Here is a 71,538-nt window from a genome sequence, read left to right on the forward strand (position 1 = left end):
TCCTCGGGAGCCAGCCTAGTGAGGCCCACCCCAGGGAGGTCTTGGTGGCGTCCGCCTCACGAGGCTTGGCCCCTCGCGAGGGTCTTGAGCTGTTGCTGCTGAAGCTGGGCCGTACCGGGCCGTTGACGGAGCCACGCCACGGGCCGCAGGCAGGCAAGTCTTGGTACTCCCGTTCCCAGGACGCCGACAGCAAGAGAAGACGAAGACTGGGGAAGGAGGGGAGAAGTGGACTGGGCTGAACGGCCACGCACATCGGCATTAAAAAAGAGGGCCTGGACTACATTGTCTCGTTGACGTGCGATCCTAGGTGCACCCATGGTAGGACGCTAGAGCCTGAGGTGAGCAAATTTGGGCAGAAATGCGTATAGGCAGACACTATTTACGGTTGGGTTGGCGTGTTGGGCCATAATTTTTTACCACACGGATCCAAACAGACACGAGTGAACAAACTTTGTCGGCGCTTTGGAGTCGGTCTCATGGTCCTGACAGCAATCCCCGTGTTCCCGTCTGCGTGGCCGAGGAAAGCCGTCGTGAGGTCGCACGACACCTTTGCTAGGTCCTCGATCCGCACCGTCGCCGGCGTGGGGATCAAGGTGAGACAGGAGCAGCTTGTAACAGATCGTTAGAGCATCTACAGCCAGGTGCCTCAAACCCACCTCATACGCCCGGGAGGGCCGCCCAGTCACTGTCCGGTCGTAAAATTTTAATCCAGACGGGCGCCTGAAACGGGCCTAAAACGCCCAGGCTGACCGACACCCCTCATATCTAGCCCAAATATGGGGCGGATATGGGGGCGCCCGAGCACACCTGCCACGTCGGACCTGACCCGCGCTGGTCCACCCGACCACACATAAATTCCTCCGCATCCGCTCACCTGGCCAAACCCTAGCCACTTCAATCCACTCCCCTCCTCCACCCAAGCCCGCCTCCGGCGCAGTCCGGCAGTCTCCAGCATGGCACGCAGTGGATCCGAGTCCTTCACCTTCAGATCCGTCGACCACGAGCTCATCCCACGCGGCCCCGAAGAGGAGATGGTCGTCCGGCTTGCGCTCCGCCGCGCTCGGAAGGAGGCCCATGCACGGCAGAGCTCGGACTCCTTCCGCCGGGAATCTATTGCGTCCGCACAAATGGCGCATGGATCCAGCGCTAGGGCGGCCGTCGCTGCCCCACTGGAGCAAGTGCGGTCCGTCTGGCGTCCGAGCGCGGTGGCGGACGTGTTGGGGAACGTAGTAATTTCAAAAAATTCCAACGCACACGCATGATCATGGTGATGCATAGCAACGAGAGGGGAGAGTGTGTCTACGTACCCTCGTAGACCGAAAGCAGAAGCGTTATGACAACGCGGTTGATGTAGTCGTACGTCTTCATGATCTGACCGATCCAAGTACCGAACGCACGGCACCTCTGAGTTCAGCACACGTTCAGCTCGTGACGTCCCACGAACTCACGATCAGCAGAGCTTCACGGGAGAGTTCTGTCAGCACGACAGCGTGATGACGGTGATGATGTTGCTACCGACGCAGGGCTTCGCCTAAGAATCGCTACGATATGACCGAGGTGGATTATGGTGGAGGGGGGCACCGCACACGGCTAAAAGATCAATAGATCAACTTGTGTGTCTATGGGGTGCCCCCTGGCCCCGTATATAAAGGAGTGGAGGAGGGGGGAGGGCCGGCCTAGCTATGGCGCGCCCTGGAGGAGTCCTACTCCCACCGGGAGTAGGATTCCCCCCTTCCAAGTAGTAGGAGTAGGGGAGAAGGAAAGGGAAGAGAGAAGAGAAGGAAGGAGGGCGCGCGGACCCTCCCCCTAGTCAAATTCGGACTAGGCCTTGGGGGCGCGCAGCCTCCCATCTCTCTTTCCTCTAAATCCCAATAAGGCCCATATACTCCCCGGCGAATTCCCGTAACTCTCCGGTACTCCGAAAAATATCCGAATCACTCGGAACCTTTCCGATGTCCGAATATAGTCGTTCAATATATCGATCTTTACGTCTCGGCCATTTCGAGACTCCTCTTCATGTCCCCGATCTCATCCAGGACTCCGAACTACCTTCGGTACATCAAAACACATAAACTCATAATACAAATCATCACCGAACGTTAAGCGTGCGGACCCTACGGGTTCGAGAACTATGTAGACATGACCGAGACTCATCTCCCGTCAATAACCAATAGCGGAACCTGGATGCTCATATTGGCTCCTACATATTCTACGAAGATCTTTAACGGTCAAACCGCATAACAACATACGTTGTTCCCTTTGTCATCGGTATGTTACTTGCCCGAGATTCGATCGCTGGTATCTTAATACCTAGCTCAATCTCGTTACCGGCAAGTCTCTTTACTCGTTCCGTAATGCATCATCCCGCAACTAACTCATTAGTCACATTGCTTGCAAGGCTTATTGTGATGTGCATTACCGAGAGGGCCCAGAGATACCTCTCCGACAATCAGAGTGACAAATCCTAATCTCGATCTATGCCAACTCAACAAACACCATCCGAGACACCTGTAGAGCACCTTTATAATCGCCCAGTTATGTTATGACATTTGGTAGCGCACAAAGTGTTCCTCCGGTATTCCGGAGTTGCATAATCTCAGTCATAGGAACATGTATAAGTCATGAAGAAAGCAATAGCAGTAAACTAAAACGATCAAGTGCTAAGCTAACGGAATGGGTCAAGTCAATCACATCATTCTCCTAATGATGTGATCCCGTTTATCAAATGACAACTCATGTCTATGGTTAGGAAACTTAACCATCTTTGATCAACGAGCTAGTCAAGTAGAGGCATACTAGTGACACTCTGTTTGTCTATGTATTCACACATGTACTATGTTTCCGGTTAATACAATTCTAGCATGAATAATAAACATTTATCATGAAATAAGGAAATAAATAATAACTTTATTATTGCCTCTAGGGCATATTTCCTTCAGTCTCCCACTTGCACTAGAGTCAATAATCAAGATCACATTGCCATGTGATTTAACATCAATAGTTCACATCACCATGTGATTAACACCCATAGTTCACATCGTCATGTGACCAACACCCAAAGGGTTCACTAGAGTCAATAATCTAGTTCACATTGCTATGTGATTAACACCCAAAGAGTACTAAGGTGTGATCATGTTTTGCTTATGAGATAAGTTTAGTTAACAGGTCTGCCATATTCAGATCCGTATGTATTTTGCAAATTTCTATGTCAACAATGCTCTGCACGGAGCTACTCTAGCTAATTGCTCCCACTTTCAATATGTATCTAGATCGAGACTTAGAGTCATCCAGATCGGTGTCAAAGCTTGCATCGATGTAACTCTTTACGACGAACCTTTTGTCACCTCCATAATCGAGAACCATATCCTTATTCCGCCAAGGATAAGTTTGACCGCTGTCCAGTGATCTACTCCTAGATCACTATTGTACTCCCTTTCCAAACTCAATGTAGGGTATACAATAGATCTGGTACACTGCATGGCATACTTTATAGAACCTATGGCTGAGGCATAGGGAATGATTTTCATTCTCTTTCTATCTTCTGATGTGGTCAGGCTTTGAGTCTTACTCAATTTCACACCTTGTAACACAGGCAAAAACTCTTTCTTTGACTGTTCCATTTTGAACTACTTCAAAATCTTGTCAAGGTATGTACTCATTGAAAAACTTATCAAGCGTCTTGATCTATCTCTATAGATCTTGATGCTCAATATGTAAGCAGCTTCACCAAGGTATTTCTTCGAAAAACTCCTTCCAAACACTCCTTTATGCTTTGCAGAATAATTCTACATTATTTCCGATGAACAATATGTCATTCACATATACTTATCAGAAATGTTGTAGTGCTCCCACTCGCTTTCTTGTAAATACAGGCTTCACCGCAAGTCTGTATAAAACTATATGCTTTGATCAACTTATCAAAGCGTATATTCCAACTCCGAGATGCTTGCACCAGTCCATAGATGGATTGCTGGAGCTTGCATATTTTGTTAGCATCTTTAGGATTGACAAAACCTTCTGGTTGCATCATATACAACTCTTCTTTAATAGATCCATTACTTAAGCATAGATACGAGTGAGAAACTCTCATCGTAGTCAACACCTTGAACTTGTCAAAAACCTTTTGCGACAATTCTAGCTTTGTAGATAGTAACACTACTATCAGCATCCGTCTTTCTCTTGAAGATCCATTTAATCTCAATGGCTCGCCGATCATCGGGCAAGTCAATCAAAGTCCATACTTTGTTCTCATACATGGATCCCATCTCAGATTTCATGGCCTCAAGCCATTTTGCGGAATCTGGGCTCATCATCGCTTCCTCATAGTTCGTAAGTTTGTCATGGTCAAGTAACATGACCTCCAGAACAGGATTACCGAACCACTCTAGTGCGGACCTTACTCTGGCTGACCTACGAGGTTCGGTAGTAACTTGATCTGAAGTTACATGATCATCATCATTAGCTTCCTCACTAATTGGTGTAGGAGTCACAGAAACTGATTTCTGTGATGAACTACTTTCCAATAAGGGAGCAGTTACAGTTACCTCATCAAGTTCTACTTTCCTCCCACTCACTTCTTTCGAGAGAAACTCCTTCTCCAGAAAGGATCCATTCTTAGCAACAAAGATCTTGCCTTCGGAACTGTGATAGAAGGTGTACCCAACAGTCTCCTCAAGGTATCCTATGAAGACACAATTCTCCAATTTGGGTTTGAGCTTATCAGGATGAAATTTTTTCATATAAGCATCACAACCCCAAACTTTAAGAAATGACAACTTTGGTTTCTTGCCAAACCACATTTCATATGGTGTCGTTTCAACGGATATAGATAGTGCCCTATTTAACGTGAATGCAGTTGTCTCTAATGCATAACCCCAAAACGATAGTGGTAAATCGGTAAGAGACATCATAGATTGCACCATATCTAATAAAGTACGGTTACGATGTTCGGACACACCATTATGCTGTGGTGTTCCAGGTGGCGTGAGTTGCGAAACTATTCCGCATTGTTTCAAATGAAGACCAAACTCGTAACTCAAATATTCTCCTCCACGATCAGATCATAGAAACTTTATTTTCTTGTTACGATGATTTTCCACTTCACTCTGAAATTATATGAACTTTTCAAATGTTTCAGACTTATGTTTCATCAAGTAGATATACCCATATCTGCTCAAATCATCTGTGAAGGTCAGAAAATAACGATACCCGCTGCGAGCCTCAATATTCATTGGACCACATACATCAGTATGTATGATTTCCAACAAATCTGTTCCTCGCTCCATTGTTCCGGAGAATGGCGTTTTAGTCATCTTGCCCAAGAGGCATGGTTCGCAAGCATCAAGTGATTCATAATCAAGTGATTCCAAAAGCCCATCAGCATGGAGTTTCTTCATGCGCTTTACACCAATATGACCTAAACGGCAGTGCCACAAATAAGTTGCACTATCATTATTAACTTTGCATCTTTTGGCTTCAATATTATGAATATGTGTATCACTACGATCAAGATCCAACGAACCATTTTCATTGGGTGTGTAACCATATAAGGTTTTATTCATGTAAACAGAACAACAATTATTCTCTAACTTAAATGAATAACCGTATTGCAATAAACATGATCAAATCATATTCATGCTCAACGCAAACACCAATTAACACTTATTTAGGTTCCACACTAATCCTGAAAGTATAGGGAGTGTGCGATGATGATCATATAAATCTTGGAACTACTTCCAACTCACATCGTCACTTCACCTTAACTAGTCTCTGTTCATTCTGCAACTCCCATTTCAAGTTACTAATCTTAGCAATTGAACTAGTATCAAATATACCGAGGGGTTGCTATAAACACTAGTAAAGTACACATCAATAACATGTATATCCAATATACCTTTGTTCACTTTGCCATCCTTCTTATCCGTCAAGTATCTAGGGTAGTTCTGCTTCCAGTGACCAGTCCTTTTGCAATATAAGCACTTAGTCTCAGGCTTAGGTCCAAACTTGGCTTCATCACTTGAGCAGCAACTTGCTTGCCATTCTTCTTGAAGTTCCCCTTCTTTCCTTTCCCCTTTTCCTTGAAACTAGTGGTCTTGTTAACCATCAATACTTGATGCTCTTTCTTGATTTCTACCTTCGCCGATTTCAGCGTCGCGAAGAGCTCGGGAATTACTTTCGTCATCCCTTGCATATTATAGTTCATCACGAAGTTCTATTAACTTGGTGATAGTGACTAGAGAACTTTGTCAATTACTATCTTATCTAAAAGATTAACTCCCACTTGATTCAAGTAATTGTAGTACTCAGACAATCTGAGCACATGCTCACTGGTTGAGCTATTCTCCTCCATCTTATAGGCAAAGTACTGTCAGAGGTCTCATACCTCTCGGCATGGGCATGAGTATGAAATACCAATTTCAACTCTTGGAACATCTTATATGCTCCGTGGCGTTCAAAACAATTTTTGAAGTCCCGGTTCTAAGCCGTAAAGCATGGTGCACTTAAATTGTCAAGTAGTCATCATATCGAGCTTGCCAAATGTTCATAACGTCTGCATCTGCTCCTGCAATCGGTCTGTCACCTAGCGGTGCATCAAGGACATAATTCTTCTGTGCAGCAATGAGGATAATCCTCAGATCACGGATCCAATCCGCATCATTGCTACTAACATCTTTCAAATTAGTTTTCTCTAGGAACATATCAAAAATAAAACAGGGGAGCTAAACGCGAGTTGTTGATCTATAAGATAGATATGCTAATACTACCAGGACTAAGTTCATGATAAATTAAAGTTCAATTAATCATATTACTTAAGAACTCCCACTTAGATAGACATCCCTCTAAGCTTCTAAGTGATCACGTGATCCATATCAACTAAACCATAACCGATCATCACGTGAGATGGAGTAGTTTTCAATGGTGAACATCACTATGTTGATCATATCTACTATATGATTCACGCTCGACCTTTCGGTCTCAGTGTTCCGAGGCCATATCTGCATATGCTAGGCTCGTCAAGTTTAACCCGAGTATTCTGCGTGTGTAAAACTGTCTTACACCCGTTGTAGATGAACGTTGAGCTTATCACACCCGATCATCACGTGGTGTCTCGGCACAACGAACTTTGGCAACTGTGCATACTCAGGGAGAACACTTATATCTTGAAATTTAGTGAGAGATCATCTTATAATGCTACCGTCAATCAAAGCAGAATAAGATGCATAAAGGATAAACATCACATGCAATCAATATAAGTGATATGATATGGCCATCATCATCTTGTGCCTTTGATCTCCATCTCCAAAGCACCGTCATGATCACCATCGTCACCTGCGCGACACCTTGATCTCCATCGTAGCATCATTGTCGTCTTGCCAACTATTGCTTCTACAACTATCGCTACCGCTTAGTGATAAGGAAAGCAATTACAGGGCGATTGCATTTCATACAATAAAGCGACAACCATATGGCTCCTGCCAATTGCCGATAACTCCGTTACAAAACATGATCATCTCATACAATAAAATATAGCATCATGTCTTGACCATATCACATCACAACATGCCCTGCAAAAACAAGTTAGACGTCCTCTACTTTGTTGTTGCAAGTTTTACGTGGCTGATACGGGCTGAGCAAGAACCGTTCTTACCTACGCATCAAAAACCACAACGATAGTTCGTCAAGTTAGTGTTGTTTTAACCTTCTCAAGGACCGGGCATAGTCACACTCGGTTCAACTAAAGTTGGAGAAACTGACACCCGCCAGCCACCTGTGTGCAAAGCACGTCGGTAGAACCAGTCTCGCGTAAGCGTACGCGTAATGTCAGTCCGGGCCGCTTCATCCAACAACACCGCCGAACCAAAGTATGACATGCTGGTAAGCAGTATGACTTGTATCGCCCACAACTCACTTGTGTTCTACTCGTGCATATAACATCTACGCATAAACCTGGCTCGGATGCCACTGTTGGGGAACGTAGTACTTTCAAAAAAATTCCTACGCACACGCAGGATCATGGTGATGCATAGCAACGAGAGGGGAGAGTGTGTCTACGTACCCTCGTAGACCGAAAGCAGAAGCGTTATGACAACGCGGTTGATGTAGTCGTACGTCTTCATGATCTGACCGATCCAAGTACCGAACGCACGGCACCTCTGAGTTCAGCACACGTTCAGCTCGTGACGTCCCACGAACTCACGATCAGCAGAGCTTCACGGGAGAGTTCTGTCAGCACGACAGCGTGATGACGGTGATGATGTTGCTACCGACGCAGGGCTTCGCCTAAGAATCGCTACGATATGACCGAGGTGGATTATGGTGGAGGGGGGCACCGCACACGGCTAAAAGATCAATAGATCAACTTGTGTGTCTATGGGGTGCCCCCTGGCCCCGTATATAAAGGAGTGGAGGAGGGGGGAGGGCCGGCCTAGCTATGGCGCGCCCTGGAGGAGTCCTACTCCCACCGGGAGTAGGATTCCCCCCTTCCAAGTAGTAGGAGTAGGGGAGAAGGAAAGGGAAGAGAGAAGAGAAGGAAGGAGGGCGCGCGGACCCTCCCCCTAGTCAAATTCGGACTAGGCCTTGGGGGCGCGCAGCCTCCCATCTCTCTTTCCTCTAAATCCCAATAAGGCCCATATACTCCCCGGCGAATTCCCGTAACTCTCCGGTACTCCGAAAAATATCCGAATCACTCGGAACCTTTCCGATGTCCGAATATAGTCGTTCAATATATCGATCTTTACGTCTCGGCCATTTCGAGACTCCTCTTCATGTCCCCGATCTCATCCAGGACTCCGAACTACCTTCGGTACATCAAAACACATAAACTCATAATACAAATCGTCACCGAACGTTAAGCGTGCGGACCCTACGGGTTCGAGAACTATGTAGACATGACCGAGACTCATCTCCGGTCAATAACCAATAGCGGAACCTGGATGCTCATATTGGCTCCTACATATTCTACGAAGATCTTTATCGGTCAAACCGCATAACAACATACGTTGTTCCCTTTGTCATCGGTATGTTACTTGCCCGAGATTCGATCGCTGGTATCTTAATACCTAGCTCAATCTCGTTACCGGCAAGTCTCTTTACTCGTTCCGTAATGCATCATCACGCAACTAACTCATTAGTCACATTGCTTGCAAGGCTTATTGTGATGTGCATTACCGAGAGGGCCCAGAGATACCTCTCCGACAATCGGAGTGACAAATCCTAATCTCGATCTATGCCAACTCAACAAACACCATCGGAGACACCTGTAGAGCACCTTTATAATTACCCAGTTATGTTATGACATTTGGTAGCACACAAAGTGTTCCTCCGGTATTCGGGAGTTGCATAATCTCATAGTCATAGGAACATGTATAAGTCATGAAGAAAGCAATAGCAGTAAACTAAAACGATCAAGTGCCAAGCTAACGGAATGGGTCAAGTCAATCACAACATTCTCCTAATGATGTGATCCCGTTTATCAAATGACAACTCATGTCTATGGTTAGGAAACTTAACCATCTTTGATCAATGAGCTAGTCAAGTAGAGGCATACTAGTGACACTTTGTTTGTCTATGTATTCACACATGTATTATGTTTCCGGTTAATACAATTCTAGCATGAATAATAAACATTTATCATGAAATAAGGAAATAAATAATAACTTCATTATTGCCTCTAGGGCATATTTCCTTCAGGACGTGCAACCCCTCTGTTGGCGCGCCGAGGCCATGGACGCACCAGGGGCGTTCTCCAACGCAAACATGGCGCACCGTGCCCGCCGTGCGCGGCAGCGGGAGCGTGATGCGGCGGCAGCGCTCGCCGCAGTACGTGGACGTTGGCAAGGCGGAGTCGCATTCTCCGGCGCCCCGTACGGTGCACTAGTCCGGGCGCCACAACCGCGTCATGGTGGATGTCGCCGGCTCGTCTCAGGACGGATCCATCATCGATCTGACGTTCACCAGCACCCAACGGGTTCCGGGCTTCGACGAGGAAGAGTAGGGCATGGGACATGGCGACGCCTTGAGTCCCGTGAGCTGGCTCGTGTCTCATGCCCTACTCTACCTTGTCGGCGACCGGACCAACACTCTGAGGGGCGCAGCCGGCCGCCGGACATGGCCACGGTGGAGTCAGACGAGCGAAGCTGAACCGGACAAAGCTTCGCTCAAAGATCGCTGCGTTGCATGTAATAATATGGATTTGAGGTTTCTAATTTGTGGTGTTCGGATGTGGAATGCATTTTTTGAGGCGTGGCCGATCACTGTCCACGAACATGTCTGGACGCGTCCACGTTTGAGGGGTCAGGTTTGCCAAATCCAATTGTAAATGCTCTTACCATCCAAATGAAAGATAGGCGGGTCCGATCGTTGGTCGCAAGTAGGCTACCAACCTCTGACAACGTAGCTAAACGCAACGGACCGGCTAATGGATCGTGCACGGTTTGCGGTCTTGTAGAAGACGCTAACCATGTGTTTTTCAGATGCCACCTAGCCAAGTTTGCGTGGAGTGCGGTTAGGGATGCATTCCACACGGACTGGAACCCCGCATCGGGAGCTGACTTGCTCACTTTGATCAAAACACAAAAATGGTCCAGCGCTAGAATATCTTGGCGGTGCGTAGGGGCGCTTCTGTGGGCTCTATGGACGACTCGTAACAAAATTACGATTGAAAAGAAATTCCCTAACCATCCCGCCGATGTAATCTTCAAATGCCACCTATTTTTACAAACGTGGATACCGTTGGGGAAGGAGCGTAATGCTGAGCGCATGTTGGAGGCCATGATGCGTATCAAGACGACCCAGACTATGGCAAGACAAGATCTGACGCACGGATGAGACGCTTTTGGGAAAGCCTTTTGTTGGCGAGGCCTCGTGTGGCTGTTTGGTACCATGGATGTAATATTTTAGCCTGCATGCTTCTGAACCTTGTGTGTGTGTGTGATGATGGCCGTGCGGAACTGCTTATCTTCTTTTCGTTTCCTTATCTTAGAACATTGTATGAATGCTGCCTTGTGGCTTTATTAATTTAAAGCCGGATGCTTCTAGCGTCTTCATTCCAAAAAAAAGTAGGAGTACGAGTTAAGCCATTCATCCTTCGAAAGAGGGTTGCATACATGTACAGACATAATACAAGTCTCCCACGGGGAAGCATGTTCTGTTGTTACAACAATGGACGTAACATACGGTTTCTCTATCTCGAATTATAAGACGTTTTTTGGATCCTGGAACGTTTCTGTCACGTTGCGATATTTCTTACTTTTCTAAAGTTTTGCTTGCTCCAAATTTTACTTGCTGCTTGCTCCATGTTTCTGAATTTGTAAAGGCACTCAATCAAAAAGTTTCTGAATTTTCAAAAGAGTACTTCTGGAGTATTTGTTCCTGTTGTTATGCAAGTGTCTGCTGAATTTTTAGAAGTTCTTGAATTTCTAAAATTATGCAAGTGTCTGCTGGAGTACTGCTTGTTCAGGTTGTTCTACTGCTTGTACTCCTAGTTCATGCTGGAGTGTTGCTTGTTCCTGTTGTTCTACTGCTGTAGTGCTGGAGTAGATTGTTTATTGAAAATTGTTTGTACTCTGCTGCGGTGTGTGGTGGGGTAGACGGGCGCTGGGCGGGCTCGCGAGCTGGTGGTGCGTGCTGGCCGAGTTCCAGCCGGGCACCCCCTGTTCCGCCCCCTGCACAACGGCGGGCGGCGCAGGGTGGCTCTCCGGTGAGCGCTCTTGGCTGCGGGTGAGGGATGGCTACGCGCAACGGTCAATGAGCGGGATGTCGTTGGTGGACTCGCATCGAGCTGCGTCGGCCGCCATGATGAGGCGACACGGGGGTGTGTCCGGTGGGGAGTTCTCAGGAGGGATGAGCGGCCCCAATGTCGGGCCACTCGTCACCGGTACGGGTGTGCACCGGTCCGGATGCGTCCGCTCCTAATCCCCCTTTCTTGGCCGTGTGCCCTCTGGCGAGGTTCTGGCGATGTTCAAGGCAGGGCGGCAGCTGGCTGCTCCGTCGATGGGGGCTGCTAGTTAGGCCAAATCCAAGGCCTTTGGGTGTTCTCGGAGTTGCTTTGATGCAGGGCGTGTTGGGTAACATAGCATGCAATTTCAAAATTTTCCTACGCTCACGCAACATCTATCTAGGAGATGCATAGCAGCGAGAGGGGGAGAGTGTGTCCACGTACCCTCATAGACCGAAAGCGGAAGCGTTAGGTTAACGTGGTTGATGTAGTCGAACGTCTTCACGATCCAACCGATCTAGTACCGAACGTACAACACCTCCGAGTTCAGCACATGTTCAGCTCGATGATGTCCCTCAAACTCTTGATCCTGCAGAGGGTCAAGGGAGAGTTCCGTCAGCACGACGGCGTGGTGATAGTGTTGGTGATGTGATCCGCGCAGGGCTTCGCCTAAGCACTACGACGCTATGACCGGAGGAGTAAACTGTGGAGGGGGCACCGCGCACGGCTAAGAGAACAATTGATGTGCCTTTGGGGTGCCGCCCGCCCCCGTATATAAAGGAGGGGAGGAGGAGGTGGCCGGCCCTAGGGTGGCACGCCATGGGGGGAGTCCTACTAGGACTCCACTCCGTGAGCCTCAACACTCATCGGACTGCATACATCGGTAGTTGCATAATCTCATAGTCCGAGGAATATGTATAAGTCATGAAGAAAGCAATAGCAATAAAGCTTAACGATCATTATGCTAAGCTAACGGATGGGTCTTGTCCATCACATCATTCTCTAATGATGTGATCTCGTTCATCAAATGACAACACATGTCCATGGTCAGGAAACTTAACCATCTTTGATTAACGAGCTAGTCAAGTGGAGGCATACTAGGGACACTCTGTTTTCTCTATGTATTCACACATGTACAAAGTTTCCGGTTAATACAACTCTAGCATGAATAATAAACATTTATCATGATATAAGGAAATATAAAATAACAACTTTATTATTGCCTCTAGGGCATATTTCCTTCAGGGCGGTGGCCCTGGCGGCGGGAGATGCGGTGTTCGTGGGCGGTGCGCGCGTCTTGGGTGCGGTCGGGCAACCATGGTTACGTGGGTGGCATGGTTGGTGATGTTTGGCGTAGCATGGTGGTTGAAGGAGGGATGGTTAACACCGGCATAACTTGCCTGGTCTTCTCTGGCCGACAGTGGCGGCGGCCGCGGGCGCCGTTTCCTTCATGAAGGCTCCGTCGTGGTGTTCTCTTACCTCCACGTTACTCCGGGTGAAAACTTAATCTTCGGGATCCGGCGGTGGTGACTATTCGGTGTCGTGCCTTCATGAAGGCACCGCCTTGGAGTCCATGCTTCGTAATTGTCCCGCTTCACTTCTTCTCGGTGGCTAGGCCTCGAGAGGTCCTTGTCAGCCCCAAATGGTTCCTTTTGGCTCATCTGTAGTGTTCTTGGTGGTCGATTGGGTAGTGTTGCGGTGCATCGACACCCTTGTATCTTGCCTTGGGTGTGTGTTGTGTGTTGGTGACGTGTTGTATCCGGATTTGTATCTCTAGTCGTTGCTTTATATATAAATCGGGGCGAAAACCTTTTTCGATAAGTTGTACTATATCAGTAGGAGTACTCCAGTAGCTGTAGCAATAGAACAAGTAGCAAGTTTTTACAGTAGAGCTTCTCCATTTAAATTCAGTTACATGTATCGTAGCGCTCCAGCAGATAACATGAATTCAGATACAGTAACAAGTTAACATGAATTTAATTAAACATGAATTCGTTGACGAGTTTTTTTTACAGTAGTCCAGCAATATTCCAGCGGACTATTCTTGTGCATCCTGAATTTAACTTGAATTCAGTAACAAGTTTAACAGTACAGGACATGGATTTAACTGAATTACTCTAGTAACAAGTTTAACAAGTGTCATGTTGTATTCAACAAGTAATCTGCTGGTTGCTGGTTGCTTGCTTCGTGTATCATGTGCTGCTGAAGATGAGTAGTTGTAGGAAGATGATGCATAGTAGTTTTATGTTGTAGTCGTAGTTGTAGGATGTTGTTGTAGTGAAGTTGCAGGAGTAGATAATGGAGTACTGCCAATTTACTATTAGTAAAGATGTTGAGCACACAATTGTTGTTTACTCCGGTGATAGGAGTAGTAGTGGTGGCCATCTAGTTGGACTTCTAGTGCTAGGACTTGCTCCATATTTTAGGATTTCTTTTCTTTTAGGATTATTTTCTTCTAGGATTAAAAATTGTTGTAGTATGTGTGGTGCCGTGGAGTACTCCATAGACACAGAGCACTGTGTTGTGGAGTACTCCAACTAGTTGAGTAGAATATTTCCAGTAGTTAGAATACTTGCAGTACTCCATGTTAGGCACAGAGCACTGTGCTTTGGAATACTCTTTTCTTTGGCCTCTCCTTGCCTTTCCTCTCCTCCCCTCTCCTCTCCTACTCCTAAGTTTCTCCTCTGCAACAAACAACAGAAAATTCATGAAATTTCTCATCTACTCTCCTCTCCTAAGAAACTTAAGATAATTTCATAAAATTCAGAAGCTTGGAGTAATTTCAGCAAAGCCATTACAAAATTCAGAAACTTCCATAAAATTCAGAGAACTTTCATGAAATACGGAAAATAGTCATACTCCTTTACAAACATATGGAGTAAAAAATGATCATACAAATGGAGTAAAAACATGGAGTAAAAAAATCCACTCCACACAAGCCTTTGCAAACATATGGAGTAAAAATGATCATACCATTGCTCAATGGATATCTTGTTAATTCTTGCAAACATATGGGGTAATCACAAAATTCTTACAAATACTCCAACATACTCCACACAAACATATGAATTACAAAATTCTTACAAACATATGGAGAAATTCCATACAAGCCTTTCATCACAAACCTCTCTCCACAAGCATATCCACACAAGCCTTTCATCACAAACCTCTCCACACAAGCCTTTCATCACAAGCCTTTCTACACAAGCCTTTCCTCACAAGCCTCTCCACACAATGCTGAATGGACATCTTGTCCTAAAATCTCATTTTCATAGACTTAACGAGAAAAATGAATCCTAGGAGGTAGCATTCCATCCCTTTCAAATCTTTGCTTGTTCACATGTGGAATTTTAAAAGAATTCCCTCCTCCATGGTTCCCTCCTCCATACTTTATAGAATTTAAATGCACTTAACTGAATTTAAATCTAATTAACTGCTTTTCTGAATTTGAATGCAATTAGGTGCATTTATATGTAGTTAAACTAAATTTTAAAGGTAATGACTCTAGTAAACTAAATTAAGTAAAGTTAACTAAATTTAAATTCAATTAACTAAATTTTAAATCCACTGTAATCCAGTTAACTTTAAAAGATGAATTCACTAAATTTACCTCCTTCTCCTCCAGGTTGATCATCTTCTCCTTTAGGTTGATCATCTTCTTTGTCATAGGTTGATCCTCATCTTCTCCAGGTGGAGAGAAATTTAGGTCAAAGTTCATCTTCTATTGCTGCTGGGAGAACAAGAAGAGATCTGTTGGTAGGCAACTTGATTTACTTGCTCTACTGCTGCTCTATTGCAACTCCTGCTTGCTTTACTTCTGCTCTGCCCCAACTTGATTTACTGCTCTGCTACTCTTGATCATGTATGGAGTATCACCAATTCTTTCTACTTATGATTCACCAACATGGAGTATGGAGTATCACAATTGCAGTTTGAATGCAGTGTGAACAAGGCGAGGACATTGTCGGCGTTCTAGAAACGAGGGTACCCAGACTTGCCTGCTTGGCCCACGGCGTGGCTCGATCGATGGCTTGGTACGGCCCAGCTTCAGCAACAACAACTCAAGACCCTCGCGAGGCGGACGACATCAAGACCTTCAGCAGGAGCGGCCTCCACGGGCTGGCTCCTGACGAGCGGAGATTCCTATGCAAGCCTCACCTCGCGAGGTCCAGGTGACGTGAGCCATGACGACCAAGGCCAGGCGGGCGCCAGCGGGCGCAGTGTACCAGTTTCCTCTTTGGTGCTAAGGAGGCAAGCACAGGCGCGGAGTCCCGAGGAATCAGTCAAAGGTTTCCATTCCCGTGCAATAAGACCAAGACCGCCAGGACTACAGGACGGAGGTCATCGCCGAGCCCACCACGGCGTCACGACCAGAGGCTTTTGCAGGCGACGACTACTTTTGTCAGGATAACATGTACTAGTTGTCTCCCTTCGGATTTGGCCGTTGTGGGATCCCTTCCCGCCTTCATTTGGGAAAAGGACCAATGCCACTATAAATAGGACCTAGCCACCACCATAGGGGGACGGATCATTCGGACGATCCTCACACCCACCAGCTCACTTGAGCCCAAGAACATTCCTTCTCCTGAGGTTGTTCTCATACTGTACTAGTTCATCCTCAGCCCCTCGAGGCCAATCCACCACAGAGCAGAAGTAGGGTTTTACACCGCAAGATGGCCCGAACCTGGGTAAACTGCGGTGTCCCCTTTTCATTCAGTTCGTCGAGCTAGGCTGTGAGATTAGCGAGTAGGAAGATTGGAAAGGTCAAGTTCTTCACACGCACCCTAGAGTTCAAACCTTTGAAGAGTTTGCGGAAACCGAAATCCGATAGACATGAGGTGAGCAGGGTGAACTATGCGGACCTGGGGCGAGCAGGGCGCAGTGAGGAAGAGCCTGGGCTTGGTGGTGGCCTCCACCTGGGCGAGGGGCTGGCACGCTGGTGCTGGTGCGGGGACACTCTGGTCCTGGTGCGGCGACGCGCTGGTGCACGGCGAGGAAGAAGCAGAATTGAAACAAATTTGAAAATCAAACTGGCGAGGGTAGAAATTGTTAGAGTAGTCATTATGGTATACGACTTCTAGTCCAAGTCAGTTTTGTACCCCTACCCCAAGTCGGTTTGTACCCTCTTATATACTCTTGTATGCCGCACCAAATCATCAATAAGCAACAATTTTATTCAGCTTTCATGGTATCAGATACCGGTCCCAGGGTTTAGGGTATGGCTCCGCCAACGCCACCGCCGCCGCCGCCGCCCGGCTACTTCGAGCGCCGGGCCGCACTCATCGCCAAGGCTGCCAACGCCGCGGCCGCTTCTCTCTCGGCCCTCACCATAGCTCCACAAAACTACCCTGCACCCATCCTCGCCGCACCAATATCTCTTGCTGACACAATCTCCGACGTCAGCCCCTACATCCCCATAGTTCTTAATCTCGCCGCCCACAACTACTACCATTGGAGACATCTCTTCGATCTCCACCTCGGCCGCTGCAACCTGCGCTCGCATGTCGCCGCCAACTGTCTTCCCCGCCCCGACGATCCGCAATGGTTGAAAGACGATCTCGCGATCGTCCAGTGGTTCTACACCCGCATCACCACCAAGATCTTCAACATGCTCGATCACGATGGCGCCACCGCTGCCAACATCTGGCACTCCCTCCGTCAGCTCTTCCAAAGCAACACCGACGCTCGGAAAAACGCTCTCCACACCGAGCTTCGCAATATGGTGCAAGGAGACGCCCCGGTGAACCTGTTCTGCCAGCGCGTTAAGACCATTGGTGATGAGCTCCACGAACTCGGCGATACAGTTAGCGACTCACAGCTAATCAATATCGTCGTCGTCGGCCTCAGCGAAGACTTTGATAAGCAAGCCTCGTTCATACCGATGATACGGCCCCCTCCTACCTTCGCTGAAGTTCGTTCCTTGCTACAACTCGCGGCGGAAACACAAGCTCGCAAGGACTCTCGCCCCAAGGTCTTTCATGCTGCGGCTCGTCCTCCTCTGTCGTCTACACCAGCACCGCCTTCCAGGCCGGCTCCTGCCGCCGGGCCGTCCGCATCGTCATCTGTTCAACCGCCCCCAGGCTGGCGTCCTAGTCCGAACTACCGCGGCAAAAACCCTATCTACAGGCCGCCGTCGACTCATTCGGTTCCGCCTACGACATCACCAGCACCGAGTCCTGCACCACCCACCAGTGCTCCATCTGCGGTTGCATGGCGGCCTCCTCATGATCCTTGGACGGGGCTTGTTCAAGCATGGCCCATGCCCTGGTCCGCTCCGTCCACCCTCGGTGCTCCGCCGGCATACTCAGGTGCCTGGCAACCCGGCCTTCGGCCACCTACTGGTGCTCCCGGGGTTCTCAACCCCCGACAGCCGGCCAATGCCTATCACGCCGCCCCGACGTATGCTCCTTATGGTCATTACACCACCGACGGCGGCGCCTACTACACACCTCAGCCGGCCCTGCTCCCGACGCCACCCCCACCACAGCCGGCCAATGCCTACTACACTCCCCAGCCGGCCCTACTGCCTTCACCATCGTATCCGCCGGCACTGCTTCCGACGCCACCCTCACCTGCGACGCCGAGCTGGGATCAAGCTGCCTTTCTCCAGGCCATGAATAACTTTGCTGCACAAGGAAACTCAGGTACGGATTGGATCTTTGATTCAGGGGCCTCTAGTCATATGTCTGCATCTAGTAATTGGTTATCTTCTTGCACTAAATCTCCTTTCCCTTCCATTATCCTTGGAGATGGATCATCTATTCCTATATATTGTGTTGGTCAGGCTCAACTTCCCTCTTCCACCAAACCTCTTTTACTTCGCGATGTTCTAGTTGCACCCGCCCTCATTAAAAATCTTATCTCTGTTCGCCAATTTACTTGCGACAATCTAGTTTCGGCTGAATTTGACCCTTTTGGTTTATCTGTGAAAGATTACCTGACCAAGGCCGAGATCGCTCGCTTCAATAGCTCCGGTGATCTTTATTCTCTTAATGGAGTTCCTGCCGCCACCCCTCCAACATCCATGCTGGCCTCCGTCGATCTCTGGCATCGTCGCTTGGGCCATCCCAACCCCGCCTTCTTAGCTTCTATGCTTAGTGAATTTACCATACCATGTAATAGGGACTCTCATAATTCTGTGTTTTGCGAGTCTTGTCAATTAGGCAAACATGTGCGTCTTCCCTTTAGTTCCTCTAGTTCTTGTAGCACTTATCCCTTTGAACTACTACATTGTGATTTATGGACCTCTCCCATTGCAAGTGTTTCGGGTTTTAAATACTACCTTGTTATCCTCGATGATTTCACCCACTTTGTCTGGACTTTTCCTCTACGCAACAAATCCGAGGTCCATTCTCTTTTCCTTAATTTTCAACGCTATGTGTCTGTTCACTTCTTCCTCCCAATTCGCTTTATCCAATGTGACAATGGTCGCGAGTTTGATAACATTAAAAATCGTACTTTCTTCTTACAACATGGCATCCTGCTTAGGTTCTCATGTCCCTACACATCCCCTCAAAATGGTAAAGCAGAACGCTCTCTTTGCACCCTCAATGATATAGTTCGCACTCTCCTCATTCAATCATCTATGCCTCCCAAGTTTTGGGCTGAAGCCCTACACATGGCCACCTTCCTTCTAAATATTCGACCTTCTAAAACTAAACCCAACACTACTCCCTATTATTCCCTCTTTCTTTCCCACCCCGACTACTCCGCGGTTCGTGTTTTCGGCTGTCTCTGTTTTCCCAATGCCTACGCCACTTCTGCAAATAAATTGTCACCACGCTCTAACCCATGTGCTTTTCTCGGCTTCTCTGACGAGCACAAAGGCTATCGCTGTCTCGACCTTCACACCGGACACGTTCATGTCTCTCGTCATGTCACGTTTGCTGAGCACATTTTTCCTTTCTCACAATGCACTACTACACCATCCAACACCCCTAGCTCCGCAAACACCCCCTCTCCCCGTCCTTTCCAACTATATACTCCCCTACCTGCCGAACACAACTTATCACCACCACCATTAACACCCACCATAGCCAATCCCAATCATACACTCACCCCACCCGAGACGTCCCCAACACCCCCGGCCCCTACTCCCACTCCACCACCCAGCCCTGCTCCCACTCCACCACCCAGCCCTACTCCTTCGTCCGACTCTTCCGCTGCGCCGGACTCACCAGTACCCACCTTACCCCCTCGTGCTATTCCTACAGCAGCCCCGATTAATGATCATCGCATGCGTACTAGGGCCAAATCAGGATTTCATCAACCCCAAGACCGCCTAAACCTTCATACCACCGTATCTCTCACTTCTCTTCCAAAGAATTACAAAACTGCTCTTCTTGATCCCAATTGGGCCGCTGCCATGCAAGAAGAATATAATGCTTTACTTCAAAACAACACCTGGCAACTTGTTCCTCATCCTCCCAATACAAATATTGTTTCTGGCAAATGGATTTTTTGCCAAAAGTTCCACTCCGATGGGAGCCTCTCACGATATAAAGCCAGGTGGGTTTGTCGTGGTTTTTCTCAGCAACAAGGAATTGATTACAAAGAAACCTTCTCTCCTGTTGTTAAACCTAGCACCATTCGCACCGTTCTTGGTGTTGCTGTCTCTTCTTCATGGCCCATTCACCAACTTGATGTTAAAAATGCTTTCCTCCATGGTTCCCTTCAAGAAACTGTCTACTGCCAGCAACCTCTGGGTTTTGAAAATCCATCCTTTCCAACTCATGTATGTCTTCTTCAGAAATCTCTCTACGGTCTTAAACAGGCCACACGAGCTTGGTTTCAACGCTTCTCCTCCTTCATTCAAACAATAGGCTTCACTCCATCTCTCTCCGACACCTCTCTTTTTGTGTATCATCAAACTTCTGACACTGCCTATTTACTTCTCTATGTAGATGATATCATTCTTACCGCCTCCTCTCAAAAGTTCTTAGATCATATTGTCTCTCTTCTTAGATCTGAATTTTCTATGACTGACCTAGGACTCCTTCATCATTTCATAGGCATTGCTGTTGTTCGAGATTCCTCCAGCCTTTTTATTTCCCAACGCCAGTATATTCTTGATCTTCTTAATCGTGCTGGTATGCTTGACTGTCAATCATCTCGCACTCCTGTCAATACTAGTTTTAAACTTTCGGCTACCGGTGAACCCTTTCCTGATCCTACTCTCTATCGTAGCCTAACAGGTGCTCTCCAATATCTCACCATTACTCGTCCTGAAATCTCTTTTGCTGTTCAACAAGTATGTCTCTATATGCATGATCCCCGGGTTCCTCACTATAATCATGTTAAACGCATTCTTCGGTATTTAAAAGGAACTCTCAATCATGGTCTCCACCTCAATAATTCTTCTCCAAACTCGCTTACCGCATACTCTGATGCAGACTGGGCTGGTTGTCCTGACACTCGAAGGTCCACTTCCGGTTTTTGTGTTTTTCTTGGTAACAATTTGATTTCTTGGTCTTCAAAAAGACAGGTTACAGTCTCACGTTCGTCGGCCGAGGCTGAGTATCGCGCTGTGGCACATGCCGTTGCAGATACAATCTGGATTCGGCAGTTACTCTCCGAGCTACATAGGCCTATTGAGCAGGCCACTATTGTCTACTGTGACAACATATCAGCAGTCTACATGACTAGCAATCCAGTTCAACACCGACGCACAAAGCATATTGAGATTGATATTCATTTTGTTCGTGAAAAGGTTGCTCTTGGTCAGGTTCGGGTGCTTCATGTTCCCTCTACGGCTCAGTTTGCTGACATTTTCACCAAGGCACTGCCTACTAAGCCGTTTCAAGATATCTGTTTCAGTCTCAACGTCGTCGAGCCTGCCGTTGATACTGCGGGGGGATGTTAGAGTAGTCATTATGGTATACGACTTCTAGTCCAAGTCAGTTTTGTACCCCTACCCCAAGTCGGTTTGTACCCTCTTATATACTCTTGTATGCCGCACCAAATCATCAATAAGCAACAATTTTATTCAGCTTTCAGAAATGACTATTCACACTGTTTTGAGGACTGTCTGAAAACTCAAAAACGTCTTATATTTTGAGACATAGGAAGTGCGTATATATGTGGCTCGCACGCCTGGTGAATGTTGTCTGTCCAAGTTCAGAGCCTGGTCGACTACAGGTCAATGAGCAACGATGGTGATCACAGCTTCTTCGCCACCAATGGCATGCCGAACCCTGGCTCAATGGTCAGCCGGAACACTGGCGCGTGGCGGTACGTCGGCGATGGCGAGAAGGCGAACCTGCTCAGCAGGCGCGCCAGTACCAGCTTCAGCTCCGTCATCGCCAGGTTCTGCCCGATGCAGGTCCTGTGGCCGAGCCCAAATGGCGTGTACAAGTGTGCCGGCTTGCACGCCCCAGCCACACCGTTGGCGAACCGGCCCGGGCGGAACTCCTCGGCGTCGGGGCCCCAGACTTCCTTGTCCAGGTGCAGCATCGATCTGGTCACCTGGACGATCGTTCCACGGGGCACATCCAGGTCGCCGATCTTTATGTCCGTCAGGGCTTCACGCATCATCAGCGACGCCGGTGGGTACAGACGGAGAGTTTCTTGGATCACCATCGTCAGCTGCATTTCGGTGGCAGGTGCAATGCATGAATAGAAATGAATGGTGTCTAGTTATACGATGATGGACAGAATGCGCTCACAATTTTCAGTCGGTGGAGGGCGTCAACGTCCAACGTGCTCCTCCCATGGCAAACCTCCAGCGCCTCGATGCGGGCACGCTCCTGCCATTCCGGGTGTTTGGCCAGTAACATCAGGCACCAAATGGCGGTGACCGCCGTGGTCTCATGCCCTGCGAAGTATATGGTCTTACAGTTGCCAACGATGAAGTCCTCGGCAGTGCCACCATGGCCAGCGCCATGGGCGCCGTTGACGATCGCACGCAGAAGACCGTTATGAGTGGCCGCATTCTCAGCTCCATTCTCGTTCACGTTGGCCTTTGCCAGTTCCAAGATCAGTAGCCTAACTTTCTCAACCAGATTCCGTATCTCTCGGTTGCTCTTGGTAGGTAGGTGCTTCCTGCAACAGCATGAAAGAACTAGCATGATTGGCCACCGCTTAGTTGTTTCATGTTTACAAGCAACTTGTTTTGTATTGCTGATCCAGTCTACTGAAATAAATGCCTTCCTACTTCCCTGACCAAACCGTATAGAAAGATACCGGATTAAGCACGGAATATGGATTAACAACATGTTTTACTTACCACAGTGCAGAGAGTCCAACAAATGCATCCTGTTGAGAAATCGCCTTTTGAAGCTTCCTGAGCATGCAGAATATCTCTTCTCCTTTTGCGAAGCTACTCCCGAAGCAAGCCCTGGCGATTACATCTGCTGACATGTTCCGCAAATAATCATCAACAACTATCTCTGTGCTACCTCCTGCACTGTCGAGAATGTTCTCCCATGCTTCTAACAGTGGAGCAGTTGCATCTTCAATCAGCTGTATCATACCCTGCATATATAGAGCATTGCATACCTACAGCCATGAATACTAGTCCAGGTTTTCAACCCATGTTAACTTAAGCAAACTGTGTGTCACTACCTTGATCTTGTCCATGAAGAATTCTGGCGCCATGGTCTTCCTCTGATAGGCCCATTCGTCACCATTCACCGTAAGTAACCCTCCCCCGAGAAGAGCTTTTCGAGTTTTCTTCAGATAATTAGGCTTCCCGAGCTCTGATGGTGTCCAGTGGTCTATGTCCTTTACCATGTCTGGCTGAGAAACGTGCAATATCTCCCGACCTCCTGACGAGTAGAGGAACACAGAGCCTATCCCAAATTCGTACTTTCAGTTACTTCCATGTTAGAAGAAAAGACATATATGAATACATAACAAACTTAATTCATTCTTAGATGCACTTAGATTGAACTGACATCAAATATTCTTTTTTTTTTCCTCGAACACACAACTAATTGTGTCACTTTCATTAGAAAGGTTTCAAGAAGACAAAAGGTACAGCAAGTGAAACAGAAAACATTTACCTAGGCCTAGCATCAAATGGAAACCGAAGTCAACCAGAGAACCTAGAAAACACACTGAAAAGAACAGAGATAAACTAAAACTACAGCAAGGCCTCGGCCTAAGAACCATCTGGGGGAGCCTTCTCAGCGCACTTCACACCTGCTAGCTGCCATTGCCCTGCTTTGACCAAGATGGAGCCAACCAGCTACTGGCTATGCAGGCAGATCAGCCAAACACACATGAGTTCTACAGTCTCCAGAGCCGCCACAACGTCTACATGAGTGACTGAGCTCCCTTCATCTCGCCAACGCTGACTCGCTCTGCCGCGCTCAGAAACCAGTCAAGAAACTGATATATGGCTTCAGGGTGGGTGATGGTCTGAAGACCATAATGGGCTAGAACTGAGTGCCAGACCTGCTGGGCGAAAGCATACTCGGACAACAAGTGAGATATAGTCTCTTCCTGCTCGCAAAAAGGGCAAACCTCAGGGTGATCCAACTGTCGCCTCGCTAGATGATCTGCTGTCCAGCACCGGTTTTGCGCGACCAACCATGCGGAATTTTTGCTCTTCAAAGGCACACCCAACATCCCAACGTTGAGTTCCAGGCCAGCGACTAGACTGTGCCGGCAAAATGATTTTGACAGGCTGATTTGGCCGAGCATAGCCTGGACTCAGTCCAACACGAAACAAGCTGGTCGATAACTTCAGAGTCGAGGTCTATGCCATCACCAGATGAAGAAATTCCATCACTCCTTGCACATTTAGTGCTCAGCTGATGTCCTGGATCCACTGGTTTTGGTGCAGCATCGCATTGACGGTCCTAGCCTTGAGAGTCCAAGATCCAACCACCACCGGTGCCAATTCAGCGATGGACTGCCCTCCGGTCCATCTGTCAGTCCAGAAGAGGGTTTGCTGACCGTCGCCAACTGCAACCCTGGAGGCCGTGTGGAGAAGGGCGGTGACGTGCCGGCTAGCTTTGATCAGAAGTTGCGACCAAGGTTGAGAGGTGTCAGCTCATTGCAACCAAGGCCAGCGCATCCTCAACGACCAGTTCACCTTTCTCAGGTCTTTGATGCCCAAGCCACCCAACTCAATAGGGTGGCAGATATTATGCAACATGACCGAGCAGCTACCACCGCTGGCGTCTTGCCAGCCCATCCAGCAGAAGCTCCCTGCTTTTTATCAATGGCTTCCCACAGCCACCTCGGCATATCGATCGCCAGCATGGTATCGATGGGGGCAGCCGAGATCACCGTGCAGATCATCTAATCATGACGGGCATGCCACCTTTCATGGGCATGCCAGCCAGCCAGCCAGCTTGCTGTTTATCTTGTAGAGGATGGGCTGTGGGTCTGTCAGCTAAGCTTCCAAACAGATAACAGGATTCCCAAGTAATTGACTGGGAATGCCTTCACTGGGCAAGCAAGGCGCAGCGCAATGACCTCAATCTCTTCCTCGCTGCAGTGAATTGGTGTCATGGAGCTCTTCTGGATGCTGGTGCGCAACCCTGGTGCCACACCAAAGGTGTCCAGAAGCTGAAGAATAGTGCCGCACGTATAACTAAGAATAAAGCTGATCATCGTTACATTCTAAAATACCTGCACCTTCTACCAAAGCATAACTTGCATGATATTAAAGTGGTTGGCAAATGAATAGCCTTGCAACACAAAATACAGGGAAAAGGTACAGATTCAGTCAATGGAAATATTAATCACAAGTCACTTACTGATTGCATCATCCATGTGAGCACATGACTGTTCAGAGTTGAAAGTCATCTTGATACAAAATGACAGAGAAGTGTAAGTGAACGCTTTGAGTGCATAGTTGGGTGCACACAGTCATGACTTGTAGTGCAAAAACAAATTCACTTGTCAAGGGAGAGTTAAGTTTTTTTTCCATCCTTTAAACTGTAAAAAATCTAATACTTCTCAAGTTTAAACACCACTTGAAAGCAACTTAGTGGTGGAGGAAGCGTTGTCCATAAAATTTTTTGGTAATACATTATTTATAGGACTATCTACTACCTCCATTTAGGAATGGAGCTAGTATGTACTAACCTAAGGTGAATGCAAGGATACGGGATTCAACTATTACAGGGTTGTAGACTGTAGTTCTACTTTTTGGAAAATATGTTAGTTGAAGTAGTACATACCACATAGATATAAGATGTTTTGGAAAATATGTTAGTTGAAGTAGTACATAGATATAAGATGTTTTGGAAAATATGTACTCCCTCCATTCACAAATATAAGATGTTTTGGATATTATTTCAATATGGACTACATACGGACTGAAATGAGTGAACAAACACACTAAAACGTGTCTATATACATCCGATTCAGAAAAAAGTTAGAACATATTATTTGTAAGCGGAGGGAGTACTTTTTTGCTTTCTTATTTTGAGCTTTTCTTTGAGGCTGTGTTGTATGGATCTGGTGCCATCTTGGCGTTTTCTTCTAATACAAAACAACATGCATTTGTGTGTGTGTTCGAGAAAAAGAAGTAATCTGTACTGTCAACGCTGTAAGAAAATCGCAGTGATAGAGAGTAGCCGGAATAAGTTTAGATATGACGGTACTTTAGTCTTCTGACTCTGAATGCAAAAATATAAAAATTTCATGACACGAGTGACAACTGACAACAGAAGTTTAATATGTTGTGCTCTTTTGTCAGCTTCTACCCACTTGCTCCATTGATTTACTAATGTGCCTAAGATTATGACAAATATAAAAAAAATCTGATCAATAGCAATTAAGTACTAATAGTGAGTTGTGTAACATGGATTAGGTATTACTTACCCTTGAAAAGGACAAACAAACTCACTAGAAAAATGCGATGTAGCCATTCTCTGACAACCACTGTTTAAAGAGCTTGATGCTACTGAGTACTGACTCGCTTGTGAGATCCATATACCATATGAAATGTCAGTGTACAAATCAATCAAAAAGATTTTTGTTAACTAAATCGTTTCCAAAGCAGTGCAATCACTGGAACTGATTCGTGGGGAAAATTTGCCTCACAAAATTTGTAAGTGACCTAGAAATGTCTATCTAATAAAGATCAAGATCACAGCATCAGCCTGAAATATTCACATACGAACATAGCAAGATCATAGCATCAAAAGACACTTGCATACATACCATAAGTTTCCTTCCAGACAAGGATGTGAGGGAAGAGGGTGGAGATGTAGTTGTTGCTGTCTTGCTTCTTCATAGGTTTGAGCTCATGTCGGATACGCTTCATCTCTTTGGTGTTGCCATCGAGCAAAGTAGGCTTGGGACCCTTCACACCTTGCCTTCTCAACCTCTTCCTTATCTTCTCCGGTCTTAGCCATAGGATGTTACACAAGCAAAACAAAGCTAAGCAAAGAAGAGGAACAAGGATTAGCAAAAGTAAGTTCTCCATGAGAGGAGGCATGGAGCTGGAGGCAGGGAATTGTTCCAGTCAAACATTCAGATACAAGACAATGCCAGAACCACCTTCGTATTTGTTTGAGTCTCTGAGCATATGAATCTGACTTCTCTTCTGGTGTATGATTGTTTAATGGTACGCTATTTTCAGATCTTGGCATTCATTAACAATTAGTTTATTGTTAGATGGTCCATGCCATAGCAGCCCCAGTTAGCGAGCCCCAGGAAAGAGTTGTGGCAACTAAGTGTAGTTGGAGCAATCACAAGAACCAAGGCAACTGACAACCAGATTTTACATGTATAACAAGCTTATTGACTATGATCGGTCAGGCAAATACGTTCTGGCTCGACATACAACAGATAGGGTGGCATGTGCCGGTACCTCGGCGATGAGCGATGGAGTGAAGGCGAGCTTGGTCAGCTGGCACGCTAGCTGGAGCTTCGGTTTGCTTCTGTGAGCTTTTCCTCGGCTCATGCCCGAATGTGTGTGACATGTGCACTGGCTTCCATGAGGTACAAGTGTACAACATCGAACAAACCCTGGAAAATGGTGCCACGAGGCCTATGCAGACTACCTATAAGGTTAGGACGATCCAGTCACATGAGACAACATGTGTGCTTCTGCAGTAAGTAGAACATACAATACTTCTATTTTCAAGTCAAAATATGTGGCTGACTAAAGTTTCGTCTTTTCTCTAGTGAAGTACTGCTTTACAATGTTAACAGTAAAATAAACTGTACAAAGATTGTGACAGGGACAACAAGGATACATAATATTGTAAGTATGTAGTTGCTTGCGGTCCTGAAAAACATGATGGTATAATATTCACACTGCTTTCATGCTCTTGTGTCAACTTCCAGTCATTTCCACCAACGATTTTCTGAACACGAAAAGCATGCTCACACAAGATCAACACATTGCAAGTGGAACCTAATCCACACTAAGTACTACTTCCTACGTTCCAAAATACTTGAAGTTCTATGTTTGCCCTAAGTCAAACATCTTTATGTTTGACCAAGTCTATAAAAAAATATATCGCGTCTACAACATCAACTATATAAAGTATGAAAATATATTTTACGATGAATCTAACGAAACTAATATGTGATATTGTAGATATTGGTATATTTTTCTATAAACTTGGTCAAACTAAAAAATGTTAGGACAAACCTAAAACTTCGAGTATTTTGGAATGGAGAGAGTACCATCTAATAATACGCTACAAATATGAAGTAGTCATCTCACAAACTACGTATGTGGGAAATTGATCTTTTACCCGAACAATGAACATGAATGGTAAACAAGGATCCAAAAATTAAACTACGTATGTGGGAAATTGATCTTTTACCCGAACAATGAACCTGTATTGCTCAATTTAAATAAAGGTATGCTTATTGACTATCCGCTGAAGCAACAATGTGCTTGGAACTTTGTTTGCCGAAGTTATATGAACCAGATTTGAATATTTGATGTGCCACTAAACTCAAGGGTTTCAAAATGCAGTAAGTGATCGTGATCATATTGTTTTGTTAAAGGAACAGGCAGTTGTACTGCCAATGCATTTCAGAGGGGAATCAATATAATGTCAGTTACTCCTTCCAATCCATATTACTACGTGTTAGATACATCCGTATCTAGACAAATCTAAGACAAGTAAAATGGATTGGAGGGAGTACAGGACAGGGAAAGTAGTTTTCCCAAAGAAAAGAAAGAAAGCATAGAAAACTAATCCGGCTCGGGCTCTGGCTCGTTTTCTCCGAAGGTGTCTCAAGTAATGGAGGAGTGAGCAAGGGCCATATTCGCTTTGATCATGCTAGCAAGTGAGCACGTCGGGGCTCAAACTTGAAGCGGAGACGAGATAAGAACTCATGAACCCTCTGAAACTCCAAGTCAGACCGCGTAGTCTGACAGCAACGGCAAGTGCCACAAACAACTGTCCGTAGTGAGTCAAGCTGACGCCAGATGGCAGAGCACTGTGAATAGAACTCATCAACAGACGAGTCACCCTGCTGGAGAGCATGCTCCTGACGCACCACAGAAAGGTATAGAGCATCACCAGAGGGCTGATAGCGCTGACAAAGGTAGGACCACATCGCTGCAACAGTGCCGAGGCCCATGAACTCCGAAGCAAACTGAGGGAGGACACTCGCAGTGAGAACAGCAGCAGCACGAGCATCATCATTACACCACGTGTAAGCAGACAGATCATCCCGGTAGACGGAAAGAGCATCAGAGTATGCGGATACCTGCTGATCATACGCATCAACTGCAGCATCATCAAGAGCCTTGGCTGCATCCCGATCAGCCTGAGAAGCATCAGCAGCAAGCACCGGCGGAACCGGCGGAACAGGAGCCACCGGAGCAACAGGGCAGGGCGGACAGGGTACCTCGCCAGAGAGCACGCCCCACAGCAGAAGGCCGCGCATATGGATACGCATGAAGCCAACAAACTCAGCATAGTTGGTGCCATCAAAGATCACGGAGCAGCGAGGAACAGCCACATATCCCGAAGAAGACATTGCCGAGCTCTCTTCTTTTCCTGTTCTTTCTCCTTTTTTTTTGGAGTCAACCTCACAGGGCAAACAGCCCGAGCCCCAGCCAGAGAGCCCGAGCGCCCGCAGCCAGGCCGAGTGAGAGGGCCAGCCGAGCACGGGCCGGATCCAAGGCGAGGAGGACCAGGCGAAGCAAGGGGGCTGCGGAGGCGCAGTGAAGGAGGCAGCTACGCAGCAGGGCGATGGGTCAACGGAGCGGGCAGGCGAGCGCCTCTGCCCTCACGCGAAGCAGAGCAACGACGCGGCTGATGGGAGCTGCAGGGGCGGTGCAGCAGCTTGAGGCGGGGCTCCGGCAACTCGGCGGGGTCCAGCAAGACGGGGACGGCCGGATCCGGCCGCGGGACACCGATTCCCGGCGAGCCTTGCAGCGGGCGGGCCAGAGTAGAGCAGGTGCGGCCGGACGGGAAGAGGCAGCCGTGACCGGGCTGGAGCAGCGGGATCCGGATCCGCGACGGGGAGGGCTGGACGGAGCTGCTCGCCGGGACGGCGCCGGATCGAGAGAGGGGCTAGCACGGAGTTGCAGCGTGCGGGAGAGAGGGGAACCTAACATCTGATACCATGTTGGATAAACAGCAACTGACTTTACTGAGGGCCAAAGGCCAGAACATATACATGTGTGGTAAAGTGCAGAAAGGCCCCTTATACAATGGGGATGCACTAAAAGGAGTTATACACATCTAACAATATTGTAGATATTGGTATATTTTTCTATAAACTTGGTCAAACTAAAAAATGTTAGGACAAACCTAAAACTTCGAGTATTTTGGAACGGAGGGAGTACCATCTAATAATACGCTACAAATATGAAGTAGTCATCTCACAAACTACGTATGTGGGAAATTGATCTTTTACCCGAACAATGAACATGAATGGTAAACAAGGATCCAAAAATTAAACTACGTATGTGGGAAATTGATCTTTTACCCGAACAATGAACCCGTATGGGCATGCTCAATTTAAATAAAGGTATGCTTATTGACTATCCGCTGAAGCAATAATGTGCTTGGAACTTTGTTTGCCGAAGTTGTATGAACCAGATTTGAATATTTGATGTGCCACTAAACTCAAGGGTTTCAAAATGCAGTAAGTGATCGTGATCATATTGTTTTGTTAAAGGAACAGGCAGTTGTACTGCCAATGCATTTCAGAGGGGAATCAATATAATGTCAGTTACTCCTTCCAATCCATATTACTACGTGTTAGATACATCCGTATCTAGACAAATCTAAGACAAGTAAAATGGATTGGAGGGAGTACAGGACAGGGAAAGTAGTTTTCCCAAAGAAAAGAAAGAAAGCATAGAAAACTAATCCAGCTCGGGCTCTGGCTCGTTTTCTCCGAAGGTGTCTCAAGTAATGGAGGAGTGAGCAAGGGCCATATTCGCTTTGATCATGCTAAGCACCTGGTCAGCCGAGCAGATAGAATTTTGAAAGACTCGCCTGTTTATCTCCTTCCAAATGTGCCAGCAGCCATAGATAGACACCGAGAGGTGGTAGGCAGGGAGCTTGCATGCAGTGTCAGTCCACCAAGAGGCCGGGGAACATCAGGAGTCGATAGGCAGGGTGAGTGCCAGTTGCTGAAGCCAATCCGCAGTCAGGTGCTAGACCTCGCGTGTGAAGGAGCAATGGAGCAGCAAATGTGCAGGGGTTTCAGGCTGTTAATCCCAGAGGTTACTAGGGCCATTGTTCGGCCAGCCCCGCTTCAGAAGGTTGTCATTGGTGTTCCCAAAACCATAGCCAAATGAAGAATCTACACTTGGGTTCAACCCTAGCCTTCCATAGCTTCTAGAAATTGGTGGCTGCAAAAGAACCAGTGAACTGCTGCAGATAAGCCGAGCTAGCCGAGTACTTCAAGTCACAAGTCCACTTCCAAGAAATTTTGTCGGCCACATCTGAAAGCTGGATATTTCTGAGAAGCAACCAAAGGTCAATGAACTGACGCAGTTGGGTGGCGTTGCAGATGTGTTGCAGCCTTGTGAGTCTGAGACTCTAAGTATAGACATACATACACATACAAGAGCAAATGCATGCATCGAGTCTTCCTCTAGAGAAGGAAATGAGGTAAGGGAATAGAATGAAGCTGGAATGGCCTCATGTGGACCCTCTTCATCTGCTGGGTGTTGCCATAGAGTTACATAGGCTTGGGACCGTTTATTCCTTCCCTTACTACACATCTACTCTCTAGACTTACCATACAGTTCATATAAGTCAACAAGAGTTTGAGATGGGAGGTAATTAGTGCTCACCTCCTTCATACGCCTACTCTTCTGAAATGAATGTCACTTCTTATTTTCCTAATCTATTCATTTCTCACCGTTAAAACATTGTTTTCAGATCACAAGGCAACACCAAGTAGACAGCCTTCATTGATCTTCAATGCATGGTGGTGTCTATTCATCAGTAGGATGGTAGCGAACTGGTTTCTGCCTTCTGCTTGCGTACTATTCCCTGCCCTGTTTTACCTCGTGAGAACATACAAGCTACCACAAAATATATGGCCTCATTTGGTTTGTAGGAATTCTGTAGGATAGGATTTTTAAGGAAAAATTTCTTTGGAGCTCTTTGGTTTGTAGGAATGGATTCCTATTCCTACATAGGATATGAATCAATCCTTCACATTTCAAAGGAAAAAAATAATACATTAGCCTAGACTCAATGGAAAAATTCATATACTATGCATCAAATGACATCTCTTTCCCTATAGGAATTGAGATGCATGTCATCTCACTTCCTATGATTTTCCTATTACAATGATATTCCTATCCTATGAACCAAAGGAGGCCTATACCTGAATACCTCTAAAGCAGTCATGCACTCATGCTGCAAGCAGCTAGTTTAGCTAGGCAAGAGCTACTTATGGAAAAGCAAAAGGGACAAGACAAACCTATACATGAGCATCAACGAATAGAGAAATACCTCACAGCCAGCACTGGTTAAATTTCTAACATGAGGTGAACTGGAGACTGGAGGTATCTTGAGTCTTCAGACTGCAGATTATATTAAGACATGGATTGAACTTTGAAGCAGAGATTAATTGCGGTTACAGCAATATGAAGCAGAGGACATCCAATCACAAGTAGCAGTTGAATAACAACAGCAGGCACCAATACACACTTTGCTGAACTGAGCAAAGTGGTGGAAAATATATAGTTTTGAACTCGGTTACAGGAACAACTCAATGGATCTCCTCACTTATCACATTGACCAAAACTTAAACTTTTTACAGAGAAAGCACTGCCAACAATCGAGTACCACCACACACTAAATTCGGGATCAGTACACATGTACTGGATATCTAGAACATGGACCACCAACTTCTTTTTGTGTCTACAAGTGCTGCAGAGGCACTCTGGGATCCACGACACAGTCGCCTTCTACCACTACTAGTAGGATTTGCAAAGCACAAAACCAGAGCTAAACCGACAAAGCTTACTGCTGGAGCAACTGCAATAAACAGCCATCGACGATGGGCACGTGCTCTGTTTGACTGCTCAGCAACATGAGCACCATGTTCACCTGTATTAGTCACTTCCACTGCATCATTAAACATGTCCTGAGTTTCTTCAGCCTCAGGTTCATCAGAGCCTTCTTCACCAATTTCCTGCAGATGGGTGTGTTCCTCCACCCCGTGGACATCTCTTTCATTTGTTGCAGCTCGCTCAGACCTCTCGGATTCTGGATCATCTGTAGGAAGTTCATATCGGCAAACTGGGCATGTATTCCTGGAACTAAGCCACGGCAAGATGCACGACGAATGATATAGATGCATGCATGGTAGCTGTTTTGCTCTAGTTCTGATAGGCATCGGGTCTTTGCAGACTGGACAGATCACACCACCATCTGCCTCATGGCTTGTAGAGATAACCAGAGAGGGAAGATTTCCAATGAAGGATGTCGCTGCAGGTGGAGCTCCTCTTCTGGAACTGTCGTCCTCAGCAAATTGTTCAAGAATCATCTCAAACTGTCTTGCATCAGCATAATCACCAGGATTCCCAACAAAAGGTGCCCTGACATCTGGCCCTTCCATGCCTGCCATCAAGTTGGTCATATTTGCTCTTTGACTTCTCCAAGTCCATACCCCATCTTCAGATTCCCACCCAGTCAATTCACTGGGGCCAATGCCACGTGATTGCTGCTGGTGCTGCTGCATGGCGTCAACTGCTTCATCAAAATCAGACTCTTCCAACTGCACATCTTCATCCTCTTGGTCATCTGAATCCCACTGGTCTATTCCAGCATTCATGGGATCAATATCCGTATCGGTATTCATGTAGCTCTCGTTGTCAAGTTGAATGGTAATCTCCCTTCCCATCATGCTATGTTGACCTAGAGAAGCATCTGACTCCCCGCCATAGTCACCAAAACTGATGTTTGATTCAAGCTCGTCAAACACAGAATCAGCATAACTGAGGCCATCACTCTCATCGTCTGAAGCATGCCACCTTTGGGACTGGTTTGGTGTAGAATTATAAGACGCCAGCTGCCGCACAACGGTCGGATCATCAATTTCTGCTTCATGGCCTTGTCTGGCTAAGTTGATCAGTTGGGAGAACTGCTGTGAGAATGCATCCTCATTAGATTCAAGACTTGCAGTCCTAGATCTCCGCCTTCTTTGTCGTCTCTGCTGACTAGTGCTGGTTGTTACATCTCTTTGACTATCATTAAGCACAGTAGCCTTGCATTCCCTGCATATAGCTAAAGCTTCAAAGCTATTGGTCACCTCAGTATCCAAAGTAAAAGGTCTCGTGCAAACTAGGCATTGAGCATCTGGTTGACTGGCTAGGCGCTCATAGTCGCTAGATTGTGTCTGATTGCCAGACATGGGCACCTTGTACTAGTAAATCTGAGACTGAGATGTGTAAGCAGTGCGCTGGTGAAAATAACAAATGATCAAAATGGAAACAGAGGTATGTCTTGCTTAATTCCTGGGTCAGGTGTTTATCAGATACATTGTTGAGAACGTCACAAAAGTTCTTCCCAGATGTCAACCTGAAAAAGAAAAGCAAGCAATTGCTCCAGTTATGACGCAGAAGAAATATGCAGCATTCATTAAACCAGATGACTATGATCAAACTGGATAAGCGATTAAGCATGTCTGCAAATAGAATGCAACAGCTACCAAACAAAGTATTCACATGACCAAACTGGATAATTTTACTACTGAGGACCAGCAACCACACCAACCAAATCATTTGCAGAGTCCCCCGTGTTTTCCTTCATTAATTTCCTCTAACATACGATCTTATCAATTTAATCGCCACCCTCTTTTATCACGGAACAGCCTGCCCCAAGAGATCCACGCAGACAAACTAAACAATAATGAAAAGCAGCACTGGCTATGCAGGAGAGGTACCGAGATCGCACACGCTTCACAAAAGCAGCAGCCGACTCCCCGATTTCCACTACAACGAGGCGCTAAAATCGAACGCGATGGAAAAAAAATATTTTGCGCGGATTTGGAGGAGAGCCGCAGCCATTTGCGATGCGACAGCAAACAATCAGTTGACGGCAAGGTCCAAGGGTTCGAAGAAAATCACCTTCGCCTCGAAAATCTAGGGCGTGATGCGGGGGAGAACTTCGCCGGCGGGAACGGCGATCTGGGAATCGTAGACCAATCTCGGCGATGCTGGGGCTCGGCTGGGGGAAGAGGACGGCGTCGGAACTGGGGATCGCGGAGGAAAGGGAAAGGTTGGAGCGTTTTTCTCTTTTTCTTGAACAGTTGCAGGATTTCTTTCGAGTTTTTTTCTGCGTGAGAAAAGAGATTTGTTTTTTTAGGGCAGCGGGAGAAAAGAGATAACAACCCTGGCGGGCCTGTTCGAGTAGGCCCATTGAAGCACACACACGCCGATGTCCCAGGGGCAGTAGCGTCTTTCCCGTGGCAAAAATCACTGTTTTGACCTATGGACAAAACAATATCACAAAATAAACCGTTGATAAAAAATTCACCCTGATGACTCTTTTGTGTAGCGCCCAACAATTAGGCGTCATACTACATTGTGCAGTGTCTGACTGCACTCGACTGACCAGCGTCACACCTCAGGTTGCCTGAAAATTACTAAGTCAGTGTGCAACGCCTAAGAGTTAGGCGCTACACTATGCAGTGCAGCGTCTAGTATCTAGGCGTTGCACCGGTAGCTACACTATACATTACGGGAAGACGTCGCCGTCGCTCTCGCCTGGGCACCTAGCCACGTACTGTCGCGGAACTCACCGGTCATCACCGCCTACGCAGTGTTCTCAACAATGAGCTAGCTGTTGTTTTCCTCCGAAGAGCGTCCAGCCATACATGCAAATCGTGACCGAGTACAGTGCAAGAAATGTGTTTTTTGACCGTGAACACAGACGGGACACGGAACGCATGCTACGTGTCGAGCGGCCTGGCCTAGACGTGGACCATTGCTGGTGCTCACCTCTCTCTCAAACCTGACCGTAGCGGTGGGTCACGAATGCGTGGCTTAATATGATCGCTGCTTAAGGATCAGGACAAACGAGGTAGGTCACTGCATCATCGCTGGTTTATGTGAGCCGGCTGGGCTTGGAGCGGGCATGGGCGCGGCCACTTGTGCAGTGCCTACACGCTAGGCACAAGCGTTACTTAGTATTTTTTAGACAGTCTAGGGTGCGACGCTGGTCAGACATGTAGCGCCTATCAGCCAGGCGCTGCATAGTGTAAGGTGTCGCCCATGGGCGGAGACAGGCCCCAGGCAGCCCGAGCGGCTGCCTGGGGCGTGAGGCCCATCTTGCTTGTACACTGTAGCAAAGCGAAGGCGGCCTGGGGTGTGAGGCCCATTCTCAAAAAGTTGACTGCATGTGCGTCAACTTGAAGTCTTGGACGAACACGAACCAACCGGCTGCCCGCCGCCGGTCCCCCGATCTGGACGAACCATAGGCGTTAGGTGGTTGCGTGGCCTGCGTCCCTGCCCGCCGGCGCAACTCGCCGCCGCTGCCTGCTAGCTGCCGTCGTGTTGGAAATATGCCCTAGAGGCAATAATAAAATGGTTATTATTGTATTTCCTTGTTCATGATAATTGTCTGTTGTTCATGCTATAATTGTATTAACTGGAAACCGTAATACATGTGTGAATACATAGACCACAACATGTCCCTAGTAAGCCTCTAGTTGACTAGCTCGTTGATCAATAAATGGTTATGGTTTCCTGACCATGGACATTGGATGTCATTGATAACGGGATCACATCATTAGGAGAATGATGTGATGGACAAGACCCATTCCTAAGCATAGCACAAGATCGTGTAGTTCGTTTGCTAGAGCTTTTCTAATGTCAAGTATCATTTCCTTAGACCATGAGATTGTGCAACTCCCGGATACCGTAGGAATGCTTTGGGTGTACCAAACGTCACAACGTAACTGGGTGGCTATAAAGGTGCACTACAGGTATCTCCGAAAGTGTCTGTTGGGTTGGCATGAATCGAGATTGGGATTTGTCACTCCGTATGACGGAGAGGTATCTCTGGGCCCACTCGGTAATGCATCATCATAATGAGCTCAATGTGACCAAGTGTTTGGTCATGGGATCATGCATTACGGTACGAGTAAAGTGACTTGCCGGTAACGAGATTGAACAAGGTATTGGGATACCGACGATCGAATCTCGGGCAAGTAACGTACCGATTGACAAAGGGAATTGTATACGGGATTGATTGAATCCTCGACATCGTGATTCATCCGATGAGATCATCGTGGAACATGTGGGAGCCAACATGGGTATCCAGATCCCGCTATTGGTTATTGACCGGAGAGTCGTCTCGGTCATGTCTGCATGTCTCCTGAACCCGTAGGGTCTACACACTTAAGGTTCGGTGACGCTAGGGTTGTAGAGATATTAGTATGCGGAAATCCGAAAGTCGTTCGGAGTCCCGGATGAGATCCCGGACGTCACGAGGAGTTCCGGAATGGTCCGGAGGTAAAGATTTATATATGGGAAGTCCTATTTTGGCCACCGGAAAATGTTCGGGATTTTTCGGTATTGTACCGGGAAGGTTCTAGAAGGTTCCAAAGTGGGGCCCACCTGCATGGGGGGGCCCACATGAACGTGGGTAGTGGGGGCAAGGCCCCACACCCCTGGTCAAGGCGCACCAAGATCCCACCTTAGAAGGAATAAGATCATATCCCGAAGGGATAAGATCAAGATCCCTAAAAAAGGGGGATAACAATCGGTGGGGAAGGGAAATGATGGGATTTCTTTCCCCCACCTTTGCCAACGCCCCAATGGACTTGGAGGGCAAGAAACCAGCCCCCTCCACCCCTATATATAGTGGGGAGGCGCATGGGAGCAGCATCCCAAGCCCTGGCGCCTCCCTCCCTCCCGTGACACCTCTTCCTCCCCGCTTGCGCTTGGCGAAGCCCTGCCAGGATCCCGCTACTTCCACCACCACGCCGTCGTGCTGCTGGATCTCCATCAACTTCTACTCCCCCCTTGCTGGATCAAGAAGGAGGAGACGTCCCCGCTCCTTACGTGTGTTGAACGCGGAGGTGCCGTCCGTTCGGCGCTAGGATCATCGGTGATTTGGATCACGACGAGTACGACTCCATCAACCCCGTTCTCTTGAACGCTTCCACGCGCGATCTACAAGGGTATGTAGATGCACTCCCCTCTCTCTCGTTGCTAGATGACTATCTTGGTGATACGTAGAAAATTTTAAATTTCTGCTACGTTCCCCAACAGTGGCATCATGAGCCAGGTCTATGCGTAGATTCTATGCACGAGTAGAACACAAAGTAGTTGTGGGCGATGATTTGTTCAATTTTCTTGCCGTTACTAGTCTTATCTTGATTCGGCGGTATTGTAGGATGAAGCGGCCCGGACCGACCTTACACGTACTCTTACGTGAGACAGGTTCCACCGACTGACATGCACTTGATGCATAAGGTGGCTAGCGGGTGTCTGTCTCTTCCACTTTAGTTGGATCAGATTCGATGAAAAGGGTCCTTATGAAGGTTAAATAGCAATTGGCATATCATCGTTGTGGCTTTTGCGTAGGTAAGAAACGTTCTTGCTAGAAACCCATAGCAGCCACGTAAAACATGCAACAACAATTAGAAGACGTCTAACTTGTTTTTGCAGGGTATGCTATGTGATGTGATATGGCCAAAAGGATGTGATGAACTATATATGTGATGTATGAGATTGATCATGTTCTTGTAATAGGAATCACGACTTGCATGTCGATGAGTATGACAACCGGCAGGAGCCATAGGAGTTGTCTTAATTTATTGTATGACCCGCGTGTCAATGAAAACGCCATGTAATTACTTTACTTTATTGCTAACCATTAGCCATAGTAGTAGAAGTAATAGTTGGCGAGACAACTTCATGAAGACACGATGATGGAGATCATAATGATGGAGATCATGGTGTCATGCCGGTGACGAAGGTGATCATGACGCGCCTCGAAGATGGAGATCAAAGGCGCAAGATGATATTGGCCATATCATGTCACTTTATGATTTGCATGTGATGTTTGTCATGTTTACATCTTATTTGCTTAGAACGACGGTAGCATAAATAAGATGATCCCTCACTAAAATTTCAAGAGATGTGTGTTGGAAATATGCCCTAGAGGCAATAATAAAATGGTTATTATTATATTTCCTTGTTCATGATAATTGTCTATTGTTCATGCTATAATTGTGTTATCCGGAAATCGTAATACATGTGTGAATACATAGACCACAACATGTCCCTAGTGAGCCTCTAGTTGACTAGCTCGTTGATCAACAGATAGTCATGGTTTCCTGACTATGGACATTGGATGTCATTGATAACGGGATCACATCATTAGGAGAATGATGTGATGGACAAGACCCAATCCTAAGCATAGCACAAAGATCGTGTAGTTCGTTTGCTAGAGCTTTTCCAATGTCAAGTATCATTTCCTTAGACCATGAGATCGTGTAACTCCCGGATGCCGTAGGAGTGCTTTGGGTGTACCAAACGTCACAACGTAACTGGGTGACTATAAAGGTACACTACAGGTATCTCTGAAAGTGTCTGTTGGGTTGACACGGATCGAGACTGGGATTTGTCACTCCGTATGACGGAGAGGTATCTCTGGGCCCACTCGGTAATGCATCATCATAATGAGCTCAAAGTGACCAAGTGGTTGGTCACGGGATCATGCATTACGGTACGAGTAAAGTGACTTGCCGGTAACGAGATTGAACAAGGTATTAGGATACCGACGATCGAATCTCGGGCAAGTAACGTACCGATTGACAAAGGGAATTGTATACGGGATTGATTGAACCCTCGACATCGTGGTTCATCCGATAAGATCATCGTGGAACATGTGGGAGCTAACATGGGTATCCAGATCCCGCTGTTGGTTATTGACCGGAGAGTCGTCTCGGTCATGTCTGCATGTCTCCCGAACCCGTAGGGTCTACACACTTAAGGTTCGGTGACGCTAGGGTTGTATGCGGTAACCCGAAAGTTGTTCGGAGTCCCGGATGTCACGAGGAGTTCCGGAATGGTCCGGAGGTGAAGAATTATATATAGGAAGTCCAGTTTCGGCCAACCGGAAAGTTTCGGGGGTTAGCGGTATTGTACCGGGACCACCGGAAGGGTCCCGGGGGTCCACCGGGTGGGGCCACCTATCCCGGAGGCCCCCATGGGCTGAAGTGGGAGGGGAACCAGCCCCTGGCGGGCTGGTGCGCCCCCTTGGGCCTCCCCCTGCGCCTAGGGTTGGAAACCCTAGGGGTGGGGGCGCCCCCCACTTGGCTTGGGGGGAAGCCACCCCTTGGCCGCCGCCCCCCTGGAGATCAGATCTCCCAGGGCCGGCGCCCCCCAGGAGGCCTATATATAGGAAGGGGGAGGGCAGCCGCACCACAGCCCCTGGCGCCTCCCTCTCCCTCCCGTAACACCTCTCCCTCTCGCTGAGCTTGGCGAAGCCCTGCCGAGATCCCCGCTACTTCCACCACCACGCCGTCGTGCTGCTGGATCTCCATCAACCTCTCCTTCCCCCTTGCTGAATCAAGAAGGAGGAGACTTCGCTGCTCCGTACGTGTGTTGAACGCGGAGGTGCCGTCCGTTCGGCGCTCGGTCATCGGTGATTTGGATCACGACGAGTACGACTCCATCAACCCCGTTCACTTGAACGCTTCCGCTCGCGATCTACAAGGGTATGTAGATGCACTCATCTCTCTCGTTGCTAGCTGACTCCATAGATTGATCTTGGTGATGCGTAGAAAATTTTAAATTTCTGCTACGATCCGCAACAATGTGTTCCCCCTAACTGTGCACCGTTAAGAAGGTTCGTTGTTTCGAAGCACCACGTGATGATCGGGTGTGATAGATTCTAACGTTCGCATACAACAGGTGTTGACGAGCCTAGCATGTACAAACATGGCCTCGGAACACAAGCAAAACACTTAGGTTGACTTGACGAGCCTAGCATGTACAGACATGGCCTCGGAACACAAGAGACCGAAAGGTCGAACATGAGTCGTATAGTAGATACGATCAACATGGAGATGTTCACCGTTGATGACTAGTCCGTCTCACGTGATGATCGGACACGGCCTAGTCGATTCGGATCATGTATCACTTAGATGACTAGAGGGATGTCTATCTAAGTGGGAGTTCATTAAATAATCAGATGAACTTAATTATCATGAACATAGTCAAAAGGTCTTTGCAAATAATGTCGTAGCTTACGCTTTAGTTCTACTAAGATATGTTCCTAGAGAAAATTTAGTTGAAAGTTGATAGTAGCAATTATGCGGTCTGGGTCCGTAAACTGAGGATTGTCCTCATTGCTGCACAGAAGGCTTATGTCCTTAATGCACCGCTCGGTGTGCTGAACCTCGAGCGTCGTTTGTGGATGTTGCGAATATGTGACATACATGTTTTGATGACTACGTGATAGTTCAGTGCGTAATGTTGAACGGTTTAAAATTGTGGCACCAAAGACGGTTTTGAAACGTCGCAGAACATATGAGATGTTCCAAAGACTGAAATTGGGATTTCAGACTAGTGCCCATGTCAAGAGGTATGAGACCTCTGACAAGTTTCTTAAGCCTGCAAACTAAGGGAGAAAAGCTCAATCGTTGAGCATGTGCTCAGATTGTCTGAGTACTACAATCACTTGAATCGAGTGGGAGTTAATCTTCCAGATGAGATAGTGATGGTTCTCCATAGTCACTGCCACCAAGCTATTAGAGCTTCGTGATGAACTATAACATATCAGGGATAGACATGATGATCCTTGAGCAACTCGTGATGTTTGACACCGCGAAAGTAGAAATCAAGTAGGAGCATCAATTGTTGATTGTTAGTAAAACCACTAGTTTCTAGAAGGGCAAGGGAAAGAAGGGATACTTCATGAAACGGCAAATCAGTTGCTGCTCTAGTGAAGAAACCCAAGGTTGAACCCAAACCCGAGACTAAGTGCTTCTGAAATGAGGGGAACGGTCACTGAAGCAGAACTACCCTAGATACTTCGTAGATGAGAAGGCTGGCAAGGTCGACAGAAGTATATTGGATATACATTATATTAATGTGTACTTTACTAGTAATCCTAGTAGCACCAGGGTATTAGATACCGGTTCGGTTGCTAAGTGTTAGTAACTCGAAATAAAAGCTGCGGAATAAACGGAGACTAGCTAAAGGTGAGATGACGATATGTGTTGGAAGTGTTTCCAAGGTTGATGTGATCAAGCATCGCATGCTCCCTCTACCATCGAGATTGGGGTTAAACCTGAATAATTTTTATTTGGTGTTTGCGTTAAGCATAAACATGATTGGATTATGTTTATCGCAATACGGTTATTCATTAAAGGAGAATAATGGTTACTCTGTCTATTTGAATAATACCTTCAATGGTCTTGCACCTAAAATGAATGGTTTATTGAATCTCGATCGTAGTGATACACATGTTCATGCCAAAAGATATAAGATAGTAATGATAGTATCACATACTTGTGGCACTGCCACTTGAGTCATATTGGTATAAAACGCATGAAGAAGCTCCATGTTGATGGATCTTTGGACTCACTCGTTTTTGAAAAGATTGAGACATGCGAACCATGTCTATTAGTATATATGCATGAAGAAAGTCCATACAGATGGATCATTTGGACTCACTTGATTTTGAATCACTTGAGACATGCAAATCATACCACATGGGCAAGATGACTGAAAGGCCTCGTTTTCAGTAAGATGGAACAAGAGAGCAACTTGTTGGAAGTAATACATTTGATGTGTGCAGTCCAATGAGTGTTGAGGCACGCAGTGGATATCGTTATGTTCTTACTTCACAGATGATTTGAGTAGATGCTGAGAATATTTACTTGATGAAACACAAGTCTGAATTATTGAAAGGTTCAAGTAATTTCAGAGTGAAGTTGAAGATCATCATGACAAGAGGATAAAATGTCTGTGATATGATCATAGAGATGAATATCTGAGTTACGAGTTTGGCACACAATTAAGAAATTGTGGAAATTGTTTCAGGACTAATACCGCCTGGAACACCATATTGTGATGGTGTGTCCGAACATCATAACTGCACCCTATTGGATATGGTGCATACCATGATGTCTCTTATCGAATTACAACTATCGTTTATGGGTTAGGTATTAGAGACAACCGCATTCACTTTAAATAGGGCACCACACAATTCTGTTGAGACGACATCGTATGAACTATGGTTTAGAGAAACCTAAGCTGTCGTCTCTTAAAAGTTTGGGGCTGCGACGCTTATGTGAAAAAGTTTCAGGCTGATAAGCTCGAACCCAAAGCGGATAAATGCATCTTCATAGAATACCCAAAACAGTTGGGTATACCTCCTATTTCAGATCTGGAAGCAAAAGTGATTGTTTCTAGAAACGGGTCCTTTCTGGAGGAAAAGTTTCTCTCGAAAGAATTGAGTGGGAGGATGGTGGAGACTTGATGAGGTCATTGAACCGTCACTTCAACTAATGTGTAGCAGGGCACAGGAAGTTGTTCCTGTGGCACCTACACCAATTGAAGTGGAAGCTTATGATAGTGATCATGAAACTTCAGATCAAGTCACTACCAAACCTCATAGGACGACAAGGATGCGTACTACTTCAGAGTGGTACGTAATCCTGTCTTGGAAGTCATGTTGCTAGACAACAATGAACCTACGAGCTATGGAAGCGATGGTGGGCCCGGATTCCGACGAATGGCTTGAGGCCATAAAATCCGAGAGGATCCATGTATGAAAACAAAGTATAGACTTTGAAAGAACTACTTGATGGTCGTAAGGCTGTTGGGTACAGATGGATTTTAAAGGGAAGACAGACAATGATGGTAAGTGTCACCATTAAGAAAGCTCGACTTGTCGTTAAGATGTATTCCGGCAAGTTCAAGGAGTTGACTGCGATGAGACTTTCTCACTCGTAGCGATGCTAAGAGTCTGTTAGAATTATATTAGCAGTTACTGCATTATTTATGAAATCTTGCAGATGGGATGTCAAAACATTGTTTCCTCGATGATTTTCTTGAGGAAAGGTTGTATGTGATACAACCAGAAGGTTTTGTCAATCCTGAAAGATGCTAACAAGTATGCAAAGCTCCAGCAATCCTTCTAAGGATTGGAGTAAGCATCACGGAGTTGGAATGAACGCTTTGATGAGATGATCAAAGATTTTGGGTTTATACAAGGTTCATGAGAAACTTGTATTTCCAAAGAAGTGAGTGGGAGCACTATAGAATTTTTGATGAGTATATGTTGTTAACATATTGTTGATCAAAAATGATGTAGAATTTCTGGAAAGCATCCAGGGTTATTTGAAAAGTGTTTTTTAATGGAAAACTTGGATTAAGCTACTTGAACATTGAGAATCAAGATCTACAAGGATAGATCAAAAACGCTTAATAGTACTTTCAAATGAATACATACCGTGACAAGATTTTGAAGGAGTTCAAAATAGATCAGCAAAGAAGGAGTTCTTGGCTGTGTTACAAGGTGTGAGTATTGAGTAAGGCTCAAGACCTGACCACGGCAGAAGAGAGAGAAAGGACGAAGGTCGTCCCCTATGCTTTAGACGTAGGCTCTACAGTATGCTATGCTGTGTACCGCACCTGAAGTGTGCCTTGCCATGAGTTAGTCAAGGGGTACAATAGTGATCCGGGAATGGATCACATGACAGCGGTCGAACTTATCCTTAGTATCTAGTGGACTAATGAATTTTCTCGATTATGGAGGTGGTAAAACAGTTCGTCGTAAAGGGTTACGTCGATGCAAACTTTGACACTAATCCGGATGACTCTGAGTAGTAAACCGGATTCGTATAGTAGAGCAGTTATTTGGAATAGCTCCAAGTAGCGCGTGGTAGCTACATCTACAAGATGACATAGAGATTTGTAAAGCACACACGGATCTGAATGTTGCAGACCCGTTGACTAAAACCTCTCTCGTAAGCATAACATGATCAAACCCTAGAACTCATTGAGTGTTAATCACATGGTGATGTGGACTAGATTATTGACTCTAGTGAACTTTGAGTGTTAATCACATGGTGATGTGGACTAGATTATTGACTCTAGTGAACTTTTGAGTGTTAATCACATGGTGATGTGAACTAGATTATTGACTCTAGTGCAAGTGGGAGACTGTTGGAAATATGCCCTAGAGGCAATAATAAAATGGTTATTATTGTATTTCCTTGTTCATGATAATTGTCTGTTGTTCATGCTATAATTGTATTAACTGGAAACCGTAATACATGTGTGAATACATAGACCACAACATGTCCCTAGTAAGCCTCTAGTTGACTAGCTCGTTGATCAATAGATGGTTATGGTTTCTTGACCATGGACATTGGATGTCATTGATAACGGGATCACATCATTAGGAGAATGATGTGATGGACAAGACCCAATCCTAAGCATAGCACAAGATCGTGTAGTTCGTTTGCTAGAGCTTTTCTAATGTCAAGTATCATTTCCTTAGACCATGAGATTGTGCAACTCCCGGATACCGTAGGAATGCTTTGGGTGTACCAAACGTCACAACATAACTGGGTGGCTATAAAGGTGCACTACAGGTATCTCCGAAAGTGTCTCTTGGGTTGGCACGAATCGAGACTGGAATTTGTCACTCCGTATGACGGAGAGGTATCTCTGGGCCCACTCGGTAATGCATCATCATAATGAGCTCAATGTGACCAAGTGTTTGGTCACGGGATCATGCATTACGGTACGAGTAAAGTGACTTGCCGGTAACGAGATTGAACAAGGTATTGGGATATCGACGATCGAATCTCGGGCAAGTAACGTACCGATTGACAAAGGGAATTGTATACGGGATTGATTGAATCCTCGACATCGTGGTTCATCCGATGAGATCATCGTGGAACATGTGGGAGCCAACATGGGTATCCAGATCCCGCTGTTGGTTATTGACCGGAGAGTCGTCTCGGTCATGTCTGCATGTCTCCCGAACCCGTAGGGTCTACACACTTAAGGTTCGGTGACGCTAGGGTTGTAGAGATATTAGTATGCGGAAATCCGAAAGTCGTTCGGAGTCCCGGATGAGATCCCGGACATCACGAGGAGTTCCGGAATGGTCCGGAGGTAAAGATTTATATATGGGAAGTCCTATTTTGGCCACCGGAAAATGTTCGGGATTTTTCGGTATTGTACCGGGAAGGTTCTAGAAGGTTCCGAAGTGGGGCCCACCTGCATGGGGGGGCCCACATGAACGTGGGTAGTGGGGGCAAGGCCCCACACCCCTGGTCAAGGCGCACCAAGATCCCACCTTAGAAGGAATAAGATCATATCCCGAAGGGATAAGATCAAGATCCCTAAAAAAGGGGGATAACAATCGATGGGGAAGGGAAATGATGGGATTTCTTTCCCCCACCTTTGCCAACGCCCCAATGGACTTGGAAGGCAAGAAACCAGCCCCCTCCACCCCTATATATAGTGGGGAGGCGCATGGGAGCAGCACCCCAAGCCCTGGCGCCTCCCTCCCTCCTGTGACACCTCTTCCTCCCCGCTTGCGCTTGGCGAAGCCCTGCCGGGATCCCGCTACTTCCACCACCACGCCGTCGTGCTGCTGGATCTCCATCAACTTCTCCTCCCCCTTGCTGGATCAAGAAGGAGGAGACGTCCCCGCTCCTTACGTGTGTTGAACGCGGAGGTGCTGTCCGTTCGGCGCTAGGATCATCGGTGATTTGGATCACGACGAGTACGACTCCATCAACCCCGTTCTCTTGAACGCTTCCGCACGCGATCTACAAGGGTATGTAGATGCACTCCCCTCTCTCTCGTTGCTAGATGACTCCATAGATTGATCTTGGTGATACGTAGAAAATTTTAAATTTCTGCTACGTTCCCCAACACGTCGTACCTACCCAGTTGGCCAGCTCCGTCCCCTTCGATCCCCTTCTGCGGCATTAGGTTGCGCCGCTGGCGCTGCAGGCTGCTGCCCTGTCCGACGAGGCGGCGACCCCGGCAAGGCGGCAGGCTGCCCGGAATCTGGCGAGCTACAGCATAGAGCAGACAACAAAGCAGGAGCAAAGGTATCCCTTCCTAGTTCTCTTCGATGTATAGCTCTGTTCGGTGGAGGCGTGGAGCTCTGTTCTGAACTTCTGATGTATAGCTTTTAGGAACTAGGAATGCAGCAGTATCTGTCATGTAGCAGGCTACTCCAGATTAGTCCTAATCTTGTAAGCATGGCCCCCTCATTCACTAGATAACCTACATTCCATTGTTATTGCTTGCGTTTTACATTGATTTATGTCAACTGAAACTGTTTATCTCAACCATAATGTTAAGAAATTAGGTCGAACTTACTAAGTGTATCCAGTGCGTGTTTAGTATTTGACCTATGTACATCTATGTAACGGGTTCATTAGATAGAGTTTCTTGTACGTTCACTATATTTTCAAACGAAATTATGACAATTCAACAGTCTGGAGTGTACTATTGGGCTTTCTATATATCCAATTATCCACTTGCCATTTGGTGGCATGTGATCTGGGCAAGACTAGCAATCTTTCACAATGCTTGCAATTAAAAATCAGCATATTATACATGTTGTGGGATTGATTAAAACCACATTAGATATAAGGTAGAATGGTTGGGATGAGTTTTGTAAAAGGTAACAGACTTTTGTGTCAAATACAACATTATAGTGCCAAATATGGAAGATACAAGAACTACTAATGGGCGTTCAAGGACTTGGGGTGGGTAATTGGTAGCTTACAACCATCATTTCAAAAAAATGAAATATTCAGTATGTTGCATGATTAATTTATTGTGAGTTAGCATTGATTTTAGTTGTTGTAACCGCAACAGCGAAAAAGGCCTTCTCAGCAATGAGCATTAGCAAGACTGGATTGAGGAACAAAATAAGTGATGATTGGATGAATCATTGAACGGTATGTTAAATTGAGCAAGATGTATTTGTGAGTATTGAAGAATCAAAGATCATTGAGCGATTTCAAGGTTATCACAATCGCAAATGCCTTTTGCCTCATCCTGGACGTAAGCTTTCACATTTTGCGTCTATTATTAACTATTTTTATCTGCTATATTATGCATTGATTTGCATTTCAAAATTTATCATTAAAGGTTTAGCTTCTTCTGCTATTGAAGATGTAGTCATGAGAGGCTCGGATCAACCAATCCTTTGATTTGGTATCAACCTTTGTATCAATCTTTTGTATCTTCTATATATGCTACATATTGTCTTTTGATTTATCTTGCTTTATTAGTTGATTCATCAAGAAACAAATGCTGTCATTGAATATTATGTTTGGTTTCTTATTAGTTATGCAACATAGATTGACTTTCATATGCTTAACTGTAGTTTTTTGATAGTTTTTAGCCCTTAGTTTCTCGTCTGGGGCGTCAGTTAATTCTGGCTCCGTCGTTGATGTCGCCTAACTGTCGGACGTCACATGAAAGGGTCAGCCGGGTGAAAAAATTTCATCAACGGTTCATTTTGTTATATCGTTTCGTCCGCATGTCGTTTTTGCCCTTTCCCGTTCGATTCGTCGCCATCACCAACCTCCATTGGCGCCCACCCGCAGAGCTCCACTTCCGCGAGACCACGACCACTCACTCGTCACCCTCCCCATGGCCGCCGGCGTGAGCAGGCTTCCGCCGCGTCTCACCACGCTTGCGGTCTTCTCCTCGCCGACGCCGAACCCCTTCGGCCCCAATAAGCGCGTCGCCAGGTCCAGGCTCAGGCCCCCGCCAATCTCCATCTCCATGGACCCGGCCCTCGTCGACCCGGCCCACCTCCAGGCCCTCATGCTCGCCTGCGCGCACTCCTGCGCCATCCGCCTCTCCCCGCCGGAAGCCGCCGCGCGGCCGGAGCCCGTCGACATCCGCAAGCTCCGTACCGCCGTGGCGCACAGCTTCCTGGTCGTGTCCGTCTTCTGCGGGACCAGGTTCTTGGAGGAAGACGACGGAGGGGACGATCGGCGCTTCATGGGCCTGGAGCTGGACCTCGGGCTCGGGCGGCGTGGGGAGCAGCGGCTCGTCGGGTTCGGACGGGCCGTCTCCGACGTGGGGCTCACCGCCTCCGTCCATGACGTCGTGGTGATCTTCTCCTCTTAATTATACAAGTGGTCAGTAGTGAACTGCGCGAAACCAATGGTTATCGCTGGAGCGCATGTGTTCATGGAACTATCTTCAGTGACTTGCAGGTTCATCCATCAGTGCAGAGGAGAGGAATTGGGCGCAAAATACTTGAAAAAATTACAAGGTAGGTTCCTGACATTGGATTTTTCTGGTGAAGTCTGAAGGGCTAACTTCTGAGTTGACCTAATAGAGGGAAAATAGCATTCATGCCTTCTTATGTAAACTGTGCAAAGCAATAACGAAGCAGAAAACACATGATGTTCCTTTCATGGACTCAATGAATAGAGACCTCTTGCACCGAAACATACAAATCTCCTGCACCATTGGAAAGAAACGACCGAGTGATAAGCAAACAGAAGATAATATCCTGCGTTTGAAATATGTTTCTTGCTTGATAAAACTATCTTCAGGGTATTGTGTTTCTCTGTTAAACATAGTATCCCAGTCATCACGCATATATCGTACTTACTTGGACAGATAACATTACCACGGGTGTTTGTCGGTAGCAAAGCTTACTTGACCGACACTATAAAGTGATTTATGTTATGTTTTTCTTGGGGTACAGACTTCACAGTTTTCTTGTATTACTTTGACTGCATATTGAAACATGAACAATGAATGTATCTCTGGATCGACTAAACTCAGAGGTTGGAACAACATGCTTATGCACAATACAAAGTACTTGAGCAGAGATAATCGTAGTGTCAAAAAACGTCTTATATTAACTTAAAGAGGGAGTATATTTTAAAAGGTGCTGATTTATTTGCTGTCCAAAGTTTAAGCTTCATCTAATTTGCTTGTTTCTGGAACAATCTCTCCAGGGTACTCCATAGCAGAGGTATTTATGACATTTCCGCATTATGCACAGGAAAGGAGAGGTATGGCTTTCTTACCTAATTTGGTGGACTTCATGAATGTCCTTACGTAATCTTCCATATTTTCTGTAAAGGAGGAAGCGTGGTCTACTTCTACTTCCACATATCACTTGCAATAGAACCTTATGACAGTATATGATGATGTTTACACATCTTTTGGTACTGTTGCAGGCCATTTTTTGAAGCATGTGGATTCGGCGATGATGCAATGGGTGCCACAACAATGATGTACACTAGAAACTTGTACGAATAGCATTCCTATGGATGGTTGGCAATCTGCACAATGATACTACCACGGCTCCTTTTTTGCTGGTTATTATCTGCTGCCACCTGAGAATGCCAACTGTAAAGAGAGTTCTGCTATCCAGCAGTGATTTTACCCCCTCTTAACTGGATCCGGCATCCATGGTGCCCCAGCCTTTTTCTGTCTTCGAGGAAACCACTCGAATAAATTAGAGAAACTTGTGGACACGGTAGTACAGTTCACCTTTTTATCATGTGTGGAAGATGGCATTATTTAGCATGTTCAGAATCCGGACCAGCGTTTGTAAATTTACCGTTGATGGTAAAAGCTTGCTGTGCTTACAGAGATAAATGTTTATACACGGTGTTTTTGTCGTCATGGATGTCAGCACTTGAACAAAGAGTGAATCACATAACGGGAACTTTGATATACAGAAACTGTAGATTTGTGGACAGTTGGTGCTGTCAAAATTTTATTGGTAATTTTTCCTTCGTCAAGTAATGTTGCAGGATAGACGACAGCGTAAATAAATCAAGGGAGATGTCCGCAGAATTTCAACTCTATGCAAAAGATTAAGCAGTAGTTGATACATCTATGACATTCTGTAAACAAACACCCTTTGCTCTACGTCTACCACTTTACACAATAAGAAGTTTTAGTTACAGGAAGATGGCGATTTCATGGTGATGATTCGATGGGGCCAACCAATCCAATGAATTCTTCTCAGCCTCTGGGTTTTGTGCAGTAAGATTCTCTTATCCAACTTTGCACAATAGCTTCATTGTATATAAACACCCATGGCTATTAACTGATGGATCTCCAATCGTTAAACTGCAATCTCGTTATCCCTGTCGAGACAAGTGTAGGTCCATCTGTTCTGCATATGCATTTACCAGCATGTGTCATCATACAGCTGCTTGGAACACATGCTCATCTGGAGTTCCAAATGCTCTCTGTAGGAAGCGTTCGACGACTGAAAGGAATTCTTCAGCTCGTTCCTCCTGGGGCAAGTGCCCACAATTCTTGATCACCTCAAGTGTCGCCCCAGGAATCGCACGTGCCAGGCGTTCAGCATTCGAAGCTGGAACAAGGCGGTCTGTGTCGCCAGTCACCACTAGCACTGCAATGATAAGACAATCAAAACTATTCAGAAATAACATTGCTTACGGATCTTCTGGTAAATAGAAGATAATTTTATGTATCGTGTATTAGAGTATTCAAAACTTCATCGAAATTTCTAGGGACATCAGCACATATTTAGTCCAGTAGTAGCACTGAATTATACACAGATAAGGATAAGATGCCCATTAGAAGAAGCATATAATTGAACCTGGGCATGAGATCTCGGAGAGCCTCTTCGAGACTGGCACTCTTGACTTTGGTGAAGTATCTGTAATCATGGATATAGTGTACTCCAAGAGAGCTGTCTCCCATCCCTTGGATCTTAGTGGCTGAAAAAAACTCCATGAACAACAATATGAGTATGAGTAGGTCTTTCTCACCTGGGAGATATTTTCCTAGAGAGAACTCACCTTGGTGTAGCCTTGAATAACATGATCAGTTACTTTGCTTGGGTCATACCATGCATTACGAACGCCCGTTACGCCGAATTTATCCATGATCAATCTCACCTATGAAAAGGAATGGAACCACACAAGTTGCAGGAATTAGAAGTATCTCTATTTTGACTATTTATTAATCAATAAATTCTAAATTTTGCAGGGGTTTTAGGGCCCTTAATTTTGCTATTTAGTCAGTAGAGTGAGTCATGAAAGAGCAACGTACCAGACTCGCCGCCAGTGAAGATCGTAGAAAAGCCACAAGAACCTTAGTAGACAAAGCTCTGACCGTATCCTGCACTGCCATGACCAACTTGAGAACAAGCCCTGCAAGCCACATACACATGCCAAGAAACCCTCCCCATATCCTAGCAAATGGATTTGGTGCTGCATTATTATCATCAGACTCCTTCTTGTCTGCCCCTTCCTGCTCCCCTGCGCTGTTCTCTTTCTCACCCTTCCTCGGCGCGAAAATCGCCGGTGCAACCAGCACTAGCGCCGCTACCCGCTCGGGCGCCTCGAAGTACGCCTCCACTGCAACGAGGCAACCGGCAGAGTGCCTGGGATGACCCAAACCGGAAAATTAATCTCAATGTCCTTGATAAAAAAAAAACTAGCGATGCAGTGACACAGAGAAATGCAGTGCAGGGTGTGCATCTGTACCCAACAAGGACGGCCTTCCCGGCGCCGAGTTGGTCTATGAATGCCAGTGTGGCCATGGCCGAGAAGGCCATGGAGTAAGGGTTGAGAGGCTTGGTGTCATCGCCGGACCGTCTGGTCCGGGAAGTCAGGCCAAACGCCGGCCGGTCGAAGGCGAGGACCTTGGCGCCGGCGATGCGGGCAAGTGGCCGCATGACGCGGCTCCAGGAGAACACCGACGCGCCGAAGCCGTGAAGCAGCACTATGGGCAGCCCGACCTGACTCCTGGCGACGGCGGAGCCCGAGGACTGGCCGCCCGAATCCTCGTCCTCGCCATGGGCGCATACCTTGTGGTGGACCCTGACGCCGTTGAACTCGTAGAAGCTGCTGTCAGGATCCGCGAGCGCGTCCGGGTCGAGGAGCTCGTCCTGGTCGATGCCGGCCACGAGCCGGCGGCGGCGCGGCGGCATCTGCGTACCGCTGCCCGGAACCGATCCTGCGTTTGCATCGGGGTTTAGTTTAGTGCGTGCTTGTGTTTGGGGAAAGTGAAAAAAGACATTCGCAATTTCGAACCACTTTCTAGCGCAACGATCCCAATTTTTGGCTCCAAGGAGAAGAACACCGCAACCTACTTTTTCGGAACACCAATTTGAAGCATCTCCTATCCTATCTAAATGTAAAATCTTTCACTCCCAATGCAAGAAAAGAAAGTTACCGGCAGGGAACTCGGCGGCGGCGGCTGAAGGCGGGGGAGGACCGGCCGTGCGGTGAGCGCGGAGCAGTGGAGGACGGCTCTGCGCGGCGGCGGCGGAGGGGAGAATGTTTGCGACGGCGGGCGGCGGGGGTCGGAGGGAGAGGAGCGTCAGCATCTGATCAGGCCCCAGCCGGCGCGGGAAGCCGACGGGCGGATGGTCGTTGGCTGGAAGGATTCGGCGGACGCTTAGCGTGGATTGCGTGGGGGCCGCCGGCAGTGGCACGACGGCCTGAGGCTGTAATCCGTGAGCTAGCGATGTGTCAGTGCTATAGTACGTTGCCCCTATTTCAAAATTTGGATATTGTGCCGACCAGCTTAGCATTGTCACAAATCCGATACCCTAATAGCATCTTCAACAGCCTCGTAACGAAAGTATTTGCAGCGGACTGTTTGTGAGTTTTCGCACATGAAAAAATAGTTTCCCAAGAAAAACAAATAGTCGCAAGGAGTGCACGCCTTCTAATTTGCTCGTATGGGTTTAGGGTGACCAAGTTCTGATCACCTGCATCTATGATTTTAGGTCGAGCAGATGCATAACACATGTGTGTGGTTGCGTGCGACAATGTGTTTCATTCACCCCATTCATATTTGATGACCTTACCATGCCTTCCTTATAACCACTCACAATGTATTTTGCAGATAGTTCGAGAAAAAAATCTTTCAAATAGTTAAGCTGACTTCTCGGTTGTATTTGGTATTGCGCCAAGAGTGCATCGTGCCATATATATGTATAAAAAGCTAATAATTTACGATACTCATGTATAAATATTTGTGGTTTACATATGATATGTGTGTGCCTTTAGGAATGTCCAATCACGCCTCACTTATCAGTTGTGCTTGTTCTTCATGCCATGGACACAACGAAATTAGGTAATACTCTGTGGATGGAGAAGTGGACTCATGGACGAACAACACTGCGAATGGTGATGTTTTTGTTTTCTTCAATGATGAAGGGTTGTTGCATATGGTTTTACCCGGATTTTGTGGGTACTCGAGCAGGCAAGAAACTCAAAATACTACGCTTCTTGCTAGACAACTCAACTGCAAAAAAAAAAACTCAAACTGGACTTCTTGGCTACATATTTTTTTGTGCCAAGGGCGATAATGAGACTAAAGTATAGTTTGAATATTTCGCTTAACCTTCCGTCCATGTTTGTTTTTTGTGCCAAGGGTATAACAGATTGGAATCATGGATATGGATGTAGTAGGGAGTAATAGTCCCTGTCAACCTCACCGTTGTTTTCACAATTACGAAATGAAGAAAGGCTAGAGCATGAAAAAGAGAATCTTAGAGTCCATTCACCTACTCAAGAAAACGAGCTATGGGTCGCCAAAGAAAGACATGGGCCAAACACAATATGAACATAGTCATTCACAGATAATTCAGGAAAACATCATTTAAATAGGTCACCTAACTTTTCGATTGCATTTGGGTTTTGCGTCAATGGCGCAACGTGTCATCTAGTGAAAGTAGACATCGCGATACACTAGAGAAACTGAGAAGGAGCATTGCCAAGGATCACAACCCATATATGTCGCAAGTTAGGACATTGTGGTACCAAGAAGTTGAAACTGAAAGACACTACATGTCCTTTGAGTGGACAAATGAAGCCATGAATGCAGGCTGCAACCGATGCAAAGTGGCCATGACCATAAATGCACATGTCATAGCTCAGATTCTTGAAAGATCAAACTTTAGGCAACATCGTTGTAGCCAAAAGTGTCCAAGCTCAGCTTCATCTGGTACATTGACGGGAGAAGGTGTGCACATGAAAACGGAGAACATGATGGGAGAAGGTGAAGGAAGGAGGGCGAGAAAATTTTGTGCTTGGGAGTTGGGGGTGTAGGAGACATGCGGCTAGGAGAAAGAACATGAAGATGCAGGTTGGTCACCATCTATACCAAGAAATGAAGAGAAAATCAAGATTTTTATTTTCACAAGTCAGACATCACACACATATTGCTCTCTAATGACATGTCCATAAAACAGGATACCATGTTAATAAATATTTTATTTTATTATCTCATGGCAACACATTACATTTAGTTAGTGGCAACACATGTACATTTAGTTAGGAGAAGAGATGCACATGATGATGAAGAACATGGCGGAAGAAGATGAAGGGAGAATGAGAAATTTTTGTGCTTGAGAGTTGAAGATGTAAGAGACATGCGGCTAGGAGAAAGAAGAACATGTGCATGTTGATCACCCTCCACATCAAGAAATCAAAAGAAAATCAAGATTTTACTGTGACGTGTCAGACATCACATACACATTGCTCTCTAATGACATGTCCATAAGACAGAAAACCATGGTAATTAATATTTATTATTCCGTGGCAACCACATGGTCATTTTTTTAAGGATAACCACATGGTCATTTAACTAGTAGAGGTAGTAGATGAGCAGAATATGACAAACATTTGCACGGCAATGTTCTCACTTTATATGTATATTATATGTTTATACATGTACAAATGTATAGTTATTTTCGAGGAATTAATGGCATATTCCTGTTGTGATAGTCGGCTCGTGATGTATCTATATTTAAGAGCGTCCCATGCACAAACGGAGGACCAAAGATGCATGGACGATGGTCCTTCCCTGTTACATACATGAATGCATGACAAATTTAATCTACCTAGATTGCAGTTCAAATTCATGATTCAACCGTGTAGCCAGTGGCCCTACCACAAGAGAAAGAGGAACCTTTACTGTATGTTGGACCCGCATACTTAAAATAGGCTGCTAAGAGCATCTCCAGCAGACTCCGTGAAAAGCCGTGACCCGCAAAATAACCGCCAAAATACGGGTCAATGCGGAAAATCATGCACGAACAGACCCCGCAAACGCGTCCAACCCGTTAAAGTTTTTGCGGGGCGCGGCATAATTCCCGTCCCAACCCGCGAAAACGCGCCCCCCCCCCGGCCCATCGGCGTCCTGTATATAGTGGGAGCGGTTGGTGGGGAGGACATTTCAGCCCGCGCTTTCTCCACCTACGACCGCCCCTCTCCCCCTCGCCCAGCCGCTGGGCGGCCGCCCACGATTCCAGCGAAAGTAGCCGGCGGGATCACGCCACAAGGCCGCCACAAAAGCCCGAGGTTTGCCCTCCGCCACTCCCTCCTGCGTCGGCGGGCCGAAAAGTTGCAGATCGGCGGCCGTTCAACGGGGCGGCCGGATTTGCCTTTTCCGGCCACCGATGGCTGCGCCAAGCGATGGAATGGTCGGGGAGCACCCCGCGCAGCCCCGGCAAAGCCCCATCGCCGCATGCAGGTACGGGTTCGTCCTGTAGCCGCCGCCGCCAGTTTGCCGGCAGGGATTCGATCGGCCGCCCGCCGGGCTCGGCGCTCGCGCAGCGGCTCTGCGGCTCGCCGATGCCGCCCATACATTGCGACGACTGCACGCAGACAATGCCGTGGCTAACTTCGGGCATGCCGAAGCACCCCGGATGGGTGTTCTTCAAATGCGAAAACAACGGGGTATGTGTTGTTTTCATTCGATTTTGTCACCGTATTCTTCGGTTCAATTGCAATAGCTCATTTTGAACATCGTCATATGTGTAGGAAGATGGATGCTCATTTTGGTTTTGGGAAGAAGAATACATTGATTTATTGATGGAAAGAAACTTAATAGATGTTCGTACACTCCTTAGTAGAATTGAAGCTAATGATGCGGCTGTATGTGCAATTAGAGAAGAAAGTAGAGGGAAGCAATGTCTACTTCTTTAGAACCAAAGAAGAAGAATGAAGAACGCAAAATCAAGAATTCACATATCAACAACAAATGCATGGAGAAGATATTGGTCCAACTAGTGGGAGCAGTTATGGAAGTTGGATATCTTCTAAAATGCATAATTGTGGTTCTTGTTTTCTTTGGTCTTGCTATTCTACCAAAGATTTGGTGAATTTCTATGTATCCAATGCCGTTGAAAAATAAAGAAATATATTTTCTTGTGTGAAATTGAATTGCAAATTTTGGATTTGCGGGCCAGCGGGAGCAGGGCCCAAGCAGACCCCGCAAAGCCGATCCGTAAAAGAGCATATTCCGTGAATATTCTTTTATACGGGTCTATTTTGCGGGGTCTGACTCTGTGGCCTCCCGCGCCGGCCCACAAAGCCATTTTTCCGTGAACTGCAAACGCATTTTGCGGGTCGACGTTATACGGTGTCTGCTAGAGATGCTCTAAGAGGTACCCATGATCCGATAATTGACTGCCATGGGGAGTACTTGGATGCATGTGATGTTTAAGACAGAGCGTGTACAGGTTTCATTGGATGAATATATGTACAAGTTAGGGCATCTTAAATGACAACCCGCAAATTTTCTTCCGCATCCGTCCGCGGACAAGGGGGACCAGTCCACGGACATGGATGTGGAAGGACGTCATCCAACCGTAGCCGCATAAATTTCATACTCTTTTCAACAAACCAGATAAAATTCGTGCAAATAAGGCTAGATTTCATATAAGCATGACGGACTTAATATAAACACATTCAGATTTCATATAAACATGACTGATTTCATTACATTTACATCAAAAGGGTGCTAGTCCGCCTCTAAACGTATAATTAATACCTAATCCAAATGGTCGCCGGCGTCCATTCCCCGTATACGGCCATCAAGCACTGAGAACTGAAGCTTCACTGTCTCCAGTTTCGCCTCGGCGCTCTCCAACTGCGCCTCCATAACCTCCACCTACAGAGGCCCGGGAAGTGAAGCTGCCCACCTCCACATCATCGCCAAGCGACTAATCGGCCGAAGATGGTGAGCCCACCAAGCTTGGCGTCGACGGGAGGGGGAGCGGTGGTCTTCCTAGAACACGAGCGGCGGCGACCTACCATGCACTATTCTTCCTCGTTGCTGGCGGTGCTCGGACGTGCCGGCTTCGTGGTCGCCGTGGCAGGGCGCGAACTTGAGGATGTCCTTCTCCTCGTGGTCAGTCTCGCCGAACACCGCCTCACCCGTGTCGTCGCTCTCCTTGTAGGCGGACGCCACCTCAACCACCCGCTGGCGGTACCGCCAGCGAGCGAGGCGGATCTCACGTGCGGTGCGGTAGAATTCAAGTAGCGCCTCCTGCTCCACCAGGTCCACGTCTGGCACGATAGCCCTGCCGACGGCGAGCTGCTCCACCGCCTGCATGTCCTGCTACAGGAGGTGGTTGTTGTAGGAGGGATCGGCCTGCGCCTCCCGGAACTGCTCCTCCCGCACCATGTCGTAATGGGAACGAGCCTCGCTAATGGTCAAAGTGCAATGCATTGGTAAGGGTGGCACGAAGGAGGAGGTCGGCACCGGTTCGTCATGGGCAGTGTCCTTCATTGGGACATGGCAGTCCTCCGGCTGCCTGCGGGCCAGCCAGCTGGCAGCAATGGCGGCCATCTCCTTCTTCTAGTCCGGCGTTGATACGTCTCCAACGTATCTATAATTTTTGATTGTTCCATGCTATTATATTATCTGTCTTGGATGTTTATGGGCTTTATTATGCACTTTTATATTATTTTTGGGACTAACCTATTGACCCAGAGCCCAGTGCCAGTTCCTGTTTTTTCCCTTGTTTCAGTGTTTCGAAGAAAAGGAATATCAAACGGAGTCGAAATGGAATGAAACCTTCTGGAGAAGTTATTTTTGGATGGAAAGCAACCCGGGAGACTTGGAGTCCACGTCAAGAAAGCAACGAGGAAGGCACGAGGCAGGGGGCGCGCCCACCCCCTGGGCGCGCCCTCCACCCTCGTGGGCCCCTCATGGCTCCCCTGACGTACTTCTTCCGCCTATATATATCCATATACCCTAAAACGATCAGGGAACAGAATAGATCGGGAGTTCCGCCGCCGCAAGCCTCTGTAGCCACCAAAAACCAATCGGGACCCTGTTCCGGCACCCTGCCGGAGGGGGGAACCCTCACCGGTGGCCATCTTCATCATCCCGGCGCTCTCCATGACGAGGAGGGAGTAGTTCACCCTCAGGGCTGAGGGTATGTACCAGTAGCTATGTGTTTGATCTCTCTCTCTCTCTCGTGTTCTTGAGGTGATACGATCTTGATGTATCGCGAGCTTTGCTATTATAGTTGGATCTTATGATGTTTCTCCCCCTCTACTCTCTTGTAATGGATTGAGTTTTCCCTTTGAAGTAATCTTATCGGATTGAGTCTTTAATGATTTGAGAACACTTGATGTATGTCTTGCCATGCGTATGTGTGGTGACAATGGGATATCACGTGATTCACTTGATGTATGTTTTGGTGATCAACTTGCGGGTTCCGCCCATGAACCTATGCATAGGGGTTGGCACACGTTTTCGTCTTGATTCTCCGGTAGAAACTTTGGGGCACTCTTTGAGGTTCTATGTGTTGGTTGAATAGATGAATCTGAGATTGTGTGATGCATATCGTATAATCATACCCACGGATACATGAGGTGACATTGGAGTATCTAGGTGACATTAGGGTTTTGGTTTATTTGTGTCTTAAGGTGTTATTCTAGTACGAACTCTAGGGCTATTTGTGACACTTATAGGAATAGCCCAACGGATTGATTGGAAAGAATAACTTTGAGGTGGTTTCGTACCCTACCATAATCTCTTCGTTTGTTCTCCGCTATTAGTGACTTTGGAGTGACTCTTTGTTGCATGTTGAGGGATAGTTATATGATCCAGTTATGTTATTATTGTTGAGAGAACTTGCATTAGTGAAAGTACGAACCCTAGGCCTTGTTTCAACTCATTGCAATACCGTTTACGCTCACTTTTACCATTTGTTACCTTGCTGTTTTTTATATTTTCAGATTACAAAAACCTATATCTACCATCCATGTTGCACTTGTATCACCATCTCTTCGCCGAACTAGTGCACCTATACAATTTACCATTGTATTGGGTGTGTTGGGGACACAAGAGACTCTTTGTTATTTGGTTGCAGGGTTGCTCGAGAGAGACCATCTTCATCCTACGCCTCCCACGGATTGATAAACCTTAGGTCATCCACTTGAGGGAAATTTGCTACTGTCCTACAAACCTCTGCATTTGGAGGCCCAACAACGTCTACAAGAAGAAGGTTGTGTAGTAGACATCAAGCTCTTTTCTGGCGCCGTTGCCGGGGAGGCTAGGTAAGCGGCACTCACACCCTGTCAACTAAGCTCTTTTCTGGCGCCGTTGCCGGGGAGGTGAGTGCTTGAAGGTATATCTTTAGATCTTGCAAACGAATCTTTTTGTTTCTTGTTTTAGCACTAGTTTAGTTTATAAAAGAAAACTAACAAAAAAATGGAATAGAGTTTGTCTCATACGCTTCATCTTTTTAATATCTTTCGTGAGTATGATGGAAATGAAAATTGTGCCAAAGTGTTAGAAGAAGAATGCATTAAAATGTTTGGCACTAAATCTTTGAATGATGAGCATCATTGCAATGTTTTTAGTATGAACTCCTTGAATATCCATAGTACTAATGATGATTGCACTAGTTATGATGAAAATGCCTCCTATAAACATGTCAATTTTTGTGGAGTGCATTGGGTTTGCAAGTACACACCAAATAGGAGGCATAAGCATTTAGAAACTCTTTTAATGTGGAAACAATTTATAGTATTCAAGTCTCTTATGATACTCCCACTATTCCGAATGAGAAGAATTTTGCTTATGTGGAGAGTAGTAAAATTTCTATGCTTGTAGATCATGAAAAGAATGCTTTAGGTGCTGGTTATATTGTTGAATTCATTCATGATGCTACTGAAAATTATTATGAAGTAGGAATATATGCTTGTAGGAATTGCAATAATATCAAGTTTCCTCTCTATGTGCTTAAAGTTTTAAAGTTATGCTTGTTTTGCCTTCCTATGCTAGTTGATTATTGTTCCCATAAGTTGTTTGCTCACAAAATCGCTATGCATAGGAAGTGGGTTAGGCTTAAATGTGCTAGTCATATTCTTCATTATGCTCTCTTTATGTTTCAATTCTTATCTTTTATGTGAGCATCATTGAAATCACCATGCCTAGCTAGGGGCGTTAAACGTTAGCGCTTGTTGGGAGGCAACCCAATTTTATTTTAGTTTCTTGCTTTTTGGTTCTGTTTAGTAGTAAATAATCCATCTAGCTTCTGTTAAAGATATGGTTTTGTGTTTTAATTAGTGTTTGTGTCAAGTAGAACCTTTGAGAAGACTTGGGTGAAGTTTTTATGATCATGCTGTAAAAAACAGAAACTTTAGCGCTCACGAGATTAGCTAAAACTTTTTACTGGAGAGGGCTATTTAGTTGATTCTTTTTGCAGATGATTACTAGACAAATTCCTCAGGTCCACCAATTTATTTTAGAATTTTTCGAGTTCAGAAGTTTGCGTTAGTTACAGATTACTACAGACTGTTCTGTTTTTGACAGATTCTGTTTTTCGTGTGTTGTTTGCTTATTTTGATGACTCTATGGCTAGTAAAATAGTTTATAAACCATAGAGAAGTTGTAATACAGTAGGTTTAACACCAATATAAATAAATAATGAGTTCATTACAGTACCATGGAGTGGTGTTTTGTTTTCTTTCGCTAACGGAGCTCACGAGATTTTCTGTTAAGTTTTGTGTTGTGAAGTTTTCAAGTTTTGGGTAAAGATTCGATGGACTATGGAATAAGGAGTGGCAAGAGCCTAAGCTTGGGGATTCCCAAGGCACCCCAAGGTAATATTCAAGGATAACCAAGAGCCTAAGCTTGGGGATGCCCCGGATGGCATCCCCTCTTTTGTCTTCGTTCATCGGTAACTTTACTTGGAGCTATATTTTTATTCACCACATGATATGTGTTTTGCTTGGAGCGTCGTTTTATTTTCTTTAGTTTTGCTTGATTTTGAATAAAATAATAAGATCTTAAATTATTAAATGGGAGAGTCTTCACATAGTTGTATAATTATCCGACTACTCATTGATCTTCACTTATATCTTTCGGAGTAGTTTGTCGTTTGCTCTAGTGCTTCACTTATATCTTTTAAGAGCACGACGGTGGTTTTGTTTTGTAGAAATAGATGAACTCTCATACTTCACTTATATTATTTTTAGAGTCTTAAACAGCATGGTAATTTGCTTTGGTTATGAATTTAGTCCTAATATGATGGGCATCCAAGAGGGATATAATAAAAACTATCATATAAAGTGCATTGAATACTATGAGAAGTTTGATTCCTTATGATTGTTTTGAGATATGAGGATGGTGATATTAGAGTCATGCTAGTTGAGTAGTTGTGAATTTGAGAAATACTTGTTCTAAAGTTTGTGATTCCCGTAGCATGCATGTATGGTGAACCGTTATGTGATGAAGTCGGAGCATGATTTATTTATTGATTGTCCTCCTTATGAGTGGCGGTCGGGGACGAGCGATGGTCTTTTCCTACCAATCTATCCCCCTAGGAGCATGCGCGTAGTACTTTGTTTTGATAACTAATAGATTTTTGCAATAAGTATGTGAGTCTTTATGACTAATGTTGAGTCCATGGATTATACGCACTCTCACCCTTCCACCATTGCTAGCCTCTCTAAATACCGCGCACCTTTCGCCGGTATCATATACCCACCATATACCTTCCTCAAAACAGCCACCATACCTACCTATTATGGCATTTCCAAGCCATTCCGAGATATATTGCCATGCAACTTTCCACCGTTCCGTTTATTATGACACGCTCCATCATTGTCATATTGCTTTGCATGATCATGTAGTTGATATCGTATTTGTGGCAAAGCCACCATTCATAATTCTTTCATACATGTCACTCATGAGTCATTGCACATCCCGGTACACCGCCGGAGGCATTCATATAGAGTCATATCGTGTTCTAAGTATTGAGTTGTAAGGAAATAAAAATGTGATGGTCATCATTATTAGAGCATTGTCCCAGTGAGGAAAGGATGATGGAGACTATGATTCCCCCAAAAGTCGGGATGAGACTCCGGACGAAAAAAGAAAAAGAAAAAAGAGGCCAAAAAAAAGAGAAGGCCCAAAAAAACAAAAAAAAAATGAGAGAAAAAGAGAGAAGGGGCAATGCTACTATCCTTTTACCACACTTGTGCTTCAAAGTAGCACCATGATCTTCATGATAGAGAATCTCCTATGTTTTCACTTTCATATACTAGTGGGAATCTTTCATTATAGAACTTGGCTTGTATATTCCAATGATGGGCTTCCTCAAAATGCCCTAGGTCTTCGTGAGCAAGCGAGTTGGATGCACACCCACTTAGTTTCTTTTTGAGCTTTCATACACTTATAGCTCTAGTGCATCCGTTGCATGGCAATCCCTACTCACTCACATTGATATCTATTGATGGGCATCTCTATAGCCCGTTGATACGCCTAGTTGATGTGAGACTATCTTCTCCTTTTTGTCTTCTCCACAACCACCATTCTATTCCACCTATAGTGCTATGTCCATGGCTCACGCTCATGTATTGCGTGAAGATTGAAAAAGTTTGAGAACATCAAAAGTATGAAACAATTGCTTGGCTTGTCATCGGGGTTGTGCATGATTTAAATATTTTGTGTGATGAAGATAGAGCATAGCCAGACTATATGATTTTATAGGGATAGCTTGCTTTGTCCATGTTATTTTGAGAAGACATGATTGCTTTGTTAGTATGCTTGAAGTATTGTTGTTTTCATGTCAATATTAAACTTTTGTTTTGAATCTTATGGATCTGAATATTCTTGCCACAATAAAGAAAATTACATTGAAATTATGCCAAGTAGCATTCCGCATAAAAAATTCTTTCTTTTATCATTTACCTACTCGAGGACGAGCAGGAATTAAGCTTGGAGATGCAATGTTGTTAGTATGAATTCTATGAATATCCATGATGCTAATGATATGCAAGGCCACAAGCTTGGGGAAGCTATGTTTGATGAAGATGATATTTTTGTCCCCCGAGTTTTGATGAGCAAATTTACTATGATGAAAGCATGCCTCCTATCTATGATGATTATTGTGATGACACGTATGCTATAAAGAATAATTATAACCATGAAATTTGTCATCTTGATCTTAATTTTCAGTCACATGATAGTTATTTTGTTGAGTTTGCTCCCACTACTATTCATGAGAAGAAATTTGCTTATGTGGAGAGTGATAAAATTTCGATGCTTGTGGATCATGAAAAGAATGCTTTATGTGATAATTATATTGGTGAATTCATTCATGATGCTACTGAAAATTATTATGAGGGAGGAACATATGCTTGTAGGAGTTGCAATAATATCAAGTTTCCTCTCTATGTGCTTAAAGTTTTAAAGTTATGCTTGTTTTACCTTCCTATGCAAGTTGATTATTGTTCCCATAAGTTGTTTGCTCACAAAATCCCTATGCATAGGAAGTGGGTTAGGCTTAAATGTGCTAGTCATATTCTTCATTATGCTCTCTTTATGTTTCAATTCTTATCTTTTATGTGAGCATCATTGAAATCACCATGCCTAGCTAGGGGCGTTAAACGTTAGCGTTTGTTGGGAGGCAACCCAATTTTATTTTAGTTTCTTGCTTTTTGGTTCTGTTTAGTAGTAAATAATCCATCTAGCTTCTGTTAAAGATATGGTTTTGTGTTTTAATTAGTGTTTGTGTCAAGTAGAACCTTTGAGAAGACTTGGGTGAAGTTTTTATGATCATGCTGTAAAAAACAGAAACTTTAGCGCTCACGAGATTAGCTAAAACTTTTTACTGGAGAGTGCTATTTAGTTGATTCTTTTTGCAGATGATTACTAGACAAATTCCTCAGGTCCACCAATTTATTTTAGAATTGTTCGAGTTCCAGAAGTTTGCGTTAGTTACAGATTACTACAGACTGTTCTGTTTTTGACAGATTCTGTTTTTCGTGTGTTGTTTGCTTATTTTGATGAATCTATGGCTAGTAAAATAGTTTGTAAACCATAGAGAAGTTTTAATACAGTAAGTTTAACACCAATATAAATAAGGAATGAGTTTATTACAGTACCTTGGAGTGGTGTTTTCTTTTCTTTCGCTAACGGAGCTCACGAGATTTTCTGTTAAGTTTTGTGTTGTGAAGTTTTCAAGTTTTGGGTAAAGATTCGATGGACTATGGAATAAGGAGTGGCAAGAGCCTAAGCTTGGGGATGCCCAAGTCACCCCAAGTTAATATCCAAGGACAACCAAGAGCCTAAGCTTGGGGATGCCCCGGATGGCATCCCGTCTTTCGTCTTCGTTCATCGGTAACTTTACTTGGAGCTATATTTTTATTCACCACATGATATGTGTTTTGCTTGGAGCGTCATTTTATTTTGTTAGTATTTTCTTGCTGTTTTAATAATATACCAATATCTGAAATTCTTAATTGAGAGAGAGTCTTCACATAGCTACATAATTATTTAACTACTCATTGATCTTCACTTATATCTTTTTGGAGTAGTTTGTCATTTACTCATGTGCTTCACTTATATCCTATGAATAAATGGTTGAATGATTTGAATGTCATAAATCTGAAATTATATATGTTTCATATGCTTATCCCATGGGGAGTAATGCCTTCACATATAAGAAGTAGAGGTGGTAAATTTATTGAAGGTTAGCAAACATTGTACTGGTCACTTGAACAATTCATGAAAGAATATTGAAGGAAGAGAGATTTCACATATAAATATACTATCTTGGACATCTTCTATGATTGTGAGCCCCATTAATTATTTTCAAACCTGAGCAAATTAGTTGAAGTTGGACAAGGAAAACAACATAATGAGTTATGCTTGGGTATATTTGTATAGAAGTTATATTGTTATGGATCCTCTGACATGTGGTGCTTGCTATTTAGAATCCTTTGCTAGCCAAAATATCTGTACTAAGCGGGAATACTGCTTGTGCATCCAAATTCCTTGAACCAAGTTTCTTCCATGAGTGTCCACCATATCTACCTATATGCGGTATTTATCTGTCGTTCCAAGTAAATTTGCATGTGCCAAACTCTAAACCTTCAAATAATAATCTGTTTTGTATGCCCGAATCTCTCATGTAGCGACTAGGGGCTAGCAGTATCTTCCATGCTAGGTGGGTTATTCTCACGATGAGTGGACTCCGCTCATCATTCACGAGAAAATGGCTGGTAACTGGGATGCCCAGTCCCATGATCAAAAGATCGAAATCAAATAAAAAATAATTGCAAACAAAACTCCCCCAGGATTGATGTTAGTTGGAGGCACCCGTTGTTTCGGGCAAGCCATGGGTTGATGATTGTTGGTGGAGGGGGAGTAAAAATCTTTACCTTTCTGTTTGGGAACCGCCTATAATGTACGTAGTATGGAATATATTGGGAACTCTTGGTCGTTATGTTGACAATGAAAGCATACCTCTCAAAATTATTTTCATCTCTGTTTTTGCTTCGAGCTCTGGCACCTCTGCAAATCCCTGCTTCCCTGTGCGAAGGGCCTATCTTTTACTTTTATGCAAGAGTCAGTAGTATTCCGTCCTAGAGAGCTTTGGCGGGGGAGGGATCCATGGTGGGAGTGGTGCATAGAGGGATCGGAGGTGGATGATTGCGGCTATGGCCGGGGCAGCGATTTATATAGCAATGATGGGTGACGGAGGGACGAACAGGTGGTGCCGAAGGAGATGCCTCGGCAATCGTGTGCCATCAATGTTGGCGGCAGACGGATGGACGGGTGGCCGTCGTGTTGTTTGAAAGCACGGCAGTCGCCTACATCGGGAAGTGGCGCAGGCGGCGCTCGCTCGACCGGCATGCTGCTTCAATGTCGGCGCCAGTAAGCACTCGCTCCCGCTCTGGCCGGGCATGAATGTAGGCGCTGACACACTAGAACGGCGTTGACCAAAAATGCGCGCGAGGGGGAATGGGTTTTTGGTGGATTAGGACGGTCAGAAACGGGCTTGGGAGTGGTCCTGACTCCCGTAAACCTCCCTCACGTTTGTCTCCGGTGTGCGGGAGAAAACGCGTCTAGACCGCGCCGCGGACCGATACAGGCCCGCATTGGATGGCTTCCGCGGTCCATACAACACGGTCTGGACGGTTGCGGAAGGTTTGCAGGTCGGCATTGGAGATGCCCTTACTCTGGTATATGCCACTGTACTATTCAGAAAGATGCCATTATAATTTTTCTCTTTAGAAATGCATTCTTTAAAACTTTTCTAGTTGCAATTATTTAAAATTTTGGACCAAAATACAAACATCTTCTTCCTTGAGAAGGTGCGGGAAAAGAAATAATGTTCCTGTAAGAATAATGTTATTTGTGAACTAGTGTGTATCTTCTAGAGAATGGACGTTTGGCTCTCCGCCTCCATGGAGGCCTTTTTTTGAAAAAAAAATCAAAATTCAAACTTTTCGGTTTTAAAAATATCCAAAAAAATGTGCAAGTAAATAAGTAAATAAGGATGTTATGTATTTGTGTGTAAAATTTCAGGATGAAAAACATTGAAATGTAACATGTACAAAAAGATAAATTCATGGCCTGAGAGGGTGAACAGTATCATGTGTTAAAAAGTCTCAGATTTGTCTTTTTTGTACATCCCTCATTTTAACATATTTTGCCCTTAAAATTTACACATATTGTGTAATGCCTTCATGTATATCTGTGTTTTTTCAGATTTTTTGAAACGTAGAAAATATGAAATTTGACAAAATTCGAATTTTTCTAAACCGAGCTCCATGGAGCTCGGCCTCCAAAGACAATATTCAGTATCTTCTATATCTAGATAGCTAGCTCCAATTAACTTATTTCTCTCAACATACAAGCACGTCACCTTAGCGCTTAACATGCATGAGGAAATGTTCATCTTAACATGAAATCATGCATAAGAAAAACCAACTCAATACGTAAACATGCATAAGAATCTTCTCCTTATTATGATATTTATTTGATAAAATAATCAAACATAGTAAATATATAAGTTTCATAGAACCATTTCTCATTAAAATGTATTGCAAAATATTCTCACGATAACGTGCGTAATATCATCTAGTATAATTAAAACTTGACGGCAAACTAAAAACTTGAGTACATAACAAACTTGAGCTAGCTCAGTTAGTTGTGGTGGTCAAGAAAGCACGGGGTGGTCATGATCACCACTGTCTCTCGATGAGTAAGTACCCTTGAGAGTTAAAGTGTTTATGTGGTTTGTACACAAACAAGTCATTTTAACTAAGGATAACTTGATAAAACGCAACTGGAATGGATCCACTAGATGTAGCTTTTGTGATCGGGATGAATCCATCAAACACCTCTTTCTTGATTGTCCCTTGGCAAAAATTCTTTGGCAATCTGTGCACATAGCCTTTAATATTACTCCTCCGAATAATATCAACACGTTATTTGGGACGTGGCTTGATGGGGTTGAGCCCCAAACAGCGAGACACATTCGCGTAGGAGTATGTGCTTTATTATGGGCTATCTGGAATTGCAGAGATGATTTGGTCTTTAACAGAACAACAAATACTCACTTTTTGCAGGTTATCTTCCGAGCCACTGCGTTAATCCGTATGTGGTCGCTACTCACTCCGACGGAGGCCATGGAGCCTTTGGTTACTGGATCTACCCGATGGGAGATGGTAGCACGGGATATTTTCAACCGGTTTGGATGGCGGTCATGTAATAGGATAGGCAATTAGTTTTCCTATCTTGCTCTTGCTAGCTGGTTGTGGCTTTATTTTTGTTCTTTAGCTCTATGTGAGCATTTTTTTTACTTTGTTGAGACTTTAAGACTACCGTCGAACTGATTTGCTTGGTAATAAAGGTGGCCGTATGCATCGTTCTGATGCAGAGGCCGGGGATCCCCCTTTTCGAAAAAAAACTCATTCATGGAAGCCAGATGGAGGACAGGTACATCATCACCATATATAGCTAGCTAGCCACAGAGGTAGTGGCTACAAATTTGATCCCTTGAACAACAAGAGAATATCCATGATTAAAAGGAGGGAGAGAAGTATAACGAGAGATTCCAACCATGTTGCATCACATCCAAAACTGTTAGTTGGAAAGAAGGGATTGCATGCATCAATAATTCATTGATCGTGTGCATGACACACATATATAGGTACAGGGTGGACCGGCCTCTACTTGTCTCCCAAGATGTACAAATATATGAGGGGGAGAGAGAGAGAGATACAACGGTATAAATGTTGGAAATATGCCCTAGAGGCAATAATAAAATGGTTATTATTATATTTCCTTGTTCATGATAATTGTCTATTGTTCATGCTATAATTGTATTAACTGGAAACCGTAATACATGTGTGAATACATAGACCACAACATGTCCCTAGTAAGCCTCTAGTTGACTAGCTCGTTGATCAATAGATGGTTATGGTTTCCTGACCATGGACATTGGATGTCATTGATAACGGGATCACATCATTAGGAGAATGATGTGATGGACAAGACCCAATCCTAAGCATAGCACAAGATCGTGTAGTTCGTTTGCTAAGAGCTTTTCTAATGTCAAGTATCGTTTCCTTAGACCATGAGATTGTGCAACTCCCGGATACTGTAGGAATGCTTTGGGTGTACCAAACGTCACAACGTAACTGGGTGGCTATAAAGGTGCACTACAGGTATCTCCGAAAGTGTCTGTTGGGTTGGCACGAATCGAGACTGGGATTTGTCACTCCATATGACGGAGAGGTATCTCTGGGCCCACTCGGTAATGCATCATCATAATGAGCTCAATGTGACTAATGAGTTAGCCACGGGATCATGCGTTACGGAACGAGTAAAGAGACTTGCCGGTAACGAGATTGAACGAGGTATTGGGATACCGACGATCGAATCTCGGGCAAGTAACATACCGATGGACAAAGGGAATTGTATACGGGATTGATTGAATCCCCGACATCGTGGTTCATCCGATGAGATCATCGTGGAACGTGTGGGAGCCAATATGGGTATCCAGATCCCGCTATTGGTTATTGGTGGGAGAGGTGTCTCGGTCATGTCTGCATGGTTCCCGAACCCGTAGGGTCTACACACTTAAGGTTCGGTGACGCTAGAGTTGTTATGGGAAATAGTATGTGGTTACCGAAGGTTGTTCGGAGTCCCGGATGAGATCCCGGACATCACGAGGAGTTCCGGAATGGTCCGGCGGTGAAGATCGATATATTGGACGAAGGGTATTGGAGTCCGGAAGTGTTTCGGGGGTGCCAGGCTATGGCCAGCATGACCGAAAGGTGTTTCGGGAGCCCCGGCAAGTGTTGGAGGGCCTCATGGGCCAAAGGGGAAGGGGCAAACCAGCCCACTAAGGGGTGGTGCGCCCCCCACACCCTTTCCCACGTTACTTGGGGAGGTGGAGCGCCTCCACCTGGCTTGGGAGGCAAGCCTCCACCTGCTTGGCTTGGGGGGCAAGTCTCCCTAGGATTTTCCCTAGGGAGATCCAATCTGCTTGGACGCCGCCCCCTAGGGGAAACCCTAGGGCGCCTCCCCCTCTCCCCTTGCCCCTATATATAGTGGAGGGGTGGGAGGGCAGCCGCACCTCTTCCCTGGCGCAGCCCTCCCTCCTCATACTCCTCCTCCTCCGTAGTGCTTAGCGAAGCTCTGCCGGAGAACCACGAGCTCCATTGCCACCACGCCGTCGTGCTGCTGGAGGTCTCCCTCAACTTCTCCTCTCCCCTTGCTGGATCAAGAAGGAGGAGACGTCCCCGGGCTGTATGTGTGTTGAACGCGGAGGCGCCGTCCGTTTGGCGCTAGATCGGATCTTCCGCGATTTGAATCGCCGCGAGTATGACTCCATCAACCGCGTTCTTGTAACGCTTCCGCTTAGCGATCTTCAAGGGTATGAAGATGCACTCCCTCTCTCTCGTTGCTAGCATCTCCTAGATTGATCTTGGTGACACGTAGGAAAATTTTGAATTATTGCTACGTTACCCAACAGTGGCATCATGAGCTAGGTCTATGCGTAGATTCTATGCACGAGTAGAACACAAAGTAGTTGTGGGCGATGATTTGTTCAATTTGCTTGCCGTTACTAGTCTTATCTTGATTCAGCGGCATTGTGGGATGAAGCGGCCCGGACCGACCTTACACGTACTCTTACGTGAGACAGGTTCCACCGACTGACATGCAATTGATGCATAAGGTGGCTAGCGGGTGTCTGTCTCTCCCACTTTAGTCGGATTGGATTCGATGAAGAGGGTCCTTATGAAGGGTAAATAGCAATTGGCATATCACCGTTGTGGCTTTTGCGTAGGTAAGAAACGTTCTTGCTAGAAACCCATAGCAGCCACGTAAAACATGCAACAACAATTAGAAGACGTCTAACTTGTTTTTG

The 71,538-nt window shown here is 45.7% G+C and overlaps 4 protein-coding genes across 5 annotated transcripts; 1 reads left to right on the forward strand and 3 right to left on the reverse strand.

Annotated features, from left to right (window-relative positions):
* Positions 1-21,680: 21,680 nt before the first annotated feature.
* LOC109774867 (cytochrome P450 714C3-like) lies at positions 21,681-27,935 on the reverse strand. The gene is made up of 5 exons (XM_020333635.4): positions 26,840-27,935; positions 23,279-23,505; positions 22,941-23,188; positions 22,381-22,756; positions 21,681-22,300 (listed from the first exon to the last, which is right to left on the reverse strand). The coding sequence occupies exons 1-5, from the start codon at positions 27,114-27,116 to the stop codon at positions 21,875-21,877; spliced, it is 1,554 nt and encodes a 517-aa protein (XP_020189224.1). The 5' UTR covers positions 27,117-27,935; the 3' UTR covers positions 21,681-21,874.
* Positions 27,936-32,313: 4,378 nt separating this feature from the next.
* LOC109774868 (uncharacterized) lies at positions 32,314-35,399 on the reverse strand. Of its 2 annotated transcripts, none has more exons than XM_073500171.1 (2): positions 33,095-34,489; positions 32,314-32,648 (listed from the first exon to the last, which is right to left on the reverse strand). In XM_073500171.1, the coding sequence occupies exons 1-2, from the start codon at positions 34,481-34,483 to the stop codon at positions 32,595-32,597; spliced, it is 1,443 nt and encodes a 480-aa protein (XP_073356272.1). In that variant the 5' UTR covers positions 34,484-34,489; the 3' UTR covers positions 32,314-32,594. The 2 variants fall into 2 exon arrangements, with proteins under 2 accessions (XP_073356272.1, XP_020189226.1); XM_020333637.3 differs by lacking the exon at positions 32,314-32,648 and adding an exon at positions 35,199-35,399 and having other exon boundaries at positions 32,746-34,650.
* A 13,222-nt stretch (positions 35,400-48,621) lies between these two features.
* On the forward strand, positions 48,622-50,693 carry LOC109774871 (GCN5-related N-acetyltransferase 3, chloroplastic). Its single transcript, XM_020333639.4, has 4 exons — positions 48,622-49,205; positions 49,313-49,371; positions 50,069-50,125; positions 50,294-50,693. The coding sequence occupies exons 1-4, from the start codon at positions 48,738-48,740 to the stop codon at positions 50,373-50,375; spliced, it is 666 nt and encodes a 221-aa protein (XP_020189228.1). The 5' UTR covers positions 48,622-48,737; the 3' UTR covers positions 50,376-50,693.
* Positions 50,694-50,907: 214 nt separating this feature from the next.
* On the reverse strand, positions 50,908-53,655 carry LOC109774870 (uncharacterized). Its single transcript, XM_020333638.2, has 6 exons — positions 53,280-53,655; positions 52,589-53,060; positions 52,152-52,485; positions 51,899-51,997; positions 51,697-51,817; positions 50,908-51,486 (listed from the first exon to the last, which is right to left on the reverse strand). The coding sequence occupies exons 1-6, from the start codon at positions 53,638-53,640 to the stop codon at positions 51,272-51,274; spliced, it is 1,602 nt and encodes a 533-aa protein (XP_020189227.2). The 5' UTR covers positions 53,641-53,655; the 3' UTR covers positions 50,908-51,271.
* Positions 53,656-71,538: the final 17,883 nt, after the last annotated feature.

This window comes from Aegilops tauschii, chromosome 5, assembly GCF_002575655.3.
Source record: "Aegilops tauschii subsp. strangulata cultivar AL8/78 chromosome 5, Aet v6.0, whole genome shotgun sequence".
In the NCBI taxonomy this organism is placed as follows: Eukaryota; Viridiplantae; Streptophyta; class Magnoliopsida; order Poales; family Poaceae; genus Aegilops; species Aegilops tauschii.

Excerpts from the sequence above, each read along its gene's own strand:
- LOC109774867 (XM_020333635.4), bottom strand. The coding sequence starts at position 27,116 with ATGCCTCCTCTCATGGAGAACTTACTTTTGCTAATCCTTGTTCCTCTT. Across the intron at positions 22,757-22,940 it reads GTTGGACTCTCTGCACTGTG|GAAGCACCTACCTACCAAGA; the intron begins GTAAGTAAAACA and ends ATGCTGTTGCAG. Across the intron at positions 22,301-22,380 it reads CCCTCCACCGACTGAAAATT|CTGACGATGGTGATCCAAGA; the intron begins GTGAGCGCATTC and ends ACCGAAATGCAG.
- LOC109774871 (XM_020333639.4), top strand. The coding sequence starts at position 48,738 with ATGGCCGCCGGCGTGAGCAGGCTTCCGCCGCGTCTCACCACGCTTGCG. Across the intron at positions 49,206-49,312 it reads CCTCCGTCCATGACGTCGTG|GTTCATCCATCAGTGCAGAG; the intron begins GTGATCTTCTCC and ends AGTGACTTGCAG. Across the intron at positions 50,126-50,293 it reads TTATGCACAGGAAAGGAGAG|GCCATTTTTTGAAGCATGTG; the intron begins GTATGGCTTTCT and ends GTACTGTTGCAG.
- LOC109774870 (XM_020333638.2), bottom strand. The coding sequence starts at position 53,640 with ATGCTAAGCTGGTCGGCACAATATCCAAATTTTGAAATAGGGGCAACG. Across the intron at positions 53,061-53,279 it reads CGCCGCCGAGTTCCCTGCCG|GATCGGTTCCGGGCAGCGGT; the intron begins GTAACTTTCTTT and ends ATGCAAACGCAG. Across the intron at positions 52,486-52,588 it reads GGGAAGGCCGTCCTTGTTGG|GCACTCTGCCGGTTGCCTCG; the intron begins GTACAGATGCAC and ends GGGTCATCCCAG.
- LOC109774868 (XM_020333637.3), bottom strand. The coding sequence starts at position 34,483 with ATGTCTGGCAATCAGACACAATCTAGCGACTATGAGCGCCTAGCCAGT.